The sequence below is a fragment of the Halictus rubicundus genome, unplaced genomic scaffold, assembly GCF_050948215.1.
Source record: "Halictus rubicundus isolate RS-2024b unplaced genomic scaffold, iyHalRubi1_principal scaffold0716, whole genome shotgun sequence".
In the NCBI taxonomy this organism is placed as follows: domain Eukaryota; kingdom Metazoa; phylum Arthropoda; class Insecta; order Hymenoptera; family Halictidae; genus Halictus; species Halictus rubicundus.
The window spans coordinates 1-62838 of record NW_027489257.1 but is presented as its reverse complement, the minus strand read 5'-3'; the positions used below and the strand labels follow the sequence as shown (position 1 = coordinate 62838).

Genomic DNA, 62838 nt, shown 5'->3' with positions numbered 1-62838 from the left:
TATGGTATATTCTAGTATATTCTGCATTATTCTGGTAATATTATGATATATTATGGTATATTCTGGAATATTCTCCTATATTCTTGTATTTTCTGGTATATTCTGGTATATTGTAGTATATTCTGCTATATTCTAGTATATTCTGGTATATTCTCGTATATTCTTCTATATTCTAGTAATATTATGGTATATTCTGATATATTCTCAAATATTCTTCAATATTCTAGTAATATTATGGTATATTCTGGTATATTCTGCTATATTCTAGTATATTCAAGTATATTCTCGTATATTCTTCTATATTCTAGTAATATTATGGTATATTCTGGTATATTCTCAAATATTCTTCTGTATTCTAGTAATATTATGGTATATTCATCTATATTCTGGTATATTCTTCTATATTCTGGTATATTCTGCTATATTCTACTATATTCTGGTATATTCTCCTATATACTTCTATATTCGAGTAATATTATGGTATATTCTGGTATATTCAGGTATATTCTCGTATATTCTTCTATATTCGAGTAATATTATAGTATATTCTGGTATATACAAGTATATTCTTGTATATTCTGCTATATTATAGTATATTCTGATATATTCTCGTATACACTTCTATATTCGAGTAATATTATGGTATATTCTGGTATATTCTGGTACATTCTGGTATATTCTAGTATATTCAGGTATATTCTCGTATATTCATGTATATTCTGGTATATTCTGCTATATTCTAGTATATTCTGGTATATTCTCTTATATTCTTCTATATTCTCTTATATTCTTCTATATTCTAGTAATATTATGGTATATTCTAATATATTCTCAAATATTCTTCAATATTCTAGTAATATTATGGTGTATTCTGGTATATTCTGCTGTATTCTTGTATATTATGGTATATTCTGGTATATTCTGTATATTCTAGTATATTCAGGTATATTCTCGTATATTCTTCTATATTCTAGTAATATTATGGTATATTCTGGTATATTCTTCTGTATTCTTGTATATTCTGGTATATTCTGTTATATTCTAGTATATTCTGGTATATTCTGGTATATTCTGGTATATTCTCGTATATTCTTCTATATTCGAGTAATATTATGGTATATTCTGGTATATTCAGGTATATTCTCGTATATTCTTCTATATTCGAGTAATATTATGGTATATTCTGGTATATTCTGGTATATTCTAGTATATTCTGCTATATTCGAGTAATATTGTGGTATATTCTGGTATATTCAGGTATATTCTCGTATATTCTTCTATATTCGAGTAATATTATGGTATATTCTGCTATATTCTAGTATATTCTCGAATATTCTTCTATATTCTAGTAATATTATGGTATATTCTGGTATATTCTGCTATATTCTAGTATATTCTGGTATATTCTGTTATATTCTAGTATATTCTGGTATATTCTGGTAAATTGAGGTATATTCTCGTATATTCTTCTATATTCTAGTAATATTATGGTATATTCTGGTATATTCTCAAATATTCTTCTATATTCTAGTATTATTATGGTATATTCTGGTATATTCTGGTATATTCTGCTATATTCTAATATATTCAGGTATATTCTCGTATATTCTCGTATATTCTTCCATATTCTAGTAATATTGTGGTATTTTCTTTTATATTCTTGTATATTCTGCTATATTCTAATATATTCAGGTATATTCTCGTATATTCTTCTATATTCGAGTAATATTATGGTATATTCTGGTATATTCTTCTATATTCTAGTAATATTATGGTATATTCTGGTATATTCTCAAATATTCTTCTATATTCTAGTATTATTATGGTATAATTCTGGTATATTCTGGTATATTCGTTCTGCTATATTCTAGTATATTCTGGTATATTCTAGTCTATTCAGGTATATTCTCGTATATTCATCTATATTCTAGTAATATTGTGGTATATTCTGGTATATTCTGTTATATTCTGGTATATTCTGGTATATTCTGGTATATTATGGTATATTCTAGTATATTCTGCATTATTCTGGTAATATTATGATATATTATGGTATATTCTGGAATATTCTCCTATATTCTTGTATTTTCTGGTATATTCTGGTATATTGTAGTATATTCTGCTATATTCTAGTATATTCTGGTATATTCTCGTATATTCTTCTATATTCTAGTAATATTATGGTATATTCTGATATATTCTCAAATATTCTTCAATATTCTAGTAATATTATGGTATATTCTGGTATATTCTGCTATATTCTAGTATATTCAAGTATATTCTCGTATATTCTTCTATATTCTAGTAATATTATGGTATATTCTGGTATATTCTCAAATATTCTTCTGTATTCTAGTAATATTATGGTATATTCATCTATATTCTGGTATATTCTTCTATATTCTGGTATATTCTGCTATATTCTACTATATTCTGGTATATTCTCCTATATACTTCTATATTCGAGTAATATTATGGTATATTCTGGTATATTCAGGTATATTCTCGTATATTCTTCTATATTCGAGTAATATTATAGTATATTCTGGTATATACAAGTAGATTCTTGTATATTCTGCTATATTATAGTATATTCTGATATATTCTCGTATACTCTTCTATATTCGAGTAATATTATGGTATATTCTGGTATATTCTGGTATATTCTGGTATAATTCTAGTATATTCAGGTATATTCTCGTATATTCATGTATATTCTGGTATATTCTGCTATATTCTAGTATATTCTGGTATATTCTCTTATATTCTTCTATATTCTCTTATATTCTTCTATATTCTAGTAATATTATGGTATATTCTAATATATTCTCAAATATTCTTCAATATTCTAGTAATATTATGGTGTATTCTGGTATATTCTTCTGTATTCTTGTATATTCTGGTATATTCTGGTATATTCTGGTATATTGTAGTATATTCTGCTATATTCTAGTATATTCTGGTATATTGTCGTATATTCTTCTATATTCTAGTAATATTATGGTATATTCTGGTATATTCTGGTATATTCTGGTATATTCTAGTATATTCAGGTATATTCTCGTATATTCTTCTATATTCTAGTAATATTATGGTATATTCTGGTATATTCTTCTGTATTCTTGTATATTCTGGTATATTCTGTTATATTCTAGTATATTCTGGTATATTCTGTTATATTCTGGTATATTCTCGTATATTCTTCTATATTCGAGTAATATTATGGTATATTCTGGTATCTTCAGGTATATTCTAGTATATTCTTCTATATTCGAGTAATATTATGGTATATTCTGGTATATTCTGGTATATTCTAGTATATTCTGCTATATTCGAGTAATATTGTGGTATATTCTGGTATATTCAGGTATATTCTCGTATATTCTTCTATATTCGAGTAATATTATGGTATATTCTGGTACATACAAGTATATTCTTGTATATTCTGCTATATTCTAGTATATTCTGGTATATTCTGGTAAATTGAGGTATATTCTCGAATATTCTTCTATATTTTAGTATATTCAGGTATATTCTAGTATATTCAGGTATATTCTCGTATATTCTGCTATATTCTAGTAATATTATTGTATATTCTAGTAATATTATGGTATATTCTGGTATATTCTGCTATATTCTAGTATATTCAAGTATATTCTCGTATATTCTTCTATATTCTAGTAATATTAAGGTATATTCTCAAATATTCTCAAATATTCTTCTGTATTCTAGTAATATTATGGTATATTCATCTATATTCTGGTATATTCTTCTATATTCTGGTATATTCTGCTATATTCTACTATATTCTGGTATATTCTCCTATATACTTCTATATTCGAGTAATATTATTGTATATTCTGGTATATTCAGGTATATTCTCGTATATTCTTCTATATTCGAGTAATATTATAGTATATTCTGGTATATACAAGTATATTCTTGTATATTCTGCTATATTCTAGTATATTCTTGATTATTCTAGTATATTCTTGAATATTCTTCTATATTCTGCTATATTCTAGTATATTCTGATATATTCTCGTAGTACTCTTCTATATTCGAGTAATATTATGGTATATTCTGGAATATTCTGGTATATTCTGGTATATTCTAGTATATTCAGGTATATTCTCGTATATTCATGTATATTCTGGTATATTCTGCTATATTCTAGTATATTCTGGTATATTCTCTTATATTCTTCTATATTCTAGTAATATTATGGTATATTCTGATATATTCTCAAATATTCTTCAATATTCTAGTAATATTATGGTGTATTCTGGTATATTCTGCTGTATTCTTGTATATTCTGGTATATTCTGGTATATTCTGGTATATTGTAGTATATTCTGATATATTCTCGTATACTCATCTATATTCGAGTAATATTATGGTATATTCTGGTATATTCAGGTATATTCTCGTATATTCTTCTATATTCGAGTAATATTATAGTATATTCTGGTATATACAAGTATATTCTTGTATATTCTGCTATATTATAGTATATTCTGATATATTCTCGTATACACTTCTATATTCGAGTAATATTATGGTATATTCTGGTAGTATTCTGGTACATTCTGGTATATTCTAGTATATTCAGGTATATTCTCGTATATTCATGTATATTCTGGTATATTCTGCTATATTCTAGTATATTCTGGTATATTCTCTTATATTCTTCTATATTCTCTTATATTCTTCTATATTCTAGTAATATTATGGTATATTCTAATATATTCTCAAATATTCTTCAATATTCTAGTAATATTATGGTGTATTCTGGTATATTCTGCTGTATTCTTGTATATTATGGTATATTCTGGTATATTCTGGTATATTCTAGTATATTCAGGTATATTCTCGTATATTCTTCTATATTCTAGTAATATTATGGTATATTCTGGTATATTCTTCTGTATTCTTGTATATTCTGGTATATTCTGTTATATTCTAGTATATTCTGGTATATTCTGGTATATTCTGGTATATTCTCGTATATTCTTCTATATTCGAGTAATATTATGGTATATTCTGGTATATTCAGGTATATTCTCGTATATTCTTCTATATTCGAGTAATATTGTGGTATATTCTGGTATATTCAGGTATATTCTCGTATATTCTTCTATATTCGAGTAATATTATGGTATATTCTGCTATATTCTAGTATATTCTCGAATATTCTTCTATATTCTAGTAATATTATGGTATATTCTGGTATATTCTGCTATATTCTAGTATATTCTGGTATATTCTGTTATATTCTAGTATATTCTGGTATATTCTGGTAAATTGAGGTATATTCTCGTATATTCTTCTATATTCTAGTAATATTATGGTATATTCTGGTATATTCTCAAATATTCTTCTATATTCTAGTATTATTATGGTATATTCTGGTATATTCTGGTATATTCTGCTATATTCTAATATATTCAGGTATATTCTCGTATATTCTCGTATATTCTTCCATATTCTAGTAATATTGTGGTATTTTCTTTTATATTCTTGTATATTCTGCTATATTCTAATATATTCAGGTATATTCTCGTATATTCTTCTATATTCGAGTAATATTATGGTATATTCTGGTATATTCTTCTATATTCTAGTAATATTATGGTATATTCTGGTATATTCTCAAATATTCTTCTATATTCTAGTATTATTATGGTATATTCTGGTATATTCTGGTATATTCTGCTATATTTCTAGTATATTCTGGTATATTCTAGTCTATTCAGGTATATTCTCGTATATTCATCTATATTCTAGTAATATTGTGGTATATTCTGGTATATTCTGTTATATTCTGGTATATTCTGGTATATTCTGGTATATTATGGTATATTCTAGTATATTCTGCATTATTCTGGTAATATTATGATATATTATGGTATATTCTGGAATATTCTCCTATATTCTTGTATTTTCTGGTATATTCTGGTATATTGTAGTATATTCTGCTATATTCTAGTATATTCTGGTATATTCTCGTATATTCTTCTATATTCTAGTAATATTATGGTATATTCTGATATATTCTCAAATATTCTTCAATATTCTAGTAATATTATGGTATATTCTGGTATATTCTGCTATATTCTAGTATATTCAAGTATATTCTCGTATATTCTTCTATATTCTAGTAATATTATGGTATATTCTGGTATATTCTCAAATATTCTTCTGTATTCTAGTAATATTATGGTATATTCATCTATATTCTGGTATATTCTTCTATATTCTGGTATATTCTGCTATATTCTACTATATTCTGGTATATTCTCCTATATACTTCTATATTCGAGTAATATTATGGTATATTCTGGTATATTCAGGTATATTCTCGTATATTCTTCTATATTCGAGTAATATTATAGTAATATTCTGGTATATACAAGTATATTCTTGTATATTCTGCTATATTATAGTATATTCTGATATATTCTCGTATACTCTTCTATATTCGAGTAATATTATGGTATATTCTGGTATATTCTGGTATATTCTGGTATATTCTAGTATATTCAGGTATATTCTCGTATATTCATGTATATTCTGGTATATTCTGCTATATTCTAGTATATTCTGGTATATTCTCTTATATTCTTCTATATTCTCTTATATTCTTCTATATTCTAGTAATATTATGGTATATTCTAATATATTCTCAAATATTCTTCAATATTCTAGTAATATTATGGTGTATTCTGGTATATTCTGCTGTATTCTTGTATATTCTGGTATATTCTGGTATATTCTGGTATATTGTAGTATATTCTGCTATATTCTAGTATATTCTGGTATATTGTCGTATATTCTTCTATATTCTAGTAATATTATGGTATATTCTGGTATATTCTGGTATATTCTAGTATATTCAGGTATATTCTCGTATATTCTTCTATATTCTAGTAATATTATGGTATATTCTGGTATATTCTTCTGTATTCTTGTATATTCTGGTATATTCTGTTATATTCTAGTATATTCTGGTATATTCTGTTATATTCTGATATATTCTCGTATATTCTTCTATATTCGAGTAATATTATGGTATATTCTGGTATCTTCAGGTATATTCTAGTATATTCTTCTATATTCGAGTAATATTATGGTATATTCTGGTATATTCTGGTATATTCTAGTATATTCTGCTATATTCGAGTAATATTGTGGTATATTCTGGTATATTCAGGTATATTCTCGTATATTCTTCTATATTCGAGTAATATTATGGTATATTCTGGTACATACAAGTATATTCTTGTATATTCTGCTATATTCTAGTATATTCTCGAATATTCTTCTATGTTCTAGTAATATTATGGTATATTCTGCTATATTCTAGTATATTCTCGAATATTCTTCTATATTCTAGTAATATTATGGTATATTCTGGTATATTCTGGTATATTCTAGTATATTCAGGTATATTCTGTTATATTCTAGTATATTTCTGGTATATTCTGGTAAATTGAGGTATATTCTCGGAATATTCTTCTATATTTTAGTATATTCAGGTATATTCTAGTATATTCAGGTATATTCTCGTATATTCTGCTATATTCTAGTAATATTATTGTATATTCTAGTAATATTATGGTATATTCTGGTATATTCTGCTATATTCTAGTATATTCAAGTATATTCTCGTATATTCTTCTATATTCTAGTAATATTATGGTATATTCTCAAATATTCTCAAATATTCTTCTGTATTCTAGTAATATTATGGTATATTTCATCTATATTCTGGTATATTCTTCTATATTCTGGTATATTCTGCTATATTCTACTATATTCTGGTATATTCTCCTATATACTTCTATATTCGAATAATATTATTGTATATTCTGGTATATTCAGGTATATTCTCGTATATTCTTCTATATTCGAGTAATATTATAGTATATTCTGGTATATACAAGTATATTCTTGTATATTCTGCTATATTCTAGTATATTCTTGATTATTCTAGTATATTCTTGAATATTCTTCTATATTCTGCTATATTCTAGTATATTCTGATATATTCTCGTATACTCTTCTATATTCGAGTAATATTATGGTATATTCTGGAATATTCTGGTATATTCTGGTATATTCTAGTATATTCAGGTATATTCTCGTATATTCATGTATATTCTGGTATATTCTGCTATATTCTAGTATATTCTGGTATATTCTCTTATATTCTTCTATATTCTAGTAATATTATGGTATATTCTGATATATTCTCAAATATTCTTCAATATTCTAGTAATATTATGGTGTATTCTGGTATATTCTGCTGTATTCTTGTATATTCTGGGTATATTCTGGTATATTCTGGTATATTGTAGTATATTCTGATATATTCTCGTATACTCATCTATATTCGAGTAATATTATGGTACATTCTGGAATATTCTGGTATATTCTGGTATATTCTAGTATATTCTGGTATATTCTCGTATATTCTTCTATATTCTAGTAATATTATGGTATATTCTGATATATTCTCAAATATTCTTCAATATTCTAGTAATATTATGGTATATTCTGGTATATTCTGCTGTATTCTTGTATATTCTGGTATATTCTGGTATATTGTAGTATATTCTGCTATACTCTAGTATATTCAGGTATATTCTCGTATATTCTTCTATATTCTAGTAATATTATGGTATATTCTGGTATATTCAAGTATACTCTGGTATATTCTGGTATATTCTAGTATATTTCTCGAATATTCTTCTATATTCTAGTAATATTATGGTATATTCTGGTATATTCTGCTATATTCTAGTATATTCAAGTATATTCTCGTATATTCTTCTATATTCTAGTAATATTATGGTATATTCTGGTATATTCTCAAATATTCTTCTGTATTCTAGTAATATTATGGTATATTCATCTATATTCTGGTATATTCTTCTATATTCTGGTATATTCTGCTATATTCTACTATATTCTGGTATATTCTCCTATATACTTCTATATTCGAGTAATATTATTGTATATTCTGGTATATTCAGGTATATTCTCGTATATTCTTCTATATTCGAGTAATATTATAGTATATTCTGGTATATACAAGTATATTCTTGTATATTCTGCTATATTCTAGTATATTCTTGAATATTCTAGTATATTCTTGAATATTCTTCTATATTCTGCTATATTCTAATATATTCTGATATATTCTCGTATACTCTTCTATATTCGAGTAATATTATGGTATATTCTGGAATATTCTGGTATATTCTGGTATATTCTAGTATATTCAGGTATATTCTCGTATATTCATGTATATTCTGGTATATTCTGCTATATTCTAGTATATTCTGGTATATTCTCTTATATTCTTCTATATTCTAGTAATATTATGGTATATTCTGATATATTCTCAAATATTCTTCAATATTCTAGTAATATTATGGTGTATTCTGGTATATTCTGCTGTATTCTTGTATATTCTGGTATATTCTGGTATATTCTGGTATATTGTAGTATATTCTGATATATTCTCGTATACTCTTCTATATTCGAGTAATATTATGGTATATTCTGGAATATTCTGGTATATTCTGGTATATTCTAGTATATTCTGGTATATTCTCGTATATTCTTCTATATTCTAGTAATATTATGGTATATTCTGATATATTCTCAAATATTCTTCAATATTCTAGTAATATTATGGTATATTCTGGTATATTCTGCTGTATTCTTGTACATTCTGGTATATTCTGGTATATTCTGGTATATTGTAGTATATTCTGCTATACTCTAGTATATTCAGGTATATTCTCGTATATTCTTCTATATTCTAGTAATATTATGGTATATTCTGGTATATACAAGTATACTGTGGTATATTCTCGTATATTCTAGTATATTCTCGAATATTCTTCTATATTCTAGTAATATTATGGTATATTCTGGTATATTCTGCTATATTCTAGTATATTCAAGTATATACTCGTATATTCTTCTATATTCTAGTAATATTATGGTATATTCTGGTATATTCTCAAATATTCTTCTGTATTCTAGTAATATTATGGTATATTCATCTATATTCTGGTATATTCTTCTATATTCTGGTATATTCTGCTATATTCTACTATATTCTGGTATATTCTCCTATATACTTCTATATTCGAGTAATATTATTGTATATTCTGGTATATTCAGGTATATTCTCGTATATTCTTCTATATTCGAGTAATATTGTGGTATATTCTGGTATATTTCTGGTATATTCTAGTATATTCTGCTATATTCGAGTAATATTGTGGTATATTCTGGAATATTCAGTTACATTCTCGTATATTCTTCTATATTCGTCTAATATTATGGTATATTCTGGTACATACAAGTATATTCTTGTACATTCTGCTATATTCTAGTATATTCTCGAATATTCTTGTATATTCTAGGTAATATTATGGTATATTCTGCTATATTCTAGTATATTCTCGAATATTCTTCTATATTCTAGTAATATTATGGTATATTCTGGTATATTCTGCTATATTCTAGTATATTCTCGAATATTCTTCTATATTCTAGTAATATTATGGTATATTCTGGTATATTCTGCTATATTCTAGTATATTCTGGTATATTCTGTTATATTCTAGTATATTCTGGTATATTCTGGTAAATTGAGGTATATTCTCGAATATTCTTCTATATTCTAGTATATTCAGGTATATTCTAGTATATTCAGGAATATTCTCGTATATTCTGCTATATTCTAGTAATATTATTGTATATTCTAGTATTATTATGGTATATTCTGGTATATTCTGTTATATTCTGGTATATTCTAGTATATTCTCGAATATTCGTCTATATTCTAGTAATATTATGGTATATTCTGGTATATTCTGCTATATTCTAGTATTTTCAGGTATATTCTCGTATATTCTTCTATATTCTAGTGATATTATGGTATATTCTGGTATATTCTCAAATATTCTTCTGTATTCTAGTAATATTATGGTATATTCATCTATATTCTGGTATATTCTTCTATATTCTGGTATATTCTGCTATATTCTACTATATTCTGGTATATTCTCCTATATACTTCTATATTCGAGTAATATTATGGTATATTCTGGTATATTCAGGTATATTCTCGTATATTCTTCTATATTCGAGTAATATTATAGTATATTCTGGTATATACAAGTATATTTCTTGTATATACAAGTATATTCTTGTATATACAAGTATATTCTTGTATATACAAGTATATTCTTGTATATACAAGTATATTCTTGTATATACAAGTATATTCTAGTATATTCTCGAATATTCTTCTATATTCTGCTATATTCTAGTATATTCTGATATATTCTCGTATACTCTTCTATATTCGAGTAATATTATGGTATATTCTGGTATATTCTGGTATATTCTCAAATATTCTTCTGTATTCTAGTAATATTATGGTATATTCATCTATATTCTGGTATATTCTTCTATATTCTGGTATATTCTGCTATATTCTACTATATTCTGGTATATTCTGCTATATACTTCTATATTCGAGTAATATTATGGTATACTTCTGGTATATTCAGGTATATTCTCGTATATTGTTCAATGTTCTAGTAATATTATGGTATATTCTGGTATATTCTGTTATATTCTGGTATATTCTCGTATATTCTTCTATATTCTAGTAATATTGTGGTATATTCTGGTATATTCTGGTATATTCTAGTATATTCTGCTATATTCGAGTAATATTGTAGTATATTCTGGTATATTCAGGTACATTCTCGTATATTCTTCTATATTCGACTAATATTATGGTATATTCTGGTACATACAAGTATATTCTTGTACATTCTGCTATATTCTAGTATATTCTCGAATATTCTTGTATATTCTAGTAATATTATGGTATATTCTGCTATATTCTAGTATATTCTGCTATATTCTAGTATATTCTGGTATATTCTCGTATATTGTTCTATATTCTAGTAATATTATGGTATATTCTTCTATATTCTGGTATATTCTGCTATATTCTAGTATATTCTGGTATATTCTCGTATATACTTCTATATTCGAGTAATATTATGGTATATTCTGGTATATTCAGGTATATTCTCGAATATTCTTCTATATTCGAGTAATATTATGGTATATTCTGGTACATAGAAGTATATTCTTGTATATTCTGCTATATTCTAGTATATTCTGGTATATTCTGATATGTTCTCGTATATTCTTCTATATTCTAGTAATGTAATGGTATATTCTTCTATATTCTGGTATATTCTTCTATATTCTGGTATATTCTGCTATATTCTGCTATATTCTGGTAATATTATGATATATTCTGGTATATTCTGGAATATTCTGCTATATTCTTGTATATTCTGGTATATTTCTGGTATATTCTGCTATATTCTGGTATATTTCTAGTATATCCTGCTATATTCTAGTATATTCTCGTATATTCTTCTATATTCTAGTAATATTATGGTATATTCTGGTATATTCTGCTATATTCTGCTATATTCTAGTATATCCAGCTATATTCTCGTATATTCTTCTATATTCTAGTAATATTATGGTATATTCTCGTATATTCTCAAATATTCTTTTGTATTCTAGTAATATTATGGTATATTCTGGTATATTCAGCTATATTCTTGTATATTCTGGTATATTCTGTTATATTCTAGTATATTCTGGTATATTCTGGTATATTCAGGTATATTCTCGTATATTCTTCTATATTCTAGTAATATTATGGTATATTCTGGTATATACAAGTATATTCTGGTATATTCTGCTATGTTCCAGTATATTCTCGAATATTCTTTTATATTCTAGTACTATTATGGTATATTCTGGTATATTCAGGTATATTCTCGAATATTCTCCTATATTCTAGAAATGTTATGGTATATTCTGGTATATTCTGGTTATATTCTGCTATATTCTAGTATATTCAGCTATATTCTTGTATATTCTTCTATATTCTAGTAATATTATGGTATATTCTGGTATATTCAGGTACATTCTCGTATATTCTTCTATATTCTAGTAATATTATGGTATATTCTGGTATATTCTCAAATATTCTTCTGTATTCTAGTAATATTATTGTATATTCTTGTATATTCTGCTATATTCTTGTATATTCTGGTATATTCTGGTATATTCTGGTATATTCTGCTATATTCTAATATATTCAGGTATATTCTCGTATATTCTTCTATATTATTGTAATATTATGGTATATTCTGGTATATACAAGTATATTCTGGTATACTCTGCTATATTCTAGTATATTCTCGAATATTCTTCTATATTCTAGTACTATTATGGTATATTCTGGTATATTCAGGTATATTCTCGAATATTCTCCTATATTCTAGAAATGTTATGGTATATTCTGGTATATTCTGGTATATTCTGCTATATTCTAGTATATTCAGCTATATTCTTGTATATTCTTCTATATTCTAGTAATATTATGGTATATTCTGGTATATTCAGGTACATTCTCGTATATTCTTCTATATTCTATAAATGTTATGGTATATTCTGGTATATTCTGGTATATTCTGCTATATTCTACGTATATTCAGCTATAATCTCGTATATTCTTCTATATTCTAGTAATATTATGGTATATTCTGGTATATACAAGTATATTCTGCTAAATTCTAGTAATATTATGGTATATTCTGGTATATTCTCAAATATTCTTCTGTATTCTAGTAATATTATTGTATATTCTTGTATATTCTGCTATATTTCTTGTATATTCTGGTATATTCTGGTATATTCTGTATATTCTGCTATATTCTAATATATTCAGGTATATTCTCGTATATTCTTCTATATTATTGTAATATTATGGTATATTCTGGTATATACAAGTATATTCTGGTATATTCTGCTATATTCTAGTATATTCTCGAATATTCTTCTATATTCTAGTACTATTATGGTATATTCTGGTATATTCAGGTATATTCTCGAATATTCTCCTATATTCTAGAAATGTTATGGTATATTCTGGTATATTCTGGTATATTCTGCTATATTCTAGTATATTCAGCTATATTCTTGTATATTCTTCTATATTCTAGTAATATTATGGTATATTCTGGTATATTCAGGTATATTCTCGAATATTCCCCTATATTCTAGTAATATTATGATATATTCTGTTTTATTCTGCTATATTCTACTATATTCTGGTATATTCTGTTATATTCTAGTATATTTTGCTATATTCTAGTATATTCTGGTATATTCTGTTATATTCTATTATATTCTGGTATATTCTGGTATATTCTGGTATATTCTGGTATATTCTATTAATATTATGGTATATTCTGGTATATTCAGGTATATGCTCGAATATTCTTCTATATTCTAGTAATATTATGGTATAGTCTGGAATATTCTCGAATATTCTGTTATATTCTAGTAATATTATGGTATATTCTGGTATATTCTGCTATATTCTAGTATATTCTGGTATTTTCTGTTATATTCTAGTATATTCTGCTATATTCTGGCATATTCTGTTATATTCTAGTATATTCTGCTACATTCTAGTATATTCTGGTATATTCTCGTATATTCTTCTATATTCGAGTAATATTATGGTATATTCTGGTATATACAAGTATATTTTTGTTTATTCTGCCCTATTCTAGTGTATTCTCCAATATTCTTCTATATTCTAGTAATATTATGGTATATTCTGGTATATTCTGGTATATTCTAGTATATTCTGCTATATTCTGGTAATATTATGATATATTCTGGTATATTCTGGAATATTCTGCTATATTCTTGTATATTCTGGTATATTCTGGTATATTCTGGTGTATTCTGGTATATTCTAGTATATCCTGCTATATTCTAGTATATTCTCGTATATTCTTCTATATTCTAGTAATATTATGGTATATTCTCGTATATTCTCAAATATTCTTTTGTATTCTAGTAATATTATGGTATATTCTGGTATATTCTGTTATATTCTAGTATATTCTGCTATATTCTAATATATTCTGGTATATTCTCGTATATTCTCGTATATTCTTCTATATTCTAGTAATATTATGGTATATTCTGGTATATTCAGGTATATTCTCGAATATTCTTCTATATACTAATAATATTATGGTTTATTCTGGTATATTCTGCTATATTCTAGTATATTCTGGTATATTCTGTTATATTCTAGTATAATTCTGCTATATTCTGGTATATTCTGGTATATTCTGGTATATTCTAGTATATTCTGCTATATTCGAGTAATATTATGGTATATTCTGTATATTGAGTTATATTCTCGTATATTCTTCTATATTCGAGTAATATTATGGTATATTCTGGTACATAGAAGTATATGCTTGTATATTCTGCTATATTCTAGTATATTCTGGTATATTCTGATATATTCTCGTATATCTTCTATATTCTAGTAATGTAATGGTATGTTCTTCTATATTCTGGTATATTCTTCTATATTCTGGTATATTCTGCTATATTCTACTATATTCTGGTATATTCTCGTATATACTTCTATATTCGAGTAATATTATGGTATATTCTGGTATATACAAGTATATTTTTGTTTATTCTGCCCTATTCTAGTATATTCTCCAATATTCTTCTATATTCTAGTAATATTATGGTATATTCTGGTATCTTCTGGTATATTCTAGTATATTCTGCTATATTCTGGTAATATTATGATATATTCTGGTATATTCTGGAATATTCTGCTATATTCTTGTATATGCTTGTATATTCTGCTATATTCTAGTATATTCTGGTATATTCTGATATATTCTCGTATATTCTTCTATATTCTAGTAATGTAATGGTATGTTCTTCTATATTCTGGTATATTCTTCTATATTCTGGTATATTCTGCTATATTCTACTATATTCTGGTATATTCTCGTATATACTTCTGTATTCAAGTAATATTATGGTATATTCTGGTATATACAAGTATATTTTTGTTTATTCTGCCCTATTCTAGTATATTCTCCAATATTCTTCTATATTCTAGTAATATTATGGTATATTCTGGTATCTTCTGGTATATTCTAGTATATTCTGCTATATTCTGGTAATATTATGATATATTCTGGTATATTATGGAATATTCTGCTATATTCTTGTATATTCTAGTATATTCTGATATATTCTCGTATATTCTTCTATATTCTAGTAATGTAATGGTATGTTCTTCTATATTCTGGTATATTCTTCTATATTCTGGTATATTCTGGAATATTCTGCTATATTCTTGTATATTCTGGTATATTCTGGTATATTCTAGTATATCCTGCTATATTCTAGTATATTCTCGTATATTCTTCTATATTCTAGTAATATTATGGTATATTCTCGTATATTCTCAAATATTCTTTTGTATTCTAGTAATATTATGGTATATTCTGGTATATTCTGTTATATTCTAGTATATTCTGCTATATTCTAATATATTCTGGTATATTCTCGTATATTCTCGTATATTCTTCTATATTCTAGTAATATTATGGTATATTCTGGTATATTCAGGTATATTCTCGAATATTCTTCTATATACTAATAATATTATGGTTTATTCTGGTATATTCTGCTATATTCTAGTATATTCTGGTATATTCTGTTATATTCTAGTATATTCTGCTATATTCTGGTATATTCTGGTATATTCTGGTATATTCTAGTATATTCTGCTATATTCGAGTAATATTATGGTATATTCTGGTATATTGAGGTATATTCTCGTATATTCTTCTATATTCGAGTAATATTATGGTATATTCTGGTACATAGAAGTATATGCTTGTATATTCTGCTATATTCTAGTATATTCTGGTATATTCTGATATATTCTCGTATATTCTTCTATATTCTAGTAATGTAATGGTATGTTCTTCTATATTCTGGTATATTCTTCTATATTCTGGTATATTCTGCTATATTCTACTATATTCTGGTATATTCTCGTATATACTTCTATATTCGAGTAATATTATGGTATATTCTGGTATATACAAGTATATTTTTGTTTGTTCTGCCCTATTCTAGTATATTCTCCAATATTCTTCTATATTCTAGTAATATTATGGTATATTCTGGTATCTTCTGGTATATTCTAGTATATTCTGCTATATTCTGGTAATATTATGATATATTCTGGTATATTCTGGAATATTCTGCTATATTCTTGTATATGCTTGTATATTCTGCTATATTCTAGTATATTCTGGTATATTCTGATATATTCTCGTATATTCTTCTATATTCTAGTAATGTAATGGTATGTTCTTCTATATTCTGGTATATTCTTCTATATTCTGGTATATTCCTGCTATATTCTACTATATTCTGGTATATTCTCGTATATACTTCTATATTCAAGTAACATTATGGTATATTCTGGTATATACAAGTATATTTTTGTTTATTCTGCCCTATTCTAGTATATTCTCCAATATTCTTCTATATTCTAGTAATATTATGGTATATTCTGGTATCTTCTGGTATATTCTAGTATATTCTGCTATATTCTGGTAATATTATGATATATTCTGGTATATTATGGAATATTCTGCTATATTCTTGTATATTCTAGTATATTCTGGTATATTCTCGTATATTCTTCTATATTCTGGTAATATTATGGTATATTCTTCTATATTCTGGTATATTCTTCTATATTCTGGTATATTCTTCTATATTCTGGTATATTCTGCTATATTCTAGTATATTCTGGTATATTCTCGTATATTCTTCTATATTCTAGTAATATTATGGTATATTCTGGTATATTCAGGTATATTCTCGAATTTTCCCCTATATTCTAGTAATATTATGATATATTCTGTTTTATTCTGCTATATTCTACTATATTCTGGTATATTCTGTTATATTCTAGTATATTTTGCTATATTCTAGTATATTCTGGTATATTCTGTTATATTCTATTATATTCTGGTATATTCTGGTATATTCTGGTATATTCTGGTATATTCTATTAATATTATGGTATATTCTGGTATATTCAGGTATATGCTCGAATATTCTTCTATATTCTAGTAATATTATGGTATAGTCTGGAATATTCTCGAATATTCTGTTATATTCTAGTAATATTATGGTATATTCTGGTATATTCTGCTATATTCTAGTATATTCTGGTATTTTCTGTTATATTCTAGTATATTCTGCTATATTCTGGCATATTCTGTTATATTCTAGTATATTCTGCTACATTCTAGTATATTCTGGTATATTCTCGTATATACTTCTATATTCGAGTAATATTATGGTATATTCTGGTATATACAAGTATATTTTTGTTTATTCTGCCCTATTCTAGTGTATTCTCCAATATTCTTCTATATTCTAGTAATATTATGGTATATTCTGGTATATTCTGGTATATTCTAGTATATTCTGCTATATTCTGGTAATATTATGATATATTCTGGTATATTCTGGAATATTCTGCTATATTCTTGTATATTCTGGTATATTCTGGTATATTCTGGTATATTCTGGTATATTCTAGTATATCCTGCTATATTCTAGTATATTCTCGTATATTCTTCTATATTCTAGTAATATTACGGTATATTCTGGTATATTCTGCTATATTTTGCTATATTCTAGTATATCCAGCTATATTCTCGTATATTCTTCTATATTCTAGTAATATTATGGTATATTCTCGTATATTCTCAAATATTCTTTTGTATTCTAGTAATATTATGGTATATTCTGGTATATTCTGCTATATTCTTGTATATTCTGGTATATTCTGTTATATTCTAGTATATTCTGGTATATTCTGGTATATTCAGGTATATTCTCAAATATTCTTCTATATTCTAGTAATATTATGGTATATTCTGGTATATACAAGTATATTCTGCTAAATTCTAGTAATATTATGGTATATTCTGGTATATTCTGGTATATTCTCCTATATTCTAGTATATTCAGGTACATTCTCGTATATTCTTCTATATTCTATAAATGTTATGGTATATTCTGGTATATTCTGGTATATTCTGCTATATTCTAGTATATTCTGGTATATTCTGGTATATTCTGGTATATTCTGCTATATTCTAGTATATTCAGCTATATTCTTGTATATTCTTCTATATTCTAGTAATATTATGGTATATTCTGGTATATTCAGGTACATTCTCGTATATTCTTCTATATTCTATAAATGTTATGGTATATTCTGGTATATTCAGGTACATTCTCGTATATTCTTCTATATTCTATAAATGTTATGGTATATTCTGGTATATTCTGGTATATTCTGCTATATTCTAGTATATTCAGCTATAATCTCGTATATTCTTCTATATTCTAGTAATATTATGGTATATTCTGGTATATACAAGTATATTTTTGTTTATTCTGCCCCATTCTAGTATATTCTCCAATATTCTTCTATATTCTAGTAATATTATGGTATATTCTGGTATATTCTAGTATATTCTGCTATATTCTGGTAATATTATGATATATTCTGGTATATTCTGGAATATTCTGCTATATTCTTGTATATTCTGGTATATTCTGGTATATTCTGGTATATTCGAGTATATCCTGCTATATTCTAGTATATTCGCGTATATTCTTCTATATTCTAGTAATATTATGGTACATTCTGGTATATTCTGGTATATTCTGCTACATTCTAGTATATTCAGGTATATTCTCGTATATTCTTCTATATTCTAGTAATATTATGGTATATTCTGGTATATTCAGGTATATTCTGCTATATTCTAGTATATCCAGCTATATTCTCGTATATTCTTCTATATACTAGTAATATTATGGTATATTCTCGTATATTCCCAAAAATTCTTTTGTATTCTAGTAATATTATGGTATATTCTGGTATATTCTGCTATATTCTTGTATATTCTGGTATATTCTGTTATATTCTAGTATATTCTGGTATATTCTGGTATATTCAGGTATATTCTCGTATATTCTTCTATATTCTAGTAATATTATGGTATATTCTGGTATATACAAGTATATTCTGCTAAATTCTAGTATATTCTCGAATATTCTTCTATATTCTAGTAATATTATGGTATATTCTGGTATATACTGGTATATTCTATTAATATTATGGTATATTCTGGTATATTCTTCTATATTCTAGTAATATTATGGTATATTCTGGTATATTCAAGTATATTTTTGTTTATTCTGCCCCATTCTAGTATATTCTCCAATATTCTTCTATATTCTAGTAATATTATGGTATATTCTGGTATATTCTAGTATATTCTGCTATATTCTGGTAATATTATGATATATTCTGGTATATTCTGGAATATTCTGCTATATTCTAATATATTCAGGTATATTCTCGTATATTCTTCTATATTATTGTAATATTATGGTATATTCTGGTATATACAAGTATATTCTGGTATATTCTGCTATATTCTAGTATATTCTCGAATATTCTTCTATATTCTAGTACTATTATGGTATATTCTGGTATATTCTGGTATATTCTGCTATATTCTAGTATATTCAGCTATATTCTTGTATATTCTTCTATATTCTAGTAATATTATGGTATATTCTGGTATATTCAGGTACATTCTCCTATATTCTTCTATATTCTATAAATGTTATGGTATATTCTGGTTGTTTGAGATTGGCTGAATGTGTCGGCAGCGTTTCCGCGCCGACGCGGATCGGCGCCCCGCAATTGGCTGGATCGCGGAGAGAAGCGAGATCAGGAATCGATTGTTAGATCGCTCTCTAATTGGCCCGCGCCGACGAGACGGGTTACGATCGATTATCATCGTTTCGCCGGCTCGCTCGCTCGTCCAGTTCGTTTCTAACGCTCTATCAAACTATCTCGCAATCGATCTTGATCTCGACCTCTTGTTCGCGTGAACGCTTCGCGTCTTTTTGACCGGTTTCGTGCTACAAGAGCTATCTACGGCTCCCGAAATAGACGGGAGATATCCACTTCAAGCTAACTGTTCAAACGTGTTTATTTGTGTTTACAAACTGTACAAAGTAATCGGTTATAGTTCGACGATCCTCGCGGTGAAATAAAGTCGTTGTGTCAGTAAACCGCGGCTCTTTAGTGTTCGCCTTCCGATCCCAAACATTTGGTCCTTCGAGCCGGATCCACTATACAGTCTGTGGCGGCCCGCGCAAAGAGCACGCCGACCACCGACAACATACAATGTATACGCGGCGGCGACCGTCCTCGGAAAGCCGCAGCGAAACACGTGAAGATCGGCTTCGGGGACGGTCGCCATCTGCTAAACAATCGACTGACGCGAGGGAGAATCGGTCGGTCGAAGGCATGTGATCGACACTCGCTCGCGAACGTCGGTATAGGACGGTTGAAGGTCCACCGACGAATAAAGACGTATACCCGCGAACACGGCCTCAGTCATTTCTCCCGACTCCCACATAATTGGTGACCCCGACGTGATCTGTCGCGCAAAGGCAGAGCGAACCGCGGTAGTGTGCAGTTCGGGTGCATAAAAAAATTAATTACGGAACGCAGCGATGACTGACCCGCTAGCGCCCGGTAACGCCAACGTCGTACCCTTGGCGGGCGTAGCACGAGTGGCCATAAAAATCCCACCGTTCTGGGAAAAGAACCCGCGAATATGGTTCCAGCAATTGGAATCCCAGTTTGTCCTGTCTGGGATCACGCAGGACGTCACAAAGTACCACTACGTCACAGCGAACTTGGAGAACAGGTACGCTGACGTAGTGGTCGACATTATCGGCAGCCCGCCGGAGGGCAATATGTACGAAACGCTCAAGACGGAGCTCATACGGCGAATCGCGGATTCCAAGGAACAGGACATCCGAAACCTGCTGGAACACGAGGAGATCGGGGACCGGAAGCCTTCCGTCTTCCTGCGACGCCTGCAGGGCCTCGCCGCCGGTGCCGTGACAGACGAGTTCCTGAAGACGCTGTGGATGGCGCGGCTGCCAACGAACGTACAAACTGTGCTGGTGACGAGACGGAAGGACCCGCTGTCCGACCTCGCAGCCCTCGCCGATGCCGTCATCGAGGTGTCGTCTCGTCCGCAGGTCAACGCCGCATCGACGAGTCGAATGGACGAGACCCAGGCGTTGATAGCGGAACTCCGCCGCGAAATCGCGGCCCTTCGCGTCGGTATGGACACCCGCCGCGCGCGGTCCAAGTCGCGCGGTCCTCGCGAAAGAAGGGCGTCGAAGTCGCGAAGCCGAAGCGACGAGTTACCACCTGGTGACGGCAGATGCTGGTACCACTGGAAGCACGGTCCCGCCGCGAGGAAGTGCCGCGACCCGTGTTCCCAGGCGACGGAAAACCGGCGGGACGGTCGTTGATGGCGGCGAACGACTCTGCGCCGGCTACAAGCCGCCTGTTCGTGACGGATCGGACAACGAAAATCACCTTCATGGTGGACACAGGATCCGACCTGTGCGTTTTCCCGCGTTCGCGTGTGAGTGGTGCACGCGAAAGGACGGCATATGAACTTTACGCCGCGAACGGTTCAACGATCACGACGTACGGCTCCGTGAGGTTCGCGTTGAACTTCGGCCTGCGTCGGGACTTTTCGTGGCGGTTTGTGATCGCGGACGTTACAACCCCGATAATCGGCGCCGATTTTTTGAGCCATTACGGACTCCTAGTCGATATGCACGCGAAAAAACTAATAGACGGTGTCACGACGCTGTCGGCGGCTGGTCGTATAGTGACGTGTTGTGCCGATAGCGTGAAGGCGATTTCCGGTGAGTCCACCTACCACAGGATCCTCGCGGGATTCCCTGACCTCACGCGGCCGTCGGGAGGACACCGCACGGCCAAACACGCGACGAAGCACCACATCCGGACGACGCCAGGCCCGCCGGTATCGTGCAAGCCCCGTCGGCTGGCCCCGGATAAACTCCGCATCGCTAAGGCGGAATTCGAGGCGATGGTGAGGGACGGAACAGCGCGCCGATCCGAAAGCTGTTGGTCATCGGCCCTACACCTGACACCGAAGAAAAGCGGCGAGTGGCGACCGTGCGGGGATTACCGCGCATTAAACGCGAGAACAATCGCGGACAAATATCCGGTGCCGCACATCGAAGATTACGCGCAGCGCTTGGGGGGAAAAAGCGTGTTTTCTACGATAGACTTGGTGCGCGCATACAACCAGATACCGGTGAACCCGCAGGACATCGCGAAAACCGCGATCACTACCCCGTTTGGTCTGTTTGAATTCCCCTGGATGTCTTTCGGACTTCGAAACGCAGCGCAGACATTCCAGCGGTTTATGGACGAAGTGTTACGCGGCCTCGACTGGTGCTACGTTTACATAGACGATATTCTGGTCGCATCGAGCTCAGTCGAGGAACACGAAGAGCACCTACGCGAACTTTTTTCCCGCCTAAACGAGTACGGGGTGCTCGTCAATTGTGCGAAGTGTGTGTTCGGTGCGCCGGAGGTGACGTTTCTCGGCTACGCAGTGTCCGCGCACGGTACCCGACCGCTTCCAGAGAAAGTCGAAGCGATTCGAACTTTCCCGCGCCCGGAAACGGTGAAAGAGCTGCGACAGTTTCTGGGCGTAATAAACTTTTATCGACGATTCGTGCGAACGGCCGCCGAGATGCAGGCGCCACTCAACGCGGCCCTCCAGGGTAACGTGAAGGGACGAGCACCGGTGACATGGACTCCGGAGCGAATCGAGGCCTTCGAGAGGTGCAAGGAAAGCCTGGCGCATGCAGCTCTTCTGGCCCATCCCGACACCACGCTGCCCCTTGCGATCTTCAGCGACGCATCGGATTTCACGGTAGGCGCTGCGTTGCAGCAGCGGTCACGCGACGGATGGCAGCCGTTGGCTTTCTTTACAAAGAAGTTAACGGCGGCCGAGCGCAAATACAGTCCGTATGATCGGGAACTGCTCGCGATATACAACGCTGTACGGTATTTTCGGCATATGGTCGAGGGTCGCGAATTCACGGTTTTTACCGACCATAAGCCCATAACTTTCGCGTTCGCGCAGCGCCCCGAAAAACATACGCCGCGACAGTTCCGCTATCTGGACCTCATCGGCCAATTCACGACCGACATTCGGCATGTGGCCGGTCGAGACAACGTGGTCGCCGATGCTCTGTCCTGGATAGCGGAGATCTCTACCGCGATAGATTACGCGAAACTCGCGAAATCGCAGCGAGAGGACGAGGAGCTCCGAACGCTCCTGCGATCACCCGACTCCTCTCTTAATATCAAGAAAATAGATTTACCGAGCGACAACACCGAGTTGTACTGCGACGTTTCGACTTCCGCGTTACGACCATTCGTAACGAGGGAGTTCCGAGAACACGTGTTCACGTCGCTACACAATCTTGCGCACCCCGGTGCCAAGGCGACCGCGAAATTGGTCGCACAAAGATTCGTTTGGCCAGGTATGCAAAAAGATTGCAAAGCCTGGGCACGAGCGTGCGTACCATGCCAACGGGCGAAAACGGGTAGACACGTGTCTGCTCCGGTCGGTACTTTTCGAATTCCTTCGGCGCGTTTCGAACACGTCCACGTGGACATAGTAGGCCCGTTGCCGATGTCGAGGGGATATCGATACTGCGTGACGTGCGTCGATCGTTACACGCGCTGGCCGGAGGCGTTCCCCGTCGAAAACATCACCGCCGAGACGGTGGCGTACGCGTTATTTTCGGGGTGGATCGCCCGATACGGTACACCCCACCGAATCACTACCGATCAAGGGCGACAATTTGAATCTGCGTTGTTCAAGCAGTTGTCGCACCTTATCGGTACGAAACACCTCCGTACGACCGCGTACCACCCGGCGGCAAACGGCATGGTGGAGCGATTCCACCGCCAGCTGAAAGCGGCAATCGTTTGCCACGCGGACAGCTGGGCCGACGCGTTGCCGATCGTCCTTCTGGGCATTCGAGCCGCCTGGAAGGAGGACATTCAAGCGACCTCCGCCGAAATGGTTTACGGCGAACCGATTCGCCTACCGGGCGAGCTTCTTTTAGACCGGCGAGACGCGAACGTTAACGACGAGGCGTTCATCGCGAGATTACGCGAACATTTCCGTGGGTTGCGTCCGACGCCTGTAACGCGCCACGGAAAAAAGAAAATATTTGTATTCAAGGACCTCAATACGACGACGCAGGTGTTCGTGAGGCACGGCGCACTGAAAAGTGCTTTGCAGCCTGCGTACGACGGTCCTTACGAGGTGATTGAGCGGCACCCGAAACACTTTAACATTCGTGTTAAAGATCGAGTGGTTCCGGTGTCGTTAGATCGCCTCAAACCCGCGTACCTGCTAAACGACGACGAGCAGGGTACACCGGACAGGCCCTCGCCGCGGGGGGTCAACAGCGATGCTCCGGTCCCCAGTACGGGGGAGCGAATCGAACGCTCGACAAGATCGGGAAGGCGCGTTCATTTTCCCGACCGCTATGCGGCGACTCCTTAGATTTAGTCATTAGTGTAAGTAGTTTGTAAGCAACAATGTATATAGTATTGTAAATAGTAAACTTGTAGCGATAAATAAAAGCGAGCGAACCCCTAATTTCACCAAGGGGGGTGATGTGGCGGCCCGCGCAAAGAGCACGCCGACCACCGACAACATACAATGTATACGCGGCGGCGACCGTCCTCGGAAAGCCGCAGCGAAACACGTGAAGATCGGCTTCGGGGACGGTCGCCATCTGCTAAACAATCGACTGACGCGAGGGAGAATCGGTCGGTCAAAGGTATGCGATCGACACTCGCTCGCGAACGTCGGTATAGGACGGTTGAAGGTCCACCGACGAATAAAGACGTATACCCGCGAACACGGCCTCAGTCATTTCACCCGACTCCCACAGTATATTCTGGTATATTCTGGTATATTCTAGTATATTCTGCTATATTCTGGTAATATTATGATATATTCTGGTATATTCTGGAATATTCTGCTATATTCTTGTATATTCTCTGGTATATTCTGCTATATTCTAGTATATTCTCGAATATTCTTCTATATTCTAGTAATGTTATGGTATATTCTCCTATATTCTAGTAATATTATCGTATATTCTCATATATTCTTCTATATTCGAGTAATATTATGGTATATTCTGGTATATTCGAGTTTATTCTGGTATATTCTGCTATATTCTAGTATATTCAGGTATATTCAGGTATATTCTCGTATATTCTTTTATATTCGAGTAATATTATGGTATATTATGGTATATTCAAGTATATTCTGGTATATTCTGCTATATTCTGGTATATTCTAGTATATTGAGGTATATTGTCGTATATTCTTCTATTTTCTAGTAATATTATGGTATATTCTGGTATATTCTTCTATATTCTAGTAATATTGTGGTATATTCTCGTATATTCTTCCATATTCTAGTAATATTATGGTATATACTGGTATATTCAAGTATATTCTGGTATATTCTGCTATATTCTAGTATATTCTCGAATATTCTTCTATATTCTATTATCATTATGGTATATTCTCCTTTATTCTAGTAATATTATCGTATATTATCGTATATTCTTCTATATTCGAGTAATATTATGGTATATTCGAGTAATATTATGGTATATTCTGGTATATTCAAGTATATTCTGGTATATTCTGCTATATTCTAGTATATTCAGGTATATTCAGGTATATTCTGTTATATTCTTCTATATTCTAGTAATATTATGGTATATTCTGGTAGAGTCTTCTATATTCTAGTAATATTATGGTATATTCTGGTATATTCTTCTATATTCTAGTAATATTATGGTATATTCTCGTATATTCTTCCATATTCGAGTAATATTATGGTATATTCTGGTATATTCAGGTATATTCTGGTATATTCTGCTATGTTCTAGTATATTCTCGAATATTCTTCTATATTCTAGTAATGTTATGGTATATTCTCCTATATTCTAGTAATATTATCGTATATTCTCATATATTCTTCTATATTCGAGTAATATTATGGTATATTCTGGTATATTCGAGTTTATTCTGGTATATTCTGCTATATTCTATTATATTCAGGTATATTCAGGTATATTCTCGTATATTCTTTTATATTCGAGTAATATTATGGTATATTCTGGTATATTCTTCTATATTCTAGTAATATTATGGTATATTCTGGTATATTCAAGTATATTCTGGTATATTCTGCTATATTCTAGTATATTCAGGTATATTCAGGTATATTCTGTTATATTCTTCTATATTCTAGTAATGTTATGGTATATTCTGGTATATTCTTCTATATTCTAGTAATATTATGGTATATTCTGGTATATTCTTCTATATTCTAGTAATATTATGGTATATTCTCGTATATTCTTCCATATTCGAGTAATATTATGGTATATTCTGGTATATTCAAGTATATTCTGGTATATTCAAGTATATTCTGGTATATTCTGCTATATTCTAGTATATTCTCGAATATTCTTCTATATTCTAGTAATGTTATGGTATATTCTCCTATATTCTAGTAATATTATCGTATATTCTCATATATTCTTCTATATTCGAGTAATATTATGGTATATTCTGGTATATTCGAGTTTATTCTGGTATATTCTGCTATATTCTATTATATTCAGGTATATTCAGGTATATTCTCGTATATTCTTTTATATTCGAGTAATATTATGGTATATTCTTCTATATTCTAGTAATATTATGGTATATTCTGGTATATTCAAGTATATTCTAGTAATATTATGGTATATTCTCGTATATTCTTCTATATTCGAGTAATATTATCTTATATTCTGGTATATTCAAGTATATTCTGGTATATTCTGCTATATTCTAGTATATTCAGGTATATTCAGGTATATTCTGTTATATTCTTCTATATTCGAGTAATATTATGGTATATTCTGGTATATTCTTCTATATTCTAGTAATATTATGGTATATTCTGGTATATTCTTCTATATTCTAGTAATATTATGGTATATTCTCGTATATTCTTTTATATTTGAGTAATATTATGGTATATTATGGTATATACTTCTATATTCTTGTAATATTATGGTATATTCTCGTATATTCTTGTATATTCGAGTAATATTATGGTATATTATGGTATATTCAAGTATATTCTGGTATATTCTGCTATATTCTGGTATATTCTAGTATATTGAGGTATATTCTCGTATATTCTTCTATTTTCTAGTAATATTATGGTATATTTTGGCATATTCTACTATATTCTAGTATATTCAGGTACATTCTCGTATATTCTTCTATATTCTAGTAATATTATGGTATATTCTGGTATATTCTTCTATATTCTAGTAATATTATGGTATATTCTGGTATATTCTTCTATATTCTAGTAATATTATGGTATATTCTTCTATATTCTAGTAATATTATGGTATATTCTCGTATATTCTTCCATATTCGAGTAATATTATGGTATATTCTGGTATATTCAAGTATATTCTGGTATATTCTGCTATATTCTAGTATATTCTCGAATATTCTTCTATATTCTAGTAATGTTATGGTATATTCTCCTATATTCTAGTAATATTATCGTATATTCTCATATATTCTTCTATATTCGAGTAATATTATGGTATATTCTGGTATATTCGAGTATATTCTGGTATATTCTGCTATATTCTAGTATATTCAGGTATATTCAGGTATATTCTGTTATATTCTTCTATATTCTAGTAATATTATGGTATATTCTGGTATATTCTTCTATATTCTAGTAATATTATGGTATATTCTGGTATATTCTTCTATATTCTAGTAATATTATGGTATATTCTCGTATATTCTTCAATATTCGAGTAATATTATGGTATATTCTGGTATATTCAAGTATATTCTGGTATATTCTGCTATATTCTAGTATATTCTCGAATATTCTTCTATATTCTAGTAATGTTATGGTATATTCTCCTATATTCTAGTAATATTATGGTATATTCTGGTATATTCAAGTATATTCTAGTAATATTATGGTATATTCTCGTATATTCTTCTATATTCGAGTAATATTATGGTATATTATGGTATATTCAAGTATATTCTGGTATATTCTGCTATATTCTGGTATATTCTAGTATATTGAGGTATATTCTCGTATATTCTTCTATTTTCTAGTAATATTATGGTATATTTTGGCATATTCTACTATATTCTAGTATATTCAGGTACATTCTCGTATATTCTTCTATATTCTAGTAATATTATGGTATATTCTGGTATATTCTTCTATATTCTAGTAATATTATGGTATATTCTGGTATATTCTTCTATATTCTAGTAATATTATGGTATATTCTTCTATATTCTAGTAATATTATGGTATATTCTCGTATATTCTTCCATATTCGAGTAATATTATGGTATATTCTGGTATATTCAAGTATATTCTGGTATATTCTGCTATATTCTAGTATATTCTCGAATATTCTTCTATATTCTAGTAATGTTATGGTATATTCTCCTATATTCTAGTAATATTATCGTATATTCTCATATATTCTTCTATATTCGAGTAATATTATGGTATATTCTGGTATATTCGAGTATATTCTGGTATATTCTGCTATATTCTAGTATATTCAGGTATATTCAGGTATATTCTGTTATATTCTTCTATATTCTAGTAATATTATGTTATATTCTGGTATATTCTTCTATATTCTAGTAATATTATGGTATATTCTGGTATATTCTTCTATATTCTAGTAATATTATGGTATATTCTGGTATATTCTTCTATATTCTAGTAATATTATGGTATATTCTCGTATATTCTTCAATATTCGAGTAATATTATGGTATATTCTGGTATATTCAAGTATATTCTGGTATATTCTGCTATATTCTAGTATATTCTCGAATATTCTTCTATATTCTAGTAATGTTATGGTATATTCTCCTATATTCTAGTAATATTATCGTATATTCTCATATATTCTTCTATATTCGAGTAATATTATGGTATATTCTGGTATATTCAAGTATATTCTGGTATATTCTGCTATATTCTAGTATATTCTCGAATATTCTTCTATATTCTAGTAATGTTATGGTATATTCTCCTATATTCTAGTAATATTATGGTATATTCTGGTATATTCAAGTATATTCTAGTAATATTATGGTATATTCTCGTATATTCTTCTATATTCGAGTAATATTATGGTATATTATGGTATATTCAAGTATATTCTGGTATATTCTGCTATATTCTGGTATATTCTAGTATATTGAGGTATATTCTCGTATATTCTTCTATTTTCTAGTAATATTATGGTATATTTTGGCATATTCTGCTATATTCTAGTATATTCAGGTATATCTCGTATATTCTTCTATATTCTAGTAATATTATGGTATATTCTGGTATATTCTGGTATATTCTGCTATATTCTAGTATATTCTGCTATATTCCTGTTATATTCTGGTATATTCTCGTATATTCTTCTATATTCTAGTAATATTATTGTATATTCTGGTATATTCTAGTATATTCTCGAATATTCTTCTATATTCTAGTAATATTATGCTATATTCTCCTATATTCTACTAACATTATCGTATATTCTTCTATATTCCAGTAATATTATGGTATATTCGAGTAATATTATGGTATATTCTGGTATATTCAAGTATATTCTGGTATATTCTGCTATATTCTAGTATATTCAGGTATATTCAGGTATATTCTGTTATATTCTTCTATATTCTAGTAATATTATGTTATATTCCGGTATATTCATCTATATTCTAGTAATATTATGGTATATTCTGGTATATTCTTCTATATTCTAGTAATATTATGGTATATTCTCGAATATTCTTCCATATTCGAGTAATATTATGGTATATTCTGGTATATTCAAGTATATTCTGGTATATTCTGCTATATTCTAGTATATTCTCGAATATTCTTCTATATTCTAGTAATGTTATGGTATATTCTCCTATATTCTAGTAATATTATCGTATATTCTCATATATTCTTCTATATTCGAGTAATATTATGGTATATTCTGGTATACTCAAGTATATTCTGGTATATTCTGCTATATTATAGTATATTCAGGTATATTCAGGTATATTCTCGTGTATTCTTCTATATTCGAGTAATATTATGGTATATTCTGGTATATTCTTCTATATTCGAGTAATATTATGGTATATTCTGGTATATTCTTCTATATTCTATTAATATTATGGTATATTCTCGTATATTCTTCTATATTCGAGTAATATTATGGTATATTATGGTATATTCAAGTATATTCTGGTATATTCTGCTATATTCTGGTATATTCTAGTATATTGAGGTATACTCTCGTATATTCTTCTATTTTCTAGTAATATTATGGTATATTCTGGTATATTCTTCTATGTTCTAGTAATATTATGGTATATTCTCGTATATTCTTGTATATTCGAGTAATATTATGGTATATTCTGGTATATTCTTCTATATTCTAGTAATATTATGGTATATTCTGGTATATTCTTCTATATTCTAGTAATATTATGGTATATTCTGGTATATTCTGGTATATTCAAGTATATTCTGGTATATTCTGCTATATTCTAGTATATTCTCGAATATTCTTCTATATTCGAGTAATATTATCGTATATTCTGGTATATTCGAGTTTATTCTGGTATATTCTGCTATATTCTAGTATATTCAGGTATATTCAGGTATATTCTGCTATATTCTGGTATATTCTAGTATATTGAGGTATATTCTCGTATATTCTTCTATTTTCTAGTAATATTATGGAATATTCTGGTATGTTCTTCTATATTCTAGTAATATTATGGTATATTCTCGTATATTCTTCCATATTCTAGTAATATTATGGTATATACTGGTATATTCAAGTATATTCTGGTATATTCTGCTATATTCTAGTATATTCTCGAATATTCTTCTATATTCTAGTATTATTATGGTATATTCTCCTATATTCTAGTAATATTACCGTATATTCTCGTATATTCTTCTATATTCGAGTAATATTATGGTATACTCTGGTATATTCTTCTATATTCTAGTAATATTATGGTATATTCTGGTATATTCTTCTATATTCTAGTAATTTTATGGTATATTCTCGTATCTTCTTCCATATTCAAGTAATATTATGGTATATTCTGGTATATTCAAGTATATTCTGGTATATTCTGCTATATTCTAGTATATTCTCGAATATTGTAGTATATTCTGGAATATTCTTCTATATTCTAGTAATATTCTGGTATATTCTCCTATATTCTAGTAATATTATCGTATATTATCGTATATTCTTCTATATTCGAGTAATATTATGCTAAATTCGAGTAATATTATGGTATATTCCGGTATATTCAAGTATATTCTGGTATATTCTGCTATATTCTAGTATATTCAGGTATCTTCAGGTATATTCTGTTATATTCTTCTATATTCTAGTAATTTTATGGTATATTCTGGTATATTCTTCTATATTCTAGTAATATTATGGTATATTCTGGTATATTCTTCTATATTCTAGTAATATTATGGTATATTCTCGTATATTCTTCCATCTTCGAGTAATATTATGGTATATTCTGGTATATTCAAGTATATTCTGGTATATTCTGCTATATTCTAGTATATTCTCGAATATTCTTCTATATTCTAGTAATGTTATGGTATATTCTCCTATATTCTAGTAATATTATCGTATATTCTCATATATTCTTCTATATTCGAGTAATAATATCGTATATTCTGGTATATTCGAGTTTATTCTCGTATATTCTGCTATATTCTAGTATATTCAGGTATATTCTCGTATATTCTTTTATATTCGAGTAATATTATGGTATATTCTGGTATATTCTTCTATATTCTAGTAATATTATGGTATATTCTGGTATATTCTAGTATATTCTCGAATATTCTTCTATATTCTAGTAATATTATGCTATATTCTCCTATATTCTACTAACATTATCGTATATTCTTCTATATTCGAGTAATATTATGGTATATTCGAGTAATATTATGGTATATTCTGGTATATTCAAGTATATTCTGGTATATTCTGCTATATTCTAGTATATTCAGGTATATTCAGGTATATTCTGTTATATTCTTCTATATTCTAGTAATATTATGGTATATTCCGGTATATTCATCTATATTCTAGTAATATTATGGTATATTCTGGTATATTCTTCTATATTCTAGTAATATTATGGTATATTCTCGAATATTCTTCCATATTCGAGTAATATTATGGTATATTCTGGTATATTCAAGTATATTCTGGTATATTCTGCTATATTCTAGTATATTCTCGAATATTCTTCTATATTCTAGTAATGTTATGGTATATTCTCCTATATTCTAGTAATATTATCGTATATTCTCATATATTCTTCTATATTCGAGTAATATTATGGTATATTCTGGTATACTCAAGTATATTCTGGTATATTCTGCTATATTATAGTATATTCAGGTATATTCAGGTATATTCTCGTGTATTCTTCTATATTCGAGTAATATTATGGTATATTCTGGTATATTCTTCTATATTCGAGTAATATTATGGTATATTCTGGTATATTCTTCTATATTCTATTAATATTATGGTATATTCTCGTATATTCTTCTATATTCGAGTAATATTATGGTATATTATGGTATATTCAAGTATATTCTGGTATATTCTGCTATATTCTGGTATATTCTAGTATATTGAGGTATACTCTCGTATATTCTTCTATTTTCTAGTAATATTATGGTATATTCTGGTATATTCTTCTATGTTCTAGTAATATTATGGTATATTCTCGTATATTCTTGTATATTCGAGTAATATTATGGTATATTCTGGTATATTCTTCTATATTCTAGTAATATTATGGTATATTCTGGTATATTCTTCTATATTCTAGTAATATTATGGTATATTCTGGTATATTCTGGTATATTCAAGTATATTCTGGTATATTCTGCTATATTCTAGTATATTCTCGAATATTCTTCTATATTCGAGTAATATTATCGTATATTCTGGTATATTCGAGTTTATTCTGGTATATTCTGCTATATTCTAGTATATTCAGGTATATTCAGGTATATTCTGCTATATTCTGGTATATTCTAGTATATTGAGGTATATTCTCGTATATTCTTCTATTTTCTAGTAATATTATGGAATATTCTGGTATGTTCTTCTATATTCTAGTAATATTATGGTATATTCTCGTATATTCTTCCATATTCTAGTAATATTATGGTATATACTGGTATATTCAAGTATATTCTGGTATATTCTGCTATATTCTAGTATATTCTCGAATATTCTTCTATATTCTAGTATTATTATGGTATATTCTCCTATATTCTAGTAATATTACCGTATATTCTCGTATATTCTTCTATATTCGAGTAATATTATGGTATACTCTGGTATATTCTTCTATATTCTAGTAATATTATGGTATATTCTGGTATATTCTTCTATATTCTAGTAATTTTATGGTATATTCTCGTATCTTCTTCCATATTCAAGTAATATTATGGTATATTCTGGTATATTCAAGTATATTCTGGTATATTCTGCTATATTCTAGTATATTCTCGAATATTGTAGTGTATTCTGGAATATTCTTCTATATTCTAGTAATATTCTGGTATATTCTCCTATATTCTAGTAATATTATCGTATATTATCGTATATTCTTCTATATTCGAGTAATATTATGCTAAATTCGAGTAATATTATGGTATATTCCGGTATATTCAAGTATATTCTGGTATATTCTGCTATATTCTAGTATATTCAGGTATCTTCAGGTATATTCTGTTATATTCTTCTATATTCTAGTAATTTTATGGTATATTCTGGTATATTCTTCTATATTCTAGTAATATTATGGTATATTCTGGTATATTCTTCTATATTCTAGTAATATTATGGTATATTCTCGTATATTCTTCCATCTTCGAGTAATATTATGGTATATTCTGGTATATTCAAGTATATTCTGGTATATTCTGCTATATTCTAGTATATTCTCGAATATTCTTCTATATTCTAGTAATGTTATGGTATATTCTCCTATATTCTAGTAATATTATCGTATATTCTCATATATTCTTCTATATTCGAGTAATAATATCGTATATTCTGGTATATTCGAGTTTATTCTCGTATATTCTGCTATATTCTAGTATATTCAGGTATATTCTCGTATATTCTTTTATATTCGAGTAATATTATGGTATATTCTGGTATATTCTTCTATATTCTAGTAATATTATGGTATATTCTGGTATATTCTAGTATATTCTCGAATATTCTTCTATATTCTAGTAATATTATGCTATATTCTCCTATATTCTACTAACATTATCGTATATTCTTCTATATTCGAGTAATATTATGGTATATTCGAGTAATATTATGGTATATTCTGGTATATTCAAGTATATTCTGGTATATTCTGCTATATTCTAGTATATTCAGGTATATTCAGGTATATTCTGTTATATTCTTCTATATTCTAGTAATATTATGGTATATTCCGGTATATTCATCTATATTCTAGTAATATTATGGTATATTCTGGTATATTCTTCTATATTCTAGTAATATTATGGTATATTCTCGAATATTCTTCCATATTCGAGTAATATTATGGTATATTCTGGTATATTCAAGTATATTCTGGTATATTCTGCTATGTTCTAGTATATTCTCGAATATTCTTCTATATTCTAGTAATGTTATGGTATATTCTCCTATATTCTAGTAATATTATCGTATATTCTCATATATTCTTCTATATTCGAGTAATATTATGGTATATTCTGGTATACTCAAGTATATTCTGGTATATTCTGCTATATTATAGTATATTCAGGTATATTCAGGTATATTCTCGTGTATTCTTCTATATTCGAGTAATATTATGGTATATTCTGGTATATTCTTCTATATTCTAGTAATATTATGGTATATTCTGGTATATTCTTCTATATTCTATTAATATTATGGTATATTCTCGTATATTCTTCTATATTCGAGTAATATTATGGTATATTATGGTATATTCAAGTATATTCTGGTATATTCTGCTATATTCTAGTATATTCAGGTATATGCAGGTGTCACGTTCCCGCGCGGGAAACGCGACGATTTCCAGGAAACGCCTGGAAACAACACTTCAACGCTCCTGCCTCACGCCGAACGCGGTCAACCCCCTCCACGCACACTTCTCCGACCCTTGTGCCGTCACCCCACTGTTAGTCCCGCCACCCGCCACCAGATGACCACGGACCCCCAGTCACTTTCTCGCTGTTAAAGATATTTGACCTCCCACATATATACCCCCGGCGAAGACCGAATTTTTGGAGAACCCACAAGCTCGCTTAAGGTGGTTACTCCCCAGTTGACTCAGACGGATCCGGTGCGTGTCACTAGCACGTTGAAGTCTGAGACACTGCTGCCCCACTGTCCCCTGCAATCAGTCCCACTAAAAAGAACAGACGAGGAGGGAGGGACTGTATTCCTACATCACCAGAAGCCAGGAGGCTGCCGACAAGAAGCCGGACTACACTTCAACGCCAAGCCCCCCCCCCCAAGCCACCCACCAGCAGACTCCCGATCTCACTCCCTTCGCAGAGTGCTCCCGCATTTTCGAAAAACGTTAGAGCCCGACACTTATATTTTATATTTCATATTTTATATTTTATTTTATATTTTATACTTTCCTATCTATTATTTTATATTATATTATAATTTCCCGTTAATTTGTCAAAACGTTGTCTTTCTCTCTTTGTTAATAAACTGTTTTCCCGAAACCTCTGTTAATCTCCTTTCGTTGCCACGTTTTTCACGAGCGATCCGCCTACGAGAAGAGGTTGCCGCTCGCCTTTTCTCGGTCCTCGTTACAGGCTCTCCCAAAGGGAAGCCATAGCACGTAACACAGGTATATTCTGTTATATTCTTCTATATTCTAGGAATATTATGGTATATTCTGGTATATTCAAGTATATTCTGGTATGTTCTGCTATATTCTGGTATATTCAGGTATATTCAGGTATATTCTGGTATATTCTTCTTTATTCTAGTAATATTATGGTATATTCTTGTATATTCAAGTATATTCTGGTATATTCTGCTATATTCTATATATATACAAGAATATACCATAATATTACTAGAATAAAGAAGAATATACCAGAATATACCTGAATATACCTGAATATACCAGAATATAGCAGAACATACCAGAATATACTTGAATATACCAGAATATACCATAATATTACTCGAATATAGAAGAATATACGAGAATATACGATAATATTACTAGAATATAGGAGAATATACCATAATATTACTAGAATATAGAAGAATATTCGAGAATATACTAGAATATAGCAGAATATACCAGAATATACTTGAATATACCAGAATATACCATAATATTACTTGAATATGGAAGAATATACGAGAATATACCATAATATTGTAAGGAATTTAAACAGACGTAAAACATTAAATCATTTATTAACAACACGTCTTTCTCCGGTGTCCGACCTGACGAGACTGCTCGTCCTTTTATCGTCTCGTTCGTTTTTCGTTTTTCGACGTTCGTATTATCAATAATTTGAACATATGAGTATTTGCATGAACAATATATACAGTGACGGATTAAATCTTAGCTTACAACTCGGACGTCCTGACGACAAATCGTCCCGATTTACCGAAATCTTAGCTTACAACTCGGCCGTCCTGACGACAAATCGTCCCGATTTACCATCTTGAAATCAATCGCTAATCACGGCGCAAAGTAGAACAAATTTGAAGATAAACATAACACGCAAAAGTAACAATGAAACGTTATACATCTAAATCTACACTCATGGTCGCCATGGTCGCATATTAGCGGCTTCCCATGTCCCACGGTAAGGCGTTTGCGATAATTGGAACCCCTCTACGTCCTTGATTACGTATCGATCGTTTCGCAATACACGATCGATCTCGTACGGTCCTTTAAACCGCGGAATTATATTTGTTGACACTCCTGGGGTGCAATCGTAATTTCTGATAAGCACCTTATCTTTAACCCTATATTTATTCGGAGCCTTATGTCTTTTATCGAAAATGCGTTTTTGCGACTCCTGATTTTTTCGAATTCGGTTACTAGCTTCTTTTCGGACGCTATTCAAATCACGGGCAATACTTATTTTTCCACAAATCTCCAACATATCACGCAACCCATCTATGACCTCACCACGTTGTCGCATACCAAACAGTAACATGCTTGGACTTTTGTCGGTAGACTTACAAACAGTATTATTACACGCAAATTCAACCTCTCGCAATACATTATACCATACCACACCACGCTCACTCATCAATTTGGCGATCATCGGTAAAATTGTGCGGTTATATCTCTCGACCTGCCCGTTCGCCTGAGGAGAAGCGGTCGCTATCTTAACATGCTGTATATTATATTCTTGTGTGAACTCATTGAATTCGTGAGACATAAAACTACTTCCTCGGTCCGAAACTATGCGCAGCGGTCGACTATAATGCTCGAAATACGATTTTAGACACTTTATGACTTCAGCGGTGTTCGTAGTCTTAGTGGCGTACATTTTTATATATTTGGTGAACGCGTCGATTACAACAAATATATATTTGTAATCCGATTTATGCGCTCTTGAAACAGGAGCTAAATGGTCGATGTGTAGGGTATCGAAAGGTTTATCACCCTTCGGTATACAGTGCAAGGTTCCCTCTAACTTTCCGCAGTTCGGCGTGTATGCGATACATTTCAAACAGCCGCGAATGTGTTTCTCGATCTTGGATTTCATATCTGGAAACCAATAACTATCCGTAATGTTTCGCACCGTTTTTTCAATTCCGACGTGTCCCATCTCATTGTGGTACTTGTACATAATACTTGATTCTAAAGTGCTCGGCACGTAAAACAAAATTCTATCCTGATGCTTCCGGTATACTAGACCGTCTCTCATTTCGTACAATTTATTTTCTGAATTTTCTAATTCCGTACGAATTTTCCCGATAACTTTATCGTCATTTTGGCATAGCGCCAAATTTCTATCGAACGAATTGTCTTCAATCACAAAAACCTGACGACTTAACGTGTCTACATGGAGCATACGCGAACCGGCCCTATGCTCTAGCTCGTAATCGTAATTTTGCATTTCAAGCACCCAACGTGCAATTCGGGGATTCGTCTCTTTTTTATTTAGCGTCAGACTAAGAGCTTGGCAATCCGTAACTATCTTAAACTTTCTTCCTAGTAAATATGTTCGGAAACGTCGGAGAGCAGAAACGATTGCTAGCGTTTCTAACTCAAAACTGTGATAGCGTGATTCAATCTCAGTCGTGCGTTTAGAAAAGTAAAACACTGGGTGTAACTTCTTATCGGCCTTCCTTTGTAACAGGATAGCACCGAACCCCGACGCGCTCGCATCACAGTGCAACTCGGTCTCGTCTTGTGGAGAATAAATACTTAATATCGGCGCGCTTAACAATCGATTCTTAAGCGTCTCGAACGCTTGTTTTTCTTTTTCGGCAAACTGAAACTTTGCATCCTTCCTCGTAAGATCGTATAGGGGCTTCGCGAGGATGGAGAAACCCTCAATAAATTTCCGAAAGTATGAACTCAAGCCCAAAAATCCCTGCACCTCTCAAACGTTTCGCGGAAATGGGAATTTTTTTACCGCCTCGAGGCCTCGTTCTGTCGGCCTGATTCCTTCGTTTGTTACCGTGTAACCCAAATAATCGAGTTTTGTTTGGAGAAATCTGCATTTATCTAACCGTAAATTCAAAAGATTCACTGTCAGTAGTTTAAATACTTTTCCAAGGACTTCTAAATGGTGCTCTATAGTCTCGGTCGCGATGAGAAAATCATCCAAATAAACAGATATTTCGCCGTCGTTGATTAGTTCTTTAAAGATTTCAGTGACGTAGCGTTGGAATTTAAGAGGCGCGCCTTTTAACCCGAATGGCATCCTCGTGTATTCGTATTGCCCGAAAGGTGTTACAAAAGATGTAAATTTAATCGAGTCTTCGTGCATCTTGACATGGAAAAATCCATCCTTTAAATCGAGGGTGGTAAAATACTTTTTCCCTTCCAGCAAATCTAATTGGTCTTCGATTAATGGCAGCGGAAAGTTATCGCGGATCGTGATTTTATTCAATGTACGGAAATCTACACACATTCTAATTTCCCCGTTCTTTTTCTTCGTTAGAACGATAGGAGACGCGTACTCGGATGTGCTCTCCCTAATTATCCCTTTTTCCAATAATCCATCGAGGATACCACGCAATTTGTTTTTCTCGTCATACGATAATCTACGAGGTGAAAATGAAAAGGGTTTGTCGCTCGTAAGTGTTAATTTCATTGTGTTTTCTACACTTGGCTCCACAGGTCTTTGTGCGTTAATGTACATTTTACTAAATAACTCCCGCGCTCGTGTCTTTACTTCATTAGAAAGGTTCTCGTCAAAACGCATGTCATCGGCGCTGATGCACGTATTACCCTGATCTACCTCAATGTTCATAATATCGGCTATATCATCGCGTTCTACTGTTTCCTCTCTACTCAACGATAAGTTGGCAATTTTCATGAATTCGCGTCCTAAAACTAAAGAGTTTTTCATCGTTTCGTCTGGTACAACTCTCAACATAACGCAATATTTTTCCGTGTCGTAAATAATTGTGGCTTGCGTCTTTCCTAACACGTTCAAGTCGCTACCGTTAATCCCGTGAAACCTATCTGAAACGCGATCGGCTGTAAAACATGTTCTCGGAACGCAATTCTCTTTAACAAAAGAAATCGGACTTCCCGAATCGATAAGTGCGTTTACTTTTGAACTGAAACTACCGCACTCGATACTTATCTGTATTTCTACCGCTCGCCGAAAATCATCGCCTTCTTTTCGCCCGCGCGCGATGTAGTTGACGTCGTTCCTCGTTGTCTGTGCGTTGCATTGATTCGCTCGATGACCCATCTTTCCGCACGTGAAACAGGATCCCCTCTCTCTCACTGGTCTCGTACATTCGACTGAGAAGTGACCTGGCTTGTTGCAATTGAAGCATCTCCGCCCGGTGCTCGCTGATCCTAGTCCCTCCTTCGGCGATGGTCTTCGTATGGGTGGTCTACCAGACCCATCTGATGACACGACCTGTCCGGACAGCGAAACTCCCTCAGAAAGTCGTAGTCTTCCCGCCGGCAACTTTACGTTCGTGAAAGCCGTCAGTATTTCGTCCACGGACTCATAACGCTGTACCTTAGCCTGTATTTGCAACTCCCTATTCGGTATACCATCGACGACGTAGCTGAGTAATTCTGTTTCCGAAACAGGTACTCGATTTGCAAGGATTGTCTTATCGTGCACATAATCGGTGAAAGATTCTTCCACGCCCCACTTCCTCGCTTCAAGCTCACGTCTCAAACATAAAGGATCCGGTCGTTGCCCGTACAGCCTCTTCAACTCTCTCAAAAGCTCGTGGGCAGTTAAGTCTACGCAGTCTATTCTTGAGTGATACCACTTCAATGCACGACCTGTCAATCTGCTACACACTAAAGCTTTCGCTTGGTGGTAGTCCAACTCGTACGTCGACAGGAGTCCTCTCACCTGTTTCTCCCACCGATCAAAGTCGTTACTGCTTCCACTAAATTCACCCACTATGTGTTTTAACTCTTGCCACTTTTTCACTCTCGTCCATCCAGATGGGATTGTTTCCGAGCTTGGCGTCTCCCGTAATAACGCCAATTCTCTCCTAAGCAGCTCATTCTCCCAAGCGATAACATCTCGTTCTCTTCTTAAAACGTCTAATTCACGGATGGTTATCTCGTCCAGCCCTCTCGTATCGGGTTGGTTTTGAGTCTCGTTGGTCGACCCCGGCAGCGGTTCTGTGTCGACCTCTGTCATGGCTAATACTTCCGCTGTGACACCAGCATTCAGTAACCGTTTTAACAGCTCGGCTATCGTACCCGTCGATTGCAAATTCTTGGTTTTCAGCTTCTCCTTCAGTTCCGACACCGTAAGGTAACAATTCATTATTTAATCGAACTTAAACTTCGACCGACAAGACCGACAAGAAATTGCAAAACGGTTGCCTCGATCCCACTTCTGAATTTGTAAGGAATTTAAACAGACGTAAAACATTAAATCATTTATTAACAACACGTCTTTCTCCGGTGTCCGACCTGACGAGACTGCTCGTCCTTTTATCGTCTCGTTCGTTTTTCGTTTTTCGACGTTCGTTTTATCAATAATTTGAACATATGAGTATTTGCATGAACAATATATACAGTGACGGATTAAATCTTAGCTTACAATATTACTAGAATATAGAAGAATATACCAGTATATACCATAATATTACTAGAATATAGAAGAATATACCAGAATATACCATAATATTAATAGAATATAGAAGAATATACCAGAATATACCATAATATTACTCGAATATAGAAGAATATACCAGAATATACCATAATATTACTAGAATATAGAAGAATATACGAGAATATACCAGAATATACTAGAATATAGCAGAATATACTAGAATATACGAGAATATAGCAGAATATGGCAGAATATACCATAATATTACTAGAATATACAAGAATATACGAGAATATACCTGAATATAATAGAATATAGCAGAATATGCCGGAATATCCCATAATATTACTAGAATATAGAAGAATATACGAGAATATACCAGAATATACTAGAATATACTAGAATATAGCAGAATATACCAGAATATACCAGAATATACTTGAATATACCAGAATATACCATAATATTACTCGAATATAGAAGAATATACCAGAATATACCATAATATTACTAGAATATAGAAGAATATACGAGAATATACCTGAATATACCTGAATATACTAGAATATAGCAGAATATACCAGAATATACTTGAATATACCAGAATATACCACAATATTACTCGAATATAGAAGAATTAACGAGAATATTCGATAATACTACTAGAATATAGGAGAATATACCAGAATATACCATTGTAAGGATGTCGAGGATCTTATAATGTGATTTCATAAACACGTTTATTCAGAAAAAGACAAGGACTAGAGGTTACCCTCGTGCGCGCTACGACAACGTTGGCTTCTTCTCCGCTCTACTCTTTTAACTGTTTTTGCAGTGTAGGCGGTTACATTTCGGAAGCCAATCACGGGTGTCTTAATTCTAAAGTACGCCCTCCGAGAGGCGACAGGGTGAGGGAAGCCGACTAGTTTATTCGGGTACCCTCGCCCCGAATCCTCATCGCCTACCTAGGGTCCTTAATGGTGCACATTTCGTCCGCAGATGTTTTACGGTACGTCAACGACTATTGAGACCTTTTGCTAAAATACGAAGTCTCTAATAAACCATCATAAAACAGGAAGTTCCGCTAAATCTCAAAAATAGCCTGAAGTCACGTCCGCACCGTAATCATAAACTGCGCCCTTGGCCGGTCTATGGTACCCTGCTGCGGCCCGCACGGGCCGCAGTCGCTAGAATTCCTTACACCATAATATTACTAGAATATCGAAGAATATTCGAGAATATACTAGAATATAGCAGAATATACCAGAATATACCATAATATTACTCGAATATAGAAGAAAATACGAGAATATACCAGAATATACTAGAATTTAGCATAATATACCAGAATATACCAGAATATACTTGAATATACCAGAATATACCATAATATTACTCGAATATAGAAGAATATACGAGAATATACGATAATATTACTAGAATATAGGAGAATATACCATAATATTACTAGAATATAGAAGAATATTCGAGAATATAGAAGAATATTCGAGAATATACTGGAATATAGCAGAATATACCAGAATATACTTGAATATACCAGAATATACAATAATATTACTCGAATATAGAAGAATATGCGACAATATACCAAAATATACTAGAATATAGCAGAATATAATAGAATATACGAGAATATAGCAGAATATGAAAGAATATACTATAATATTACTAGAATATAGACGAATATACGAGAATATACCTGAATATACTAGAATATAGCAGAATATGCCAGAATATACCATAATATTACTAGAATATAGAAGAATATACGAGAGTACACCTGAATATACTAGAATATAGCAGAATGTACCAGAATATACCAGAATATACCAGAATATACCAGAATATACCATAATATACCATAATATTACTCGAATATAGAAGAATATACGAGAATATACCATAATATTACTAGAATATAGATGAATATACCAGAATATACTATAATATTACTAGAATATAGAAGAATATACCAGAATATACCATAATATTACTAGAATATAGAAGAATATACCAGAATATACCTGAATATACCTGAATATACTAGAATATAGCAGAATATACCAGAATATACTTGAATATACGAGAATATACCATAATATTACTCGAATATAGGAGAATATACGAGAATATACGATAATATTACTAGAATATAGGAGAATACACCATAATATTACTAGAATATAGAAGAATATTCGAGAATATACTAGAATATAGCAGAATATACCAGAATATACGTGAATATACCAGAATATACCATAATATTACTCGAATATGGAAGAATATACGAGAATATACCATAATATTACTAGAATATAGAAGAATATACCAGAATATACTAGAATATAGCAGAATATACCAGAATATACTTGAATATACCAGAATATACCATAATATTACTCGAATATAGAAGAATATACGAGAATATACGATAATATTACTAGAATATAGGAGAATACACCATAATATTAGTAGAATATAGAAGAATATTCGAGAATATACTAGAATATAGCAGAATATACCAGAATATACTTGAATATACCAGAATATACCATAATATTACTCGAATATGGAAGAATATACGAGAATATACCATAATATTACTAGAATATAGAAGAATATACCAGAATATACCATAATATTATTAGAATATAGAAGAATATACCAGAATATACCATAATATTACTAGAATATAGAAGAATATACGAGAGTACACCTGAATATACTAGAATATAGCAGAATGTACCAGAATATACCAGAATATACCAGAATATACCATAATATACCATAATATTACTCGAATATAGAAGAATATACGAGAATATACCATAATATTACTAGAATATAGATGAATATACCAGAATATACTATAATATTACTAGAATATAGAAGAATATACCAGAATATACCATAATATTACTAGAATATAGAAGAATATACCAGAATATACCTGAATATACCTGAATATACTAGAATATAGCAGAATATACCAGAATATACTTGAATATACCAGAATATACCATAATATTACCCGAATATAGGAGAATATACGAGAATATACGATAATATTACTAGAATATAGGAGAATACACCATAATATTACTAGAATATAGAAGAATATTCGAGAATATACTAGAATATAGCAGAATATACCAGAATATACGTGAATATACCAGAATATACCATAATATTACTCGAATATGGAAGAATATACGAGAATATACCATAATATTACTAGAATATAGAAGAATATACCAGAATATACTAGAATATAGCAGAATATACCAGAATATACTTGAATATACCAGAATATACCATAATATTACTCGAATATAGAAGAATATACGAGAATATACGATAATATTACTAGAATATAGGAGAATACACCATAATATTAGTAGAATATAGAAGAATATTCGAGAATATACTAGAATATAGCAGAATATACCAGAATATACTTGAATATACCAGAATATACCATAATATTACTCGAATATGGAAGAATATACGAGAATATACCATAATATTACTAGAATATAGAAGAATATACCAGAATATACCATAATATTATTAGAATATAGAAGAATATACCAGAATATACCATAATATTACTAGAATATAGAAGAATATACCAGAATATACCATAATATTACTAGAATATAGAAGAATATACCAGAATATACGATAATATTACTAGAATATAGAAGAATATACCAGAATATACCATAATATTACTAGAATATAGAAGAATATACGAGAATATACCTGAATATACTAGAATATAGCAGAATATGCCAAAATATACTATAATATTACGAGAAAATAGGAGAATATACGAGAATATACCTGAATATACTAGAATATAGCAGAATATGCCAAAATATACCAGAATATAGACCATAATATTACTAGAATATAGAAGAACATTCGAGAATATACTAGAATATAGCAGAATATAGCAGAATATACTTGAATATACCAGAATATACCATATATTACTAGAGTATAGATGAATATACGAGAATATACCTGAATATACTAGAATATAGCAGAATGTACTAGAATATACCAGAATATACCATAATATTACTAGAATATAGAAGAATATACGAGAATATACCTGAATATACTAGAATATACCAGAATATACCAGATTATACCAGAATATACCATAATATACCATAATATTACTCGAATATAGAAGAATATACGAGAATATACCATAATATTACTAGAATATAGAAGAATATACCAGAATATACCATAATATTACTAGAATATAGAAGAATATACGAGAATATACCTGAATATACTAGAATATACCAGAATATACTTGAATATACCAGAATATACCATAATATTACTAGAATATACCAGAATATACTAGAATATAGCAGAATATACTAGAATATAGCAGAATGTACCAGAATATACCAGAATATACCATAATATTACTAGAATATAGAAGAATATACGAGAATATACCTGAATATACTGGAATATACCAGAATATACCAGAATATACCAGAATATACCATAATATACCATAATATTACTCGAATATAGAAGAATATACGAGAATATACGATAATATTACTAGAATATAGGAGAATATACCAGAATATATACCATAATATTACTAGAATATAGAAGAACATTCGAGAATATACTAGAATATAGCAGAATATACCAGAATATACTTGAATATACCAGCATATACCATATATTACTAGAATATAGAAGAATATACGAGAATATACCTGAATATACTAGAATATAGCTGAATGTACTAGAATATACCAGAATATACCATAATATTACTAGAATATAGAAGAATATACGAGAATATACCTGAATATACTAGAATATACCAGAATATACCAGATTATACCAGAATATACCATAATATACCATAATATTACTCGAATATAGAAGAATATACGAGAATATACCATAATATTACTAGAATATAGAAGAATATACCAGAATATTACTAGAATATAGAAGAATATACCAGAATATTCCATAATATTACTAGAATATAGAAGAATATACCAGAATATACCATAATATTACTAGAATATAGAAGAATATACCAGAATATACGATAATATTACTAGAATATAGAAGAATATACCAGAATATACCATAATATTACTAGAATATAGAAGAATATACGAGAATATACCTGAATATACTAGAATATAGCAGAATATGCCAAAATATACTATAATATTACGAGAAAATAGGAGAATATACGAGAATATACCTGAATATACTAGAATATAGCAGAATATGCCAAAATATACCAGAATATAGACCATAATATTACTAGAATATAGAAGAACATTCGAGAATATACTAGAATATAGCAGAATATAGCAGGATATACTTGAATATACCAGAATATACCATATATTACTAGAGTATAGAAGAATATACGAGAATATACCTGAATATACTAGAATATAGCAGAATGTACTAGAATATACCAGAATATACCATAATATTACTAGAATATAGAAGAATATACGAGAATATACCTGAATATACTAGAATATACCAGAATATACCAGATTATACCAGAATATACCATAATATACCATAATATTACTCGAATATAGAAGAATATACGAGAATATACCATAATATTACTAGAATATAGAAGAATATACCAGAATATACCATAATATTACTAGAATATAGAAGAATATACGAGAATATACCTGAATATACTAGAATATACCAGAATATACTTGAATATACCAGAATATACCATAATATTACTAGAATATAGAAGAATATACGAGAATATACGATAATATTACTAGAATATAGAAGAACATTCGAGAATATACTAGAATTTAGCAGAATATAGCAGAATATACTTGAATATACCAGAATATACCATATATTACTAGAGTATAGAAGAATATACGAGAATATACCTGAATATACTAGAATATAGCAGAATGTACCAGAATATACCAGAATATACCATAATATTACTAGAATATAGAAGAATATACGAGAATATACCTGAATATACTAGAATATACCAGAATATACCAGAATATACCAGAATATACCATAATATACCATAATATTACTCGAATATAGAAGAATATACGAGAATATACGATAATATTACTAGAATATAGGAGAATATACCAGAATATATACCATAATATTACTAGAATATAGAAGAACATTCGAGAATATACTAGAATATAGCAGAATATACCAGAATATACTTGAATATACCAGAATATACCATATATTACTAGAATATAGAAGAATATACGAGAATATACCTGAATATACTAGAATATAGCTGAATGTACTAGAATATACCAGAATATACCATAATATTACTAGAATATAGAAGAATATACGAGAATATACCTGAATATACTAGAATATACCAGAATATACCAGATTATACCAGAATATACCATAATATACCATAATATTACTCGAATATAGAAGAATATACGAGAATATACCATAATATTACTAGAATATAGAAGAATATACCAGAATATTACTAGAATATAGAAGAATATACCAGAATATTCCATAATATTACTAGAATATAGAAGAATATACCAGAATATACCATAATATTACTAGAATATGGAAGAATATACGAGAATATACCAGAATATACTAGAATATAGCAGAATATACTAGAATATAGCAGAATATACCAGAATATACCAGAATATACCATAATATTACTCGAATATAGAAGAATATACGAGAATATACCATAATATTACTAGAATATAGAAGAATATACCAGAATATTACTAGAATATAGAAGAATATACCAGAATATTCCATAATATTACTAGAATATACCAGATTATACCAGAATATACCATAATATACCATAATATTACTCGAATATAGAAGAATATACGAGAATATACGATAATATTACTAGAATATAGGAGAATATACCAGAATATATACCATAATATTACTAGAATATAGAAGAACATTCGAGAATATACTAGAATATAGCAGAATATACCAGAATATACTTGAATATACCAGAATATACCATATATTACTAGAATATAGAAGAATATACGAGAATATACCTGAATATACTAGAATATAGCTGAATGTACTAGAATATACCAGAATATACCATAATATTACTAGAATATAGAAGAATATACGAGAATATACCTGAATATACTAGAATATACCAGAATATACCAGATTATACCAGAATATACCATAATATACCATAATATTACTCGAATATAGAAGAATATACGAGAATATACCATAATATTACTAGAATATAGAAGAATATACCAGAATATTACTAGAATATAGAAGAATATACCAGAATATTCCATAATATTACTAGAATATAGAAGAATATACCAGAATATACCATAATATTACTAGAATATGGAAGAATATACGAGAATATACCAGAATATACTAGAATATAGAAGAACATTCGAGAATATACTAGAATATAGCAGAATATACCAGAATATACTTGAATATACCAGAATATACCATATATTACTAGAATATAGAAGAATATACGAGAATATACCTGAATATACTAGAATATAGCTGAATGTACTAGAATATACCAGAATATACCATAATATTACTAGAATATAGAAGAATATACGAGAATATACCTGAATATACTAGAATATACCAGAATATACCAGATTATACCAGAATATACCATAATATACCATAATATTACTCGAATATAGAAGAATATACGAGAATATACCATAATATTACTAGAATATAGAAGAATATACCAGAATATTACTAGAATATAGAAGAATATACCAGAATATTCCATAATATTTCTAGAATATAGAAGAGTATACCAGAATATACCATAATATTACTAGAATATGGAAGAATATACGAGAATATACCAGAATATACTAGAATATAGCAGAATATACTAGAATATAGCAGAATATACCAGAATATACCAGAATATACCATAATATTACGAGAATATAGCAGAATATACGAGAATATACCTGAATATACTAGAATATACCAGAATATATCAGAATATACCAGAATATAGCATAATATTACTAGAATATAGAAGAATATACCATAATATACCATAATTGTTCGTGTACAAATATTGTTGCTCGTTCGTTCCCTGCTGACACAATACTGAATTCGCAGCCCGAGAATCCCCCACTCAGCCCGAGGATCCTCGACAACTGAGTCCCCTCCATGGTGCACACAATCCAACACAAAGCGTAGCCTTCGGCGAGCGGTCGCCTTATCACCTGGAAACTTTTGATCCCTTTTTCGCGGAACCTCGGCATGTCGTCGCATACCTGCGGATTTAAATGAGGGGTCGGTACCCGAGATGTTCCCGACTCTTTGTTTTTCCTAAACATCTGTTCTCCCCCTCATGCGCTTAGCGAATCTCGTGGCTTCTTCCAGTAGCCTGACGGCCCCGGGTGGACTCTTCGGTCCCCCCGTGCTCGTTAAACCTTCATATCAGGGAATATTCCCTCCATTTGTTGAGGTTTTTAGCGGCCTAAGGTAGACGCCTTGCGTCTACCTTTACTCGCTTGGCTTGACCATGCATTCGGACACCTGTGTCGTCGCATTTCCGCCGCCGAGATTCGCACGCATTTACGTCCGCAACATTCTCCCCCTCAAATTAAATCTTTTTTTTTATTTAATTTCTGGCATAAAGTAACAGTGACGTTATCTCGACTTCTATTAGGGTTCGCAACAACAATACTAACTTATTTCTAATCGCAATAACAATACTAACTCAATTCTAATCGCAACAACAATACTAACTTAATTGTAATCGCAACAACAATACTAACTTAATTCTAATCGCAACAACAATACTAACTTAATTCTAATCGCAACAACAATACTATCTTAATTCTAATCGCAACAACAATACTAACTTAATTCTAATCGCAACAACAATACTATCTTAATTCTAATCGCAACAACAATACTATCTTAATTCTAATCGCAACAACAATACTAACTTAATTCTAATCGCAACAACAATACTAACTTACATTGATTTCGAATTGGACATTATTTTTATTAGTTTCCGTGCGGGTCTCATGAATTCGCCTTTCTTTGTTCGCACTTTGGCTACTCTGACTACCCCATCTGAACCCGGGTACACTTCAATTATTGTACCTATTCTCCAAAGGTTTCGGGGTGTATTTAGTTCAACTATCAGCACTATATCTCCGGTCTGTAGCGATTTTTCTGCCTCGCACCATTTTGGACGTGCGATTAGAGTTGGTAGGTATTCTCTCAACCACCTTTGCCAAAATGCATCGGCAAAGGCTTGTGCAATTCGCCATTGTTTCTTCGGACACGCTACTTGAGTGTCATACCTGCCTAATTTTATTTCCCCCGACGATGATCCTATTAAGAAGTGATTCGGAGTTAATGCTTCGTTATCGCGAAGGTCGGTGGATACATGCGTTAGCGGCCGCGAATTAATCGAATGTTCTACTTCTACCATTAACGTTTGGAGGACTTCTTCGCTAGGGGCCTGTTCCCGCAAAATTGCATCGAGAGCAATTTTGACTGATCTAATTAGCCTCTCCCATGCTCCGCCCATGTGAGGCGCGTCCGGCGGATTGAAGATCCATTTTATCCTTTTTTCCAGAGCATAATTGGATATCTTTCCTATTTCAATAGTCGCAATTGCGTCCCGGAGTTCTTTGCTCGCTCCTTTGAAATTTGTACCATTGTCGCTGTACATTACTAAAGGTGAACCTCTTCGCGCCGCTAATCTTTTTATGGCCATAATGGTTGAGCTAGTGCTCAAGCTGTGAGCTAATTCCAAATGAATCGCTCTTGTCGTAAGACAAGTGAAAAGCACCCCCCACCGTTTTTCCCTGCGCCTTCCAATTTTTACGAGCATCGGGCCGAAATAGTCCACGCCACAATGACAGAAAGGTCGTTGCCTATATGCTATGCGACCAGCTGGTAGAGCTGCCATGATCGGATTCGGCGGTTTCGCCCGGCGTATCCTGCATATTACACACCTACTTATTATCGACCGAAGCGCGCGTCTAATTCCTATTATATAAAATTGCTGTCTTAACTCATTTACGACTGATTCATTACTAGCGTGATAAAAACGCCGGTGGTATTGTTCTATTAGCAATTTGGTAGCGGGATGTTTGCTATCTAAAATGATTGGATGGTTGTTAAATTCCTCTTCAGCTATTTTGGTAACTCGTCCCCAGGCTCGCAGAATTCCTTTTTCGTCCACGTAGGGTTTCAGTGCTACAATCTTACTTTTTTTGTTGATGCCCTTTTTCGCTTTCAATGCTTCCAGTTCTTCTACAAACATTTCGGACTGAATAGAGCGATAACAATAGTGTTCGGCTGAAATGATCGTTTCCGTTGTTATTTGAGTCCGGCTTCTTCCTCTCCAGCGGTCAAAGGCGGTTTTTATGCGTCTCGCGGCTACTAATAATCCCGGCCAACCCAACATTCTCGCGACATATGGGACATAGTATTCGTATGCCTGAGCGACGTACACCTTTACCTTTCTTATCTCAATGGCATCAATTTGCAGTTTCTCGGCTTCGGTGATATCTTTTTCCCTTGGCCAATTGGACTCTGCCTGATGTAAAAATTCCGGACCGGTGAACCAACGATCGTTTGTGCTCATTTCTTTTTTTGACCAGCGCGTGGCGTCATCCGCGGGATTTAAAGAGGATGGCAACCACCGCCATTCGGAACTCAACGTTAATTCTCCGATTTCTCCTAATCGATTTGCTACAAATACCTGCCGTGTTCGCGGTTCTGATTTTATCCATCGAACGATTGTGATAGAATCGGACCAGAATATTCGCTCACTTATTTCGATTTTTAGTTCATCGGCAACAGTTTTACCTAGTCTCGCACCCAACAACGCGGCTTGTAGTTCTAAACGTGGGACCGACAACGGTTTCAAAGGTGTAACCCTGGTTTCCCCCATGATTAGCGCTACACGTGCGAATCCGTCTCGCATGACAACCCTCAAATATGCTGCTGCTGCGTAGCCCTTCAAGCTGGCGTCGCAAAATATGTGTAGCTGAAATTTCGCGCAGTCGATCCCGGTTGGTGTGTAGCAACGAGGAATACGGAGACTACTTATTTTGCGAAGTCCCTCGAGCCAGGATACCCAACCTAATTGTTCTTCGTCTCTTAACGGTTGATCCCATTCTATGCCACTGCGCCATATCTCTTGCATTAATATTTTTGATTTTAGAGTAAATGGAGACAGAAGACCTAATGGATCAAATACGGACATGATGATTCTGAGAAATTCTCGTTTAGTCGGTCTTTTTTCGCCCGCGAGTATACTCTCCGATACTTTAGTCATTCCTAAGTCAAAATGCAATACATCCGCTTGGGTACTCCAAATAAGTCCTAAAACTCGCTCTCCCCCGCGGTCGCATAAGCGCATGTCGTCTCGACCCTGTTGCCTAACCGTCTCCGGAATAGAATCTATAATATATACGGAATTGCTTGCCCAACTGTGCATTTTAAAACTTCCCTTTAGATTTATCCTGATCACATCGTGAATAAGTTTCTTCGCTTGATCGATGGTTCCTCGACTGGCTAGATAGTCATCCATATAGCTATCTTCAACTATGCTTTTCGCTGCTTCCGGTGACGCCTCGGCGTTTTCGACGGCATTTTTCTTTTTAATGTATAACGCACTGCACGGAGATGATTTCGCGCCGAATATTAAGCGTGTCATTTCATACGTATCCGGGTTTCCTACTCTTCTTTTTCCGCGCCACAGAAACCTCTGTGCTCCACGGTCTTCGTCTCTGACTTTTATTTGCAGGAACATATCCTTTATGTCCGCCTTAAACGCGAATTCGTACAACCTAAAACGCATCAAGATACCGGGTAATGACTGTAACAAATCTGGGCCTGCCTCTAGTTGGTCGTTCAAACTAAGCCCATTTGTTTTGGCGGCCGCATCAAAAACTACTCTTACTTTTCCCGGTTTATTAATATTTTGAACCCCAAAATGCGGCAGGTACCAATACTTTTCCCTTTTGAGTTCAGGATTCACCTTTACCGCATACCCACTTTCTATAACGCGATCTAATTCCGCGTAATATTTAGCCGCGTAGTTCCGGTCGCGATCCAGTTTCCTTTCTAACGAATCGAGCCTTCTTTGCGCGATTATTTTGCTGTCCACGTATGGCGCACGGTTTTCTTTCCACAACAACCCTACTTCCCACACGTTCCCCTCGCGACGGCTTGTATCGTTTAAGATTTTCATTACACGGTTAACTTTACCGTTTTCTTTTTTTGTTTCCCTTACGCCCAGACTATCTATTTCAAAGTAATTTCGCATTAACTGATCGAGGCTCTCGTCCTGGTCCAGACCTTTAACGCTATCTGGAAATCCAAAAGATGCCTGTTGCATCGCGCATCTGCTTGAAACTATTTTCTCCGTACATTGTTGTTGCTGCCCGTGTAATGTCCATCCCAGTAGGCAACGGGAGAGTGCGAGGTCCGTGTTCTCCAACGTGCGCAACTCAAGATTTACTATTAAGCGCCAATTATCCTGTCCTATAAGGATCCTGGGCCGCGCGTTTGTATATGATTGGACAGCTATTTTTTCTTTATGTTGGGTGTACTGTACGATATCCTTCGAGAGTGATTGGACCGGAAGTCTTAGATCTCGTATCGCAATAGCTTGTTTGATTTTATGTATATTACCTTCTCCTTGTATGTCGAACTCTATCTTCTCGCAATTCGTCACCAATTTCTCCCGCGTGTCTATGCCTTTTAATGTAACGATTACGCGTGTCCCCTTTACTCCCGTGCCGGATAGCACTTTTTTATCAACGAGGGTAACCGTAGATCCTTCATCTAATAAGGCGAACGTATTTATTGTCTTAATTGGACCCACTATCCGGACCGGCAGTATTTTCAGCAGTGTTCCTCCTTTGTTTAGTCATAAACCGTTATTAGCGGTGTTTCCTGGAATGACACTCGATGGCGGTTCTAGCTCCCGGCTGATTGCTCCCGGACTTGCGGTCCGCAATTTTTTTTCGAATCTGCTGTTGTGCAGAAGAGCATGATGCGAGCCCCCACATTTCACGCAGTTACTACCATTACATTTCATTCGCGAATGCCCCTTCCGAAAACATTTGAAACACAGTGTGAATTTTTTTATCAAGTACCATCGTCGCGCTATTGTTTCTCTTGCAAAAACTCGGCATTCGGTTGCGATGTGATTCCCCCTATTGCAGAACACGCATTTACCAACGTCTCCCTTTTGACCTTCAACTAAGTTTATGTCGTACGCCCTTTCCGTCGCAATTCTCCGTCTTTTCGGCCTAAGCTGCTCCTTCGGAATTGCGGCCCTAGACGACGTCACGTCGGTGTTTGATTCTGTATTAAACACTCCTACTGCTTCTGCGAGTTCTGATTCTCTGCCTAAGAAATCTGCTAGTTTTTCTAACTCCGTTTTATTCTGAGAGGATTCAGAAGAGTATTTATTGTACGCGTATTTCAGAGCCGATGGTATTTTATTTCCCACACTCTGCGTCAGATCGGGGCTGTGGAGATATCCGACGAGATCGAGAGAACGCAAGGCAGTGACAGCGTTTTGAAGTTTCGTCGCAAACTTCGTTAAGCTCATTTTACCAGAGTCTATGCTCGGTAATTCCTTGATGTCACTCACGATCTTCTGGACCACCATGTTCTTATTCCCGAAATTCAATTCTAATGTACGCATGACCAATGACGCGTCGCGTCCTATGGCGAACAAACTGCTAACCGAGTCACGTGCCTCTCCTTTCAGCGCGGTAAACAATCTAGCCATGTTTTCGCGTTCATTATATCCACCCATTTCTGAGGTTAAAAGATATGCTTCTTTAAAATGCCTCCATTCTAATGGGTTTCCCGAAAACTCAGGCAATTTTCCCGTCGCTGACAATCTGTTCGCGATGCGTAAGCTCGCTTCCCCTATTGTTGCTTCGCGGACGGTGCGCAACGTAGACTCGATAGCCTCTACAATTCGTATCGTCGAGTCCCTCTCTCGCGGACAGTCACGCTCACTCTGTTCTTGTATTTGAAGTCGCGTGCTACTCATCCAGTTCCCGACGTCGCCTCCTCCTCGAATTGTGGATGACTCCTGTTGACGGTTGTCCCTATCGGAGTCTTCGGCGATCCCTTCCTCCACCGGCGCGTCTGAGGTGAGCGATCCCAATCTTCTTCGGTTCATCTGTCCAGGTTGTAGCCCGGATGGTCCGGCTTCGTCAGTATCGCTGATCCCCAGGGTGGTTCTGATGGCTCCTGCTTCGCTTCGGGTACGAGTTCTTTTCGGCGAACATGGGGCTCGCCGTCCTCCGTTCACAGGAGCCTTGCGCTTCCCTCTAGCCATTGACCTGTCAGCTTCGTATCACTTCCTCGAAACGACACAAGCACTTTGACAAGATTGCCTTGTCTCTCTAAACCGGCGAAATTCCCGGGTTTCGGCACCAAATGTTCGTGTACAAATATTGTTGCTCGTTCGTTCCCTGCTGACACAATACTGAATTCGCAGCCCAAGAATCCCCCACTCAGCCCGAGGATCCTCGACAACTGAGTCCCCTCCATGGTGCACACAATCCAACACAAAAACGTAGCCTTCGGCGAGCGGTCGCCTTATCACCTGGAAACTGTTGATCCCTTTTTCGCGGAACCTCGGCATGTCGTCGCATACCTGCGGATTTAAATGAGGGGTCGGTACCCGAGATGTTCCCGACTCTTTGTTTTTCCTAAACATCTGTTCTCCCCCTCATGCGCTTAGCGAATCTCGTGGCTTCTTCCAGTAGCCTGACGGCCCCGGGTGGACTCTTCGGTCCCCCCGTGCTCGTTAAACCTTCATATCAGGGAATATTCCCTCCATTTGTTGAGGTTTTTAGCGGCCTAAGGTAGACGCCTTGCGTCTACCTTTACTCGCTTGGCTTGACCATGCATTCGGACACCTGTGTCGTCGCATTTCCGCCGCCGAGATTCGCACGCATTTACGTCCGCAACAATAATATTACTAGAATATAGAAGAATATACCACAATATACCATAATATTACTAGAATATAGAAGAATATAGAAGAATATACCAGAATATACCATAATATTACTAGAATATAGAAGAATATACCAGAATATACCATAATATTACTAGAATATAAAAGAATATACCAGAATATACCTGAATATACCTGAATATACTAGAATATAGCAGAATATACCAGAATATACTTGAATATACCAGAATATACCGTAATATTACTCGAATATAGAAGAATATACAAGAATATACCATAATATTACTAGAATATAGAAGAATATACCAGAATATTACTAGAATATAGAAGAATATACCAGAATATACCATAATATTACTAGAATATAGAAGAATATACCAGAATATACCATAATATTACTAGAATATAGAAGAATATACGAGAATATACCAGAATATACTAGAATATAGCAGAATATACTAGAATATAGCAGAATATACCAGAATATACCAGAATATACGAGAATATACCTGAATATACTAGAATATACCAGAATATACCAGATTATACCACAATATACCATAATATACCATAATATTACTCGAATATAGAAGAATATACGAGAATATACCATAATATTACTAGAATATAGAAGAATATACCAGAATATACCATAATATTACTAGAATATAGAAGAATATACGAGAATACACCTGAATATACTAGAATATACCAGAATATACCAGAATATACCAGAATATACCATAATATACCATAATATACCATAATATTACACGAATATAAATGAATATACGAGAATATACCATAATATTACTAGAATATAGAAGAATATACCAGAATATACCTGAATATACCTGAATATACTAGAATATAGCAAAATATACCAGAATATACTTGAATATACCAGAATATACAATAATATTACTGGAATATAGACGAATATACGAGAATATACGATAATATTACTAGAATATAGGAGAATACACCATAATATTAGTAGAATATAGAAGAATATTCGAGAATATACTAGAATATAGCAGAATATACCAGAATATACTTGAATATACCAGAATATACCATAATATTACTCGAATATGGAAGAATACACGAGAATATACCATAATATTACTAGAATATAGAAGAATATACCAGAATATACCATAATATTATTAGAATATAGAAGAATATACCAGAATATACCATAATATTACTAGAATATAGAAGAATATACCAGAATATACCATAATATTACTAGAATATAGAAGAATATACCAGAATATACGATAATATTACTAGAATATAGAAGAATATACCAGAATATACCATAATATTACTAGAATATAGAAGAATATACGAGAATATACCTGAATATACTAGAATATAGCAGAATATGCCAAAATATACCATAATATTACTAGAAAATAGGAGAATATACGAGAATATACCTGAATATACTAGAATATAGCAGAATATGCCAAAATATACCAGAATATACCATAATATTACTAGAATATAGAAGAATATACGAGAATATACCTGAATATACTAGAATATACCAGAATATACTTGAATATACCAGAATATACTTGAATATACCAGAATATACCATAATATTACTAGAATATAGAAGAATATACCAGAATATACCATAATATACCATAATATACCATAATATTACTCGAATATAGAAGAATATACAAGAATATACCATAACATTACTAGAATATAGAAGAATATACCAGAATATACCATAATGTTTCTAGAATATAGAAGAATATACCAGAATATACCATAATATTACTAGAATATAGAAGAATATAGAAGAATATACCAGAATATACCTGAATATACCTGAATATACTAGTATATAGCAGAATATACCAGAATATACTTGAATATACCAGAATATACCATAATATTACTCGAGTATTGAAGAATATACGAGAATATACGATAATATTACTAGAATATAGGAGAATATACCATAATATTACTAGAATATAGAAGAATATTCGAGAATATACTAGAATATAGCAGAATATACCAGAATATACTTGAATATACCAAAATATACCATAATATTACTCTAATATAGAGGAATATACGAGAATATACGATAATATTACTAGAATATAGGAGAATATACCATAATATTACTAAAATATACAAGAATATTCGAGAATATACTAGAATATAGCAGAATATACCATAATATACTTTAATATACCAGAATATACCATAATATTACTTGAATATGGAAGAATATACGACAATATACCATAATATTACTAGAATATAGAAGAATATACCAGAATATACCATAATATTACAAGAATATAGAAGAATATACCAGAATATACCATAATATTACTAGAATATAGAAGAATATACGAGAATATACCTGAATATAATAGAATATAGCAGAATATGCCAAAATATACCATAATATTACTAGAAAATAGGAGAATATACGAGAATATACCTGAATATACTAGAATATAGCAGAATATGCCAAAATATACCAGAATATACCATAATATTACTAGAATATAGAAGAATATACGAGAATATACCTGAATATACTAGAATATAGCAGAATATGCCAAAATATACCATAATATTACTAGAAAATAGGAGAATATACGAGAATATACCTGAATATACTAGAATATAGCAGAATATGCCAAAATATACCAGAATATACCATAATATTACTAGAATATAGAAGAATATACGAGAATATACCTGAATATACTAGAATATACCAGAATATACTTGAATATACCAGAATATACTTGAATATACCAGAATATACCATAATATTACTAGAATATAGAAGAATATACCAGAATATACCATAATATACCATAATATACCATAATATACCATAATATTACTCGAATATAGAAGAATATACAAGAATATACCATAATATTACTCTAATATAGAGGAATATACGAGAATATACGATAATATTACTAGAATATAGGAGAATATACCATAATATTACTAAAATATAGAATAATATTCGAGAATATACTAGAATATAGCAGAATATACCATAATATACTTTAATATACCAGAATATACCATAATATTACTTGAGTATGGAAGAATATACGACAATATACCATAATATTACTAGAATATAGAAGAATATACCAGAATATACCATAATATTACTAGAATATAGAAGAATATACCAGAATATACCATAATATTACTAGAATAAAGAAGAATATACGAGAATATACCTGAATATACTAGAATATAGCAGAATATGCCAAAATATACCATAATATTACTAGAAAATAGGAGAATATACGAGAATATACCTGAATATACTAGAATATAGCAGAATATGCCAAAATATACCAGAATATACCATAATATTACTAGAATATAGAAGAATATACGAGAATATACCTGAATATACTAGAATATACCAGAATATACTTGAATATACCAGAATATACTTGAATATACCAGAATATACCATAATATTACTAGAATATAGAAGAATATACCAGAATATACCATAATATACCATAATATACCATAATATTACTCGAATATAGAAGAATATACAAGAATATACCATAATATTACTAGAATATAGAAGAATATACCAGAATATACCATAATGTTTCTAGAATATAGAAGAATATACCAGAATATACCATAATATTACTAGAATATAGAAGAATATACCAGAATATACCTGAATATACCTGAATATCCTAGTATATAGCAGAATATACCAGAATATACTTGAATATACCAGAATATACCATAATATTACTCGAATATAGAAGAATATGCGAGAATATACGATAATATTACTAGAATATAGGAGAATATACCATAATATTACTAGAATATAGAAGAATATTCGAGAATATACTAGAATATAGCAGAATATACCAGAATATACCATAATATTACTCGAATATAGAGGAATATACGAGAATATACGATAATATTACTAGAATATAGAAGAATATACCAGAATATACCATAATATTACTAGAATATAGAAGAATATACCAGAATATACTATAATATTACTAGAATATAGAAGAATATACGAGAATATACCTGAATATACTAGAATATAGCAGAATATGCCAAAATATACCATAATATTACTAGAAAATAGGAGAATATACGAGAATATACCTGAATATACTAGAATATAGCAGAATATGCCAAAATATACCATAATATACCATAATATACCATAATATTACTCGAATATAGAAGAATATACAAGAATATACCATAATATTACTAGAATATAGAAGAATATACCAGAATATACCATAATGTTTCTAGAATATAGAAGAATATACCAGAATATACCATAATATTACTAGAATATAGAAGAATATACCAGAATATACCTGAATATACCTGAATATACTAGTATATAGCAGAATATACCAGAATATACTTGAATATACCAGAATATACCATAATATTACTCGAATATAGAAGAATATGCGAGAATATACGATAATATTACTAGAATATAGGAGAATATACCATAATATTACTAGAATATAGAAGAATATTCGAGAATATACCTGAATATACTAGAATATAGCAGAATATGCCAAAATATACCATAATATTACTAGAATATAGAAGAATATACGAGAATATACCTGAATATACTAGAATATAGCAGAATATGCCAGAATATACCATAATATTACTCGAATATAGAAGAATATACGAGAATTACCATAATATTAGTAGAATATAGAAGAATATACCAGAATAAACCATAATATCACTACAATATAGAAGAATATACCAGAATATACCATAATATTACTAGAATATAGAAGAATATACCAGAATATACCAGAATATACTAGAATATAGCAGAATATACTAGAATATAGCAGAATATACCAGAATATACCAGAATATACCATAATATTACTAGAATATAGAAGAATATACGAGAATATACCTGAATATACTAGAATATAGCAGAATATGCCAAAATATACCATAATATTACTAGAATATAGAAGAATATACGAGAATATACCTGAATATACTAGAATATAGCAGAATATGCCAGAATATACCATAATATTACTCGAATATAGAAGAATATAAGAGAATTACCATAATATTAGTAGAATATAGAAGAATATACCAGAATAAACCATAATATTACTACAATATAGAAGAATATACCAGAATATACCATAATATTACTAGAATATAGAAGAATATACCAGAATATACCAGAATAT

At 31.6% G+C, this 62838-nt stretch overlaps 3 protein-coding genes across 3 annotated transcripts; 1 reads left to right on the top strand and 2 right to left on the bottom strand.

Annotated features, from left to right (window-relative positions):
- The first annotated feature begins 21612 nt into the window (after nt 1-21612).
- LOC143364588 (uncharacterized) lies at nt 21613-25529 on the top strand. The gene is made up of 4 exons (XM_076804862.1): nt 21613-22343; nt 22817-23531; nt 24090-24492; nt 25354-25529. The coding sequence occupies exons 1-4, from the start codon at nt 21613-21615 to the stop codon at nt 25527-25529; spliced, it is 2025 nt and encodes a 674-aa protein (XP_076660977.1).
- A 12466-nt stretch (nt 25530-37995) lies between these two features.
- Nucleotides 37996-42177, bottom strand: LOC143364587 (uncharacterized). Its single transcript, XM_076804861.1, has 3 exons — nt 39967-42177; nt 38885-39747; nt 37996-38203 (listed from the first exon to the last, which is right to left on the bottom strand). Exons 1-3 carry the CDS (start codon nt 42175-42177, stop codon nt 37996-37998), a joined length of 3282 nt encoding a protein of 1093 aa, XP_076660976.1.
- A 9382-nt stretch (nt 42178-51559) lies between these two features.
- Nucleotides 51560-56917, bottom strand: LOC143364590 (uncharacterized). Its single transcript, XM_076804863.1, has 2 exons — nt 55795-56917; nt 51560-55473 (listed from the first exon to the last, which is right to left on the bottom strand). The coding sequence occupies exons 1-2, from the start codon at nt 56915-56917 to the stop codon at nt 51560-51562; spliced, it is 5037 nt and encodes a 1678-aa protein (XP_076660978.1).
- Nucleotides 56918-62838: the final 5921 nt, after the last annotated feature.

Bases quoted from the DNA above. Each gene is read 5' to 3' on its own strand.
- LOC143364590 (XM_076804863.1), bottom strand. From the start codon at position 56,917: ATGGCTAGAGGGAAGCGCAAGGCTCCTGTGAACGGAGGACGGCGAGCC. The intron at 55,474-55,794 runs GTAAATGCGTGT...GACTAAACAAAG, and splicing joins AGGTCAAAAGGGAGACGTTG to GAGGAACACTGCTGAAAATA.
- LOC143364588 (XM_076804862.1), top strand. From the start codon at position 21,613: ATGACTGACCCGCTAGCGCCCGGTAACGCCAACGTCGTACCCTTGGCG. The intron at 23,532-24,089 runs GTGACGTTTCTC...GCGTTCGCGCAG, and splicing joins GTGTGTTCGGTGCGCCGGAG to CGCCCCGAAAAACATACGCC. The intron at 24,493-25,353 runs GTATGCAAAAAG...CGGTGTCGTTAG, and splicing joins ACAAAGATTCGTTTGGCCAG to ATCGCCTCAAACCCGCGTAC.
- LOC143364587 (XM_076804861.1), bottom strand. From the start codon at position 42,177: ATGAATTGTTACCTTACGGTGTCGGAACTGAAGGAGAAGCTGAAAACC. The intron at 39,748-39,966 runs GTATTTAAACTA...AAATTTATTGAG, and splicing joins ATTTAGAAGTCCTTGGAAAA to GGTTTCTCCATCCTCGCGAA. The intron at 38,204-38,884 runs GTTAGAGGGAAC...GAATAAATATAG, and splicing joins TACACGCCGAACTGCGGAAA to GGTTAAAGATAAGGTGCTTA.